Source organism: Phoenix dactylifera, chromosome 18 (assembly GCF_051530095.1).
Source record: "Phoenix dactylifera cultivar Ajwa chromosome 18, Ajwa_hap1_PhDact_Kaust_v1.1, whole genome shotgun sequence".
NCBI classification, from domain to species: domain Eukaryota; kingdom Viridiplantae; phylum Streptophyta; class Magnoliopsida; order Arecales; family Arecaceae; genus Phoenix; species Phoenix dactylifera.
Window position 1 is genome coordinate 5930215 of NC_143207.1, and position 72089 is coordinate 6002303.

Sequence of the window (72089 nt, forward strand, 5' to 3'; positions counted from 1 at the left end):
AAAGAGAAGAAGAAGAAAAAGAAGAAGAAGAAGAAGAAAGAGGGAGGGGATTCGGGGTGCAAGGAAGCTCCGGTTGCGCTTCTAGCTAAAGGAAAAAGTGTAGATCTCCTTCCCCTCTACGCAAGGACCTCGATTTCCAAAAAGAAAAAGGTAAATATCCGTCCCTATCTAGTCTTTTGGTGACATTAGGCTATACAAAGGGTGGATGTAGTCTAGAGGGGTCAGATAAGGGTTGTAGAGGTGGTTAAAAGAGAAAGAATCGGATTTCGACAAATTTTTTCCGGCACTACGGAAAAACTGTGTCGAAGTCCCAACTTCGGCGAATTATTTAGGAGGTCAAACGACCTACGATAGCAATGCATGTTACCTCTTCAGAATCCCCTATGAGTGTAGAATGTTAGGTAAAAATTTCATCAAATTTGGAGTTTGGAAAGTGGATCAAACCCGGGATGAAGTAACCGGCTGTCAGTCCGGGTTACTGTTCATCCGAGTGGGAAAATAAGAAATTTTATGCCAAAATAGGGTATTAAGCCTAGATTAGGCTAAGGGAGACCTTGTACTCGTGCAAGGGAGTCCCTAATACACATAAATGATGAGTTAATTAATAGAAAAAGAAAAAGAGAAAGAAAAGAAAAGATTTAGGGAACGGGGAAGTTGAATCAATTAAAGTTCCCTATGTTATAATTGGCACGTAGATTATAGCCCTTGATACAAGACTAAATGTATTGTAAATGCATGTCACAGTTGGGCAAGAAGCTAGGGAACAAGAGGAAGAAGTTCCCCACTGTCTGCTGTAGATTTTTGGAGGCGTATCAGGGCTGTGCCGGATTGACAGGTGAGTGGGAGTCATGTACTTTGCACCATGAGCTTCCTTAATTCATTTTCATGAATGTCGCCAAGTGTGAATTGATTCCACTTGAGCATATTGATTGATATTGTAGTAGATTCCTCTATAATCTTGATTCTCCATGCTTGATTATTCTGTACATGCATTTGAGGAAACATTGAGAAGAATTACGAGGGGTTTATGAGTAATTAAATTGGATCTGAATTGTGAAATGACTTCTTTTGTAAATTGATTTCATTTCCTCTATTTCAAAGACTTATGAGTGGTAGCCTTGATTATACTCTTTATGAGTAATTAAATTGGATCTGAATTGTGAAATGACTTCTTTTGTAAATTGATTTCATTTCCTCTATTTCAAAGACTTGTAAGTGGTAACCTTGATTATACTCTTTATGAGTAATTAAATTGGATCTGAATTGTGAAATGACTTCTTTTGTAAATTGATTTCATTTCCTCTATTTCAAAGACTTGTAAGTGGTATATTGAGTTGCATTGCACACCCTTGACCCCTCACTCCCAAACCTGATGTTAGTTTATGATTGGGTCGGAGTCGAGTGAGTGGTAGTCTTAATTATGCTCCTTTTAGTAGAGTATTGGGAGGGTGCATTATGGCATTCATGCATGGCTTGACAGTATCTGCAGGACACCTATAGTCGATGGGGTTGAACATCGGCCTTTGTGCACATAGTAGCCTTCTGGGTGGGCGGAGCCCAGTCCCTTCCTAGGGGGGACACGGCCCTAGGCGTAGGATTGGCCAGTCCTACGACTTATATTCTGCTTGCCGCCGGGCATAGTAAGACCCCGCGAGGTGCAGTATGGCTTTCCGCGGATGTAGAATTCCCGCGAGGTGCCGTTTAGTATATAGATGTGAGATGGATTTCTGTTCTGGATACTGGCCTGCATTTATATTATCAGTATGGTGTCTTATTCTGCATATGCATGTGATAGTGGGGAGTTGTTGCTGGTTCGCCTGGGGCGTAAAACCCACCTCCCGATAGCTATCTAGCATTTATATTATTGGTATAGTGTCTTATCCTGCATATGCATGTGACAGTAGGGAGTTGTTGCTGGTTCGCCTGGGGCGTAAAACCCACCTCCCAATAGCTGTCTTGTTGATGATTCAGCATATTGACACCTGATTTGTATGTTCCAGCATTATGATCTGTTGAGCATATTCATGAGTAGTATATATGTTTACTCGATTATTCCATATATGCTTCAGATGAGTTGATTGTGATTGTGGTGATATTGATGATTTACTCCATATTCTTTATGTTGAGTTCATGTTCATCTTGTTATTGATCTTGAGATTTCACCTCGAGCCATGATTATATCTTGTCTCATATGCATAGTACTCTCTACTCCACTCACTGAGTATTTATATACTCACTCCCCAGTTTGGTGTTTTTGATTGCAGGGCAGGTATTGTATAGAGAAGAGCAGGGTTAGAGATTGCCTGCTAGCTGTGCCGCTCCATAGTATAGTATAGTATAATGTAGATAGAGGTTTATACCTTTTGGTGTATTATAAACCTTCTATTGTATATAGTGCATAGTTACAGTCATAGATCCTGTTGTGGATATGGGTTTGACCATGGATGGATTGGGAAGCAGGTATATATATATATGTGTGCAGATCAGTTGTGTGCCTGTGATAATGTATTGCTATATATTGTCCAGGTTTATTATGTAACAGATTATGTGATTGCTGCTCTGACAGGTAGTGTGTTGTATGTATTGAGATAATCCTGACAGGTCACTATAGGAAAAGTGATCATTTTGTGCATGCATCATGCCAAATTTTTTCAAGATTTATTGATAATTGATAGGTAGTAGGGTTCTACGCGGTGGCTGGTGGCCTTATGCCTACCCGCACCCTAGGACCGTCGCGGCGGCCCGCCGGGAACGGGGCGGGGGTCGTGACAACGTTATTCTCCCCCTTTGTCATTAAGTTAAAGGCTCTTAAGATCAACTTGCAATTTGGTTCATGATTTATGCATAAGATATACTAACCAAATAATACGCCTCAAGGTGTATCATAAAGGTTTTCAGATTTAAATTTCAGATGATACATATTGGAGAGTATTAGGATCACTTTTCATTTAGTATTCTTTCTCTCTCCTTTATAAATTTATGCAATTAAGTTCCATCAGACCTCTCCTTCTGAAATTTTCTTTCTCCCCCTCAATTGATCATTCCATCTAAGAGTTTTAAAATTTGAAGATAATGTTCAATAAAATCGTCAATCTCAAAAATATATTTTCTATAAGTTTCAGCTTATTTTCACAAGACTCAAGGTTTGAGATAAGACAACCTTTATAGAACTCATCTCAAGGTTATTAAAGCATGTCTTGCAATATAAGGAGGTTCATCAAAATCAATCCATAAAGTGTAAGGTATGCATCAAATTGAAGTGACTTTAGGATAAGATACTGAATATCTAAAGCTCCCCCTTAAAAGATGCATTCTTCTTTAATCTTTCTTTTCTTTTGTCGAATTTCAGATTTTAATGATAAACGTGAATAGAGCTGAAACTTTATGATATCAAGAATGTAGAGTGATCTAGAAATATTCACAATTTATAGTAATCACTCTTTTTAATCTTTTAAGAACAAGTTATGCTTTCTCCTAATCTTAGAGAAAATGTATGAAAATATTAATCAAAAGTAATTCATTTGAAGCTTAGTTTCTTTCAAAAGCATTTACATTTTCTTTCTTTTAGATCATTCACTCTATTGATGAAAGTCTTTAATGATATAGGAGAGAAAAAACATATAGATGATCATGGAAGTATATGTATTTATAGAACTCAATTTCTTAATCACAATTTTTCAGCAATGTATACATGAAACTCAATAAATTTTTAAATATTAAAATAAAGTCATATATTTTAAAAATATTTACTTGCAATCAAGATCATTGAAAGACACATCATTTAGACCAATATTGGTACATTTTAATGATAAGAAAAGATATGTTTCGGATGCGTATCGGAGCAATCAAAATAAATTCTGTTTTTCTTACATTAACATTTTATTTAGTAATCATATGGAGTTTAAGCTTTTATACAAAATCAAATTCTGAATTTCATAAAGATTTTCAATAGAGGCCTTTTAAGTCATAATTTGAGATATGTATCTTTCACATTGTGGCTCATCTTAAATTATTATGATTGAAAAATACATATTTCAATACCATTAAAGCACTTTCAGAATCTTTGTGTTTAATTTTGAGTTTCGATACAAAATAAAGGATATTTTAACAAGTATTAGGACATTATGTATCAAAGTTAGGCGAGTAGAAAGATAGATCAAAATCAATTTATTTTCCCTAAATAGAGATATTCTTCTCTTCTCCTTTCTACAATTTTATTTAGCTTTCAGATTTTAACAATGATTGTGAATGACAAATCTGAAATTTCTTTTCAATAAAACTAAACAAAAGATGTTATGTAGCAATTCATGCATTCAATCAAATTGTCCAAGTATGAAACATTACAAAATATTGAGAACCCATAAATCAAGACATCATACTATATGCAAAATATATTAAGTGTTAAGTCATGCATTAAAATAATAATAACAAGCATGTCAAGGATCAAAGTCAATTCTTTTCAAATACACTCCTCCTATTTAAATATCATCTTGCATTGACTTCATCCTTATGGTGTGTTTCCAAGTGACTAATAATTAGACTTGATTCTTCTTATATATTTTCATTTACTTTGTCTTTCATTTTCAACTTTCTTATGCTTTATATTCTATTTGCTCCCTATCCGGTGGAGTTGGGAAGGGGCACGAGGTACTACCACTAGCCTCCCTCTTGTGCCGTCCCTAATATGCCCTACACCGAATAGTTGGGTCAAATAGTGCCGGGTACTACCACTAGCCTCCCCATTGGCACCATCCCTATGATGAGCAATATAGAAGGATTAAAATGTTTGCTTCGAATTCTCCCTGTTTAAGTGTAATTAATTATGGATTTTATCCCTTCCAAATGTGCCAAATATATTATGCTTGTTTTACTTTTCCTTAAGATTGGAGTATTTGCCTTTGCTTAGATTCTACACCTCTTGAATAATATTCATTTTCTTTTCTTTATCTCTCTCTCTTTTTGTTATTCTCAAGTAATTTACATGAAAGAGCAGAATAAAGAATTAATCTTGTGTATCATATATATGTATATCATGCAAACAACATTTTTATTATGCTCATGGATTCATAACTTCTCACAAGTTATTTTACATCAAACTTTTAAGCATATACTTGTGTATTTCATGGTTATGATATAGGCAAAGAAATCATTTAGTTTAGGCAAACCATGAAACAATTTCTAAGAGCATAAGTCAATCAATATGTATAGAGCCATGATATCAAAAGTTAATAATTAAAGAACTTAATCATGCCATAATAAGACTTAAGTTGTTGACTTTGCTCAAGAAGTATCTAGAATTACCAATCCATTCTGCATTCTTCAGTCAAATACCTACTAGATTTCTTATGTATGAACCTTTGGCTGAAGAAGGTCCTCTCTCTTGTTTGCAAGTGAATGTTTATTGTATCTTACATGGAGATATCCTTCAAGTTGAGATCTCTCATTTTCTTGCTCAAGGATCCTGCATTATTAACAAACTCCTTTTCTTTCTTGAAAGAAAGTCATTGGTTTCTTCAAGATACAAAACATTCATCCAACATATTTTTTTTTAACTAGATGACTCAATATAAGATATGACAATAGTTGAATATTGAGTCACTTTACGCCAGAGATTGCCTAAATATAAGCAAGCACATATCACTTGAACTAAAGAGATAGTTTCATTAACCAAGATGGTTCAAGGACAAGTATGTGAGGCAATAGGAAGTTTTATCAAGGTCAAATCAATTTCTCAAAAACGATTTAGTTTAGATTTTATTTGCTTAAGATAATTATTAATAAGACATGCTAGCTAAGTTTTAATCAACTTATCTTAAACAGTTGTTTCTATCAAAATTCAGATTATGATTTATTTGTTATCAATAAAATATGATTCATTAAACTTAGATTGAAGGCTTGCACAAGTGCACATAATGAGCATACAATCTGGTCTACTAGCTGTATGATAAAATAATTATTCTATCATGCTTCACTACAGCTTTAAAATAATAGATCTACTTTGCTCATCCTTTTCAAATTCTACAAGATGGGGTTATAGACATACCTTCTTCATGCCAATCTTCTATAAGAGTTTTTTTGTGGACTAACTTTGGTCAATGAAGATCCCCTTTCTTGTTTGTCTTAATTTGGAGTTTGAGAGAAGATGTTAATTCATTCATCATACGTATTTCAAACTCACCTTACATGAGCTCAGTAAAATCTTCATATAACTCTTCATTAGTAGAACCAAAAATGATGTCATCAATACATATTTTGGGCAAATAAGATATCACAAATTCTTCTTTTTGATGTGTAGATTTATCACTATTACTTTCTATCAAAAAGGTTACTTAAGCTTTTATATTATGCTTTTGATGCTTGTTCCAAATTATATATTGCTTTATCATATTTATAATGAGTGTTTTCAAATATGGTGGTTATTTAACATATATCTTCTTTAATAAAGTAAGCATATAGGAGTCCATTCTACACACTCATTTGATAGAATATAAAGCTCATAAAGCAAGCAAATAATAATGGTGATCTTTACTTCTAATCATGCAAGAATCAAGATCTATTTCATCTTCTAAGCAAACAATTTTTTTTCATTAAATGTATTTCTGAAAAACTTAATTTGGTTATAATTATTAACAAGTTTTTAGATTGTTATATGTAAAAGATTAACCATATACATATATAATTTAATTTTAGTATTTTGATAATAAATCAGTAGTCTCATAAAGAATAAGATACCTTGATATTTTTGCACCTAAAAACTTTTCATTGAATACTCTATATGCATTGCTTGATGAATGATATCCAAGGGTAGACATATCTCTATCAGATTTGGCATTATTTTCATAAGAGCATATTAAGCATAACATGTACGACTGAAAAATGTGAAAGATATGCAATGGTTCATTTTCCATTTTTTCAGAAGATCAAAAGGAGTTTTCATCAAAAAATAGATCTAATAGAAATCATATGTATGACAAGCAGTGATGATAGCTTTTTTTAAAAATTATTTAAGTAGATGACTATCATACACAATTGTCTTTTTCATTTCTTCAAGAATTCTATTAACCCTATTTTACTTAAGGTGTCCTTGGTGCTGAAATAATTAATTTCTGTATAAACTTTATCAGGATTTTGGTTTTCAACATTGTGCCATGATACTCTTTATCTTCACAGTTTGGAAACCTTTATCATTTGAAACATTTTTACATGATTTAGCAAATACAGAAAATATTTTAATTTTATTTGCCAAGAACAAATCCAATGTAAGCTTTTGAAAACTTAGTGATGGAAACAACAATTTAGAAATTGATTTTTGTTTGTTTCCTTAGTTAGCATGCATAGCAAACTTTGACCTTTCAGAAGATAATCTAAGTAAGCTAATGGCAAGGTCTTTTGAGATTAAGTACATACTAGCATGAGTTGATTTTATATGCCAAAGATGGTTTCTTTAATCTTGGTATTCATAGTGCATATATTCAAAAGCACACCAAGTACACATTATCATATCTATGATCAATAAACAATAATGCCATGGATAAAAAACTCTCAATCAAGCATATAGAGAATTCATAGAGTTATTTTTAATAAATTGATTAATCATTTAGCAACTTATCCAATAGTGAGTAAAGTATACTATAAAATGAAGTGATTTGATTATATTTCCAAAAGTATTTTCTATATCATAAAATTGATCAATACTTGCAATTCATATTTTAATCAAATACTAAGGCAAAAATAATGATGAGATGCAAGGATTACTGATTTCATTATTATTATTATTATTATTATTTATTTAAAAATTACTTTTCATAAGTATGTTTTAAGTTTCATTTTTTTGACGTGTGTCTAGAACACCCATTTGTATGAAAGTTCTATTTGTTCCATGGGTATCTTGGCACACCTATGTCTACATCCTCATATTTTTATTTTGGGTACCCAAGCTTGCTTGGGTCCTTGAGAGTTAGGACATATGGTTCCTTTTGGAACCCAAATTTGTTTAATTGTAATAACTTTACTACTTGATTTAATTATGTTAGAACGATAGGTAAAGTTGTTATGTCCATTCTTTTCATGTTCGAAATATGTTATCTTATTTAATGGTTTGCTTGATAAATTCAAAACATTTTTCTTTAGGGATTCATTGCTAAGTGAAGGAATCAAGCCAAATTTTGATTTATCAAAATCAGCATGTTGGCTTTCAAACATCATTTTTAATCTTTCTGAACTTACAGTGAACTTGTTAATAAGAGATTTCAGTTGGTTAACTTCTTTACTCAAGTTTTGGTTTGTTTTGATTAAGCTATGATTTTTCTGAATCAATTCTTCTGAATTTAACCTTAAGCTTTTATTTTCAGAATTTAGTTTGTCTTGTATTTCAGCAATAGAATTTCTTTCTTTTGAAATTTGCAAATTTAGCTTTTTAAGATTTTTATTTTTCATAGCTAATTTTCTACATTCACCATACAAATCATGGAAAGCATTTAAAAGTTTATCATAAGAAAATTCTTCATGAAATTCACTAGATTCAGATTTTACTTTATTTTCTAGTGCCATAAAACATAAGTTAGTTACCTCTTGTAGTTCATTGTTGCTTCTAGCTTTCTTGCTTTTTATCTCTTTCTTCCTTTCTTCTTGCTTCCTCTTCTTCTTTGACTTTAGGAAGCTTTTGAATTTTCTTGCTGTTATTTCTTCCTCGAGTCGACTCGAGTTTACTTGGAGTCGACTCGAGATCTTCGGGAGACGTCTCGTTCTCAGAGGCCTAAAAGATGATTCTCTGTCTTTTGAATTGTTCTGCCTCGGAGTCGACTCGGGCCTTGTCGGAGTCGACTCGGCTAACTTGGGAGTCGACTCGGAACTACTTGGAGTCGACTCGTTCACAGGGTCTTCAAGACTGTGTCTCTGCCTTTCAGACTGTTCTTCTCTAGGAGTCGACTCGGACAAACTGGGAGTCGACTCGGCTACTGTGGAGGATTCTGCAATCTCATTGTTAGTATGCAATTGAAGCACATGTGAGCTAATCTGAGATTTATCATATATATTTTCTAAAGTATCCCAGATCTCCTTAGCAGATAAGCATGCAGAAATTTCATTAAACTTCGTTTCATGAATAGCACAATATAATATGTTCATAGCATTAGCATTCAATTGTGCTAAGTCCTTTTCATTAATAGTTTGAGAGAGTGTGTGAAGGTCATTTATTATGATTTTCCATAAATAATAGTTTTGTGATTGAATAAAAATGCGCATGCGTGCTTTCCAATATGTGTAGTCTATGCCATTAAACAGTGGAGGCCTATCAATTAACTGTCCCTCTCCTAGAAAACTATCTATTTGAGTTGTCATGATCTTTGGCTCTTGATCGTGAGATCAACAATTAATCTTGAGCACCTGCTCTGATACCACTTGTTGCCCAAGGTGACAACCCAAGAGGGGGGGTGAATTGGGTTTTCTAAAAATTATGTTCCCTAATTTTTACTTTGAATAGAATGCAGCGGAATAATAAGATGTTATTTACTTAAGCTCTAGGCAATTACAAGTAAAGCAGTGGAAGATTAAGCTAGAGCAATTATACTATGGCTTTAGGGTGCAATTGATCTAACATTAACTTATAGTTGTATGATCAATTTTAATCTATGTGTATGGTAAGAATGGAGTGGAAGCTAAGCAAATCACTTATAACTCTATAGAAACAAATCTAGAGATATTACACAATCAAGCATGAATGGAAGGCATGAAATACAAGAGATAAAGCATCACAAACACAAAGATGTATAGTGGTTCGGTGCACCCCAGCACCTACATCCACTCCCCAAGACCTCTTGGGAATTTCACTATAATCCCTTAGATTACAGTCGGTTGTTTTACAAGCTCACAACCCAACTTGTTGTTTTGCGAGATCACAACGAACTCGGTCGGTTTTCACAGGCTCACCGACTAGAACCAACCGATTGTTTTCACGGGCTCACAATCCAACCCAGTTGGTTTTCCCAAAGGCTCACCAACCACAACCTTACAATGATTGTTTTCCGGGTTCACAATCAACTCGGTTGGTTTTCCCCAAAGGCTCACCAACCACAACCTTACAACGTTGGTTTTTCCCTTTGGCTCACCAACAAACCTTAACCCCTTGATTCAATCCCTTGATTGAATCAAGTTACAAGATATTAGAACAAGAGTTTAAATCAAATACAAGCTTCTCAAATAAGCAAATATAGCAAATGTAAATAAGTAAAGAAAAGAGAAGAAGCCCTCAAACTAATTTGTAGATGGAGGAACTCGGCTTCTTCTTCACTTGCCCCCTCTTCTGATTTTGCACGAAGTAGAGGATCTCCGAGGCAGCACACGGATGGAGAGGAAGCTTTGGGATTCACTTGGATGCTCTTCTTCTCTCTATTTTACTTTGAATGGCCCTTTTGTGCTTATGGAAGATTTTCCTTGTAATCTCTTTCAAATCTCTTCCCTAAATGTTTTCTCCCACTTCCATACCTTCTCCCCTAGCTCTTCTCTTGATTTTATAGCTTTAGAGGGAGTCCCAACAAAAATCTAGCCGTTAGAGACAAAAATAGAGCCGTTGGAATCAAGAAAAAACTAGCCGTTATGCCTCCCAGCGTGCTCGAGTCGACTCGGCTGAAGTAGGAGTCGACTCGGCTGAAACAGGAGTTGATCTGTGAATAGTAGTCTGCCGGCACTGTAGCTGGGAGTCGACTCCTGAAGTTGGGAGTCGACTCCTGAAGTTGGGAGTCGACTCGAGATCACTGTAGCGCAGAAAATCAACTCTCTGTCTTTTTGTTTGTTCTCAGTCGGAGTCGACTCGTAGAGTCCCGGAGTCGACTCGAGCACTGTTCCTTGAAACTCTAGAGTGCCAGAGATGACTCGAAACTTCCAGGAGTCGACTCGAGGACTATTCTTTTGAATTTTTCTTTGAATTTGCTCCTTCAACTTGAATTCTTTGAACTTGAAGCTTGGGCCAATGAATTGTAGCTTTCTTCCAACTTTTCTTGAGAACTTTGGAGGCCTTCTTGTATTCTTCCAACTTGCTATGTTCCTTGCAAAATAAATATCTTTCTCCTTGCAACACAAACATTAGTATTTATACTTCAAGGTTTTGTGATCATCAAAATCAATCTTTGAATCAATCTTTGGGTCATCAAAGAATACAAAACATTATTGTGCCATGCATTCTACTTTACTTGAAATATTTTTTCTGTGGATCCCTTGTGCATGTCTAACTTTTAGATGCAGAGAATTATAGCTAGAGTCGACCCCAGGAGGAGTGGAGTCGACTCCGAAACATTCAAAGAATCTTGACACTCAAATGATACATTTTGAGGCATTGGCACAGGTTTTGGGTCGACCCCAAGAATATTGGAGTCGACCCCAATGGAGCCGATCCTAGAAAAGTCAGAGCCGACCCCAAGCTTGCAATGCAGAAAATGTATTCCCTAAAAATACTGTAGTGGGGTCGACCCGAGATACTGTAGCTGCAATGCAAAAAAGCATACTCTCTGGATTTTCTGTCAGGGCTGACCCCAGAAGTATAGGGGTCGACCCCAGTGAAGGTGGGGCGGACCCGAGCAGAATTGGGGTCGACCCGAGCACGACTGATAGCTCAACGGCTAGTTGTGCAGAATTATTTTTTAAGCTCCCAACGGCTATAAATGGCTAGTTTCTTCAATCAACGGCCATGAAGGTCTATTTGGAGGTTGGAGAAGTATTTAAGAAGGAGTGACGCGTTCGCAAAAATGTTTTTGCGAAACTAATCTCCCAAGTATAGGAGAATCGTACAAGTAGTAAAATCTCGGGAGTCCGAAGTCGAATCCTCAGAAAACGTTCTATGGATTATTAGCATAATTTTTAGATGTAATTTTTTAGTTGATTTTCAAAAATTAAAAGCAGAGAATAATAGATTAATAAACAAAGTTCAATCAAATAGAAATGGTTAGGGATCCGGAATCTCCTTTGATAATATTGCATTCAAGAATAAATCATGCGTTTCTTGATTAAGGATGTAAAAGTAGAATAGATCAAAACATGGAATATATTTTATAAACATATGAACTCTATTTCTAAGCATTCATCGTGCCTATTACATCAACGACAAATCAAATACTAAAGCAGTCCATGTGCTAATAAACATAAACCATTAAAAATCTATCTATGAAATAGTTATGCAAGAGCTCATAACACATCAAAAATATATATCAATAAGAGCAAAGGTTCAGAATTTACTTCAAAGAAAGCAATACATCAAAGGTTCCTCCATCACCCTTCACCTAAGGAATCAGCCACTCATTTTACACATTAGTCCCCCTTCCATTTTTTTCTTTTCTTTAGCCCGAAATAGAATATCCCTTCTCTGTTTTTTTTTTCTTTTCTAATGGCTGATACTCTGTTTCTTCCGAATGAGGGATATCCTCCCCCTCTTCCCAGCCGAGCGAGAGATATCAAGCTGGCCTTTGATCCCCTTCTCGCACGCGGTGGAGACGGACAGATAGGATTCTGATTCCCCCGGATGAAGACGCTTGGATGGCTGAAATGAAGCTGAGACGCGGACAGGAATGGATTGCGGATGCTGGGATCGCGGAAGAAGTTTGAGGTGCGGAAACAGACGATTGCAGGGAATTGGACGTGGGAGAATCGCCACGGACGGCTGGATCGCGAGCTCGGGATGCTGGGATTCGGTTGATGCGCTGGTTTGGCTGAAGAACGAGATGCTAGGACGATCGCGAGTCCGGAATCCGCTGCTGTTCCATCGCGGAAGAAGGAGATGCTAATCTCGGCTGGGAGGAAGGCTGATCGTGGGGTGATTGGACTGCTGGCGCCTGGAAGATGCGGAAGAGGCGGACGGCTGGATGAGGCTGTGGCTTGTAAGGCGAACGGGATGAGCGGACGAGGAGTGCGTTCGTGAGGAGCATCCTAGCCAGCTGCGAGATACCCGGACGCGGACGCTGAGGATTGTGAGACGCGCTGGATGGGGAAGGAAATCGTGAGAGCTGGACGTGGAAGCTTGGATGCGGACGGATGAGACTTGGGAGGAGCGGACGGACGCGTGGGATCGCATGAGATTGTCGACGAAGAAGCCTGCCGCGGGATCTTTGGCATGCATTGCGAGAGGGTCTTGGACGGCTGGGAAAGGGAATGCTCAATCTGGGAAGTCCTTGATTTGGAATCAGGAAGCTGACTGCAGATGGCTGGATTGGGGGCTTGGACAGCTGAAGATGAAGCGTGGGATAGCCAGCCAATACTTGGAATAATTCCCCAATTACACGTGATCTTTCTTTATTTTGATCCCCAATGTGCTCAAGAAGCTGTGGCATGTAGGCTTGTGTAGCTCTGGTGCAAGTGTGCTTGACCAGGTTCAATTACGCTCCTAACATCATCAGGCTTGGAGCCATGCCTTATCCCAAACTATACAAAATGCGTATTTAAACTCTAATTTACGATAACCTGTGCCAACAAAAATATAATATTAAATCAGCCATATTATCATTGTCTTGTTAGCAATAATACTAATTTAAGTGGTATGTAGATCGCACTTTTGTGCTCTCATCATACCCCCCAACTAGCTTATTGCTAGTCTCTAGCAATTCAGAGTAAACAATAACATGAGAGTACAAAAAGTGTTGGTTGATCCTTTGATGTTTTATTAGAACTAATTGTATAAAATTAAGATAAGTACTCACTTTCGTAGGAATCACGATTGCACTTAGCACGTGCAACAAGCCGTTAAACCCCTAGGTTACCCTAGTAGATGAGTGTTGTCTCATGAGGATTTTCAGGGATGTTACCCACAAACATCATGAATTATATGGCATGAGATGAGATCCTAATAAAAATGTGAAATAAATTTTAAGCTAATACACATGTAATTAATTGATATATATTTTCAAGCATGGCAACTGTCAAAGCAAGGAAATATAAAAGTGTAGTGCGCATCAAATCGCATGACTTTCTCAGAGTACTAATACCTCCACCACAATCGGGCACCGCTTGAGTTTTAGGTGCACTACTCAAGTTCACAAGTGTTTTCTACAATTTATTAGAATCTGATCCATCAAATTTTCAGAATATCACATGTTGTCTAAAATTGTCAAGAATGGTTCGCATGTAAAGAAAGAGCTATCAATCCCATCTAAACAACCCGAGTACACAGAGGTCCAACATAATGGAGTCAAACCAGTCATTACCACATGTCACTAGGTTCAGTCCGAGCAACCCTATTCATGCTTATTTTTATTTCTTTTTTTTTTTTAATACCCATGACGACTACAGCTATCCAACCCCATTAGGCTCTTGTAAGGTCCATGTAGCGAGCTTTCAGCCAATGACCCCTGATCCAGTTGGCTCAAGACATTAGGTGAAACACCCCTCGGACTTAATTACTCGAACCAAACTATGCCACGAGGCCAGACTTGTCATCATAAGGATTTTTTTTTTTTAATTATGCAAGAAAAGAGAAGATAGACTGAACCATATAGGTATTTTTTTTTATTATATATGTGACTGCATTGTGACTATAGGTCAACCAAGGTCGGATCATAAGGTACCTAAGTAATCTAACTGGGATATTCAACCTCTATCTTTATGTGAAAACCAAATCATGAACCTTATGGTACGAACAAGGATACTCGTACTTCTTTTACGGATAAAGCTAACAAAAATGCAGTTAACAAATGTGAACTCCTGAGGCTTTTCTATTATCATTAAGTACACGTGTGGGGATCTAATAATAGGTCTCTGATCAATCATAGTATGCATGTGTTCCTTGCCTTAATAGTTGCACAAACTCAATATGAAAATACATGTGCATTTGCTCAGAAAAGAAAGTAATAAATCAAATGCAAAAACAAGTTTTTTTTTTTTTTTGATCAAAATATTTCCCTCCCCCCAACTTAAACATTGCATTGTCCTCAATGTAAAAAATGCAAGAAAACTATATATGAGAGACAATAGAGAAAATAATAGAGAGAAGAAGAATACCTTGAGTTGTTGATTTCTAGAAAAGAAGACCTACAAAATAAGAAGAAAACTAGAAATAAAAGAAAAAATTGAATTCTAACTAATATACACATACTTTGGTCGTCATGCTCAGTTGTAAGAAGGCTCCCCCAAGGAAAAGGAGTCCTCTTCATCTGCAAAATTCTGAAGAAAAGGTTTTAATCTGTGTCCATTTACCTTAAGAATTGTGCCATCCTATGGATTCTCAATTTCAACTGCCCCGTGTGGAAAACAGTTTTTACAATGAAAGGACCTGTCCATCTTGATCGTAACTTTCCAGAAAACAGATGTAAGCGAGAGTCATAACAAAGAACTTTTTGTGCAGGTTTAAAAGATTTTCTTAGAATTGATTTATCATGCCTAATTTTCATTCGTTCTTTACAAAGTCTAGCATTGTCATACGCATCCCGTCGAATTTCATTCAACTCATTTAATTGTAATTTTTGAGCTAAACCAGCATCTGACAATTCAAAGTTTAATTTTCTAATGGCCCAATACGATTTATGCTCTATTTCAACAGGTAGATGACATGCTTTTCCATAGACTAGCCGATACGGGGACATACCAAGAATAGTTTTATAAGCAGTACGGTAAGCCCACAATGCGTCAGAAAGTTTTAAAGATCAGTCTTTGCGTGATGGATTCACCATTTTCTCTAAAATTCGTTTAATCTCCCGATTGGCTAACTCTACTTGGCCACTAGTCTGCGGGTGATAAGGGGTTGCAATTCTATGGATGATACCGTACTTTCGTAACAGAATCTCAAAAGGTTTATTACAGAAATGTTTTTCCCCATCACTAATTATAACCTTGGGCATCCCAAACCTAGAAAATATGTTTTCTTTCAGAAATTTCAAAACAGGTTTGTGATCATTAGTTCTACAGGCAACAGCTTCTACCCATTTTGACACATACTCAACACCAACTAAAATATACTCATGGCCAAAAGATGGTGGAAACGGACCCATGAAATCAATTCCCCACATGTCAAAAATTTCAATAGCAGTAATGGGCTGAAGAGGCATCATTTGCCTACGAGTTAGACTTCCAACACGTTGACATGGGTCACATGTCCTACAGAACTCGTAGGCATCTTTAAATAGTGTAGGCCAATAAAAACCACATTGTAACACCTTAGCTGCTGTTTTCTTAGATGCAAAGTGTCCTCCGCAAGCACTGGCATGACAAAAAGAGAGTACACTTTGTATCTCATGATCCGGAATGCATCTTCTAAAGATTTGATCATTGCAATACTTGAACAAATAGGGGGCATCATAATAATAATTCCTTACTTCACGCAAGAAATTATTCTTATCATTCGATCCCCAATGCTCCGGCATCCGATTCGTGACAAGAAAGTTTACAATATCAGCATACCATGGCATAGTAGAAAGTATAAACAATTGCACTTCGGGAAATGAGTCCTTGATGGAAAACTGTGGCACCGAATCATTAAAAACTAGCCGTGATAAATGGTCAGCAACCACATTCTCTACTCTCTTTTTATCTTTGATTGTGATGTCAAATTCTTGGAGTAGAAGTATCCATCGTATTAAGCGTGGTTTGGCCTCTTTCTTATCCAGTAAATATTTTAGCGCTGCATGGTCCATAAAGATAACAATAGGAGCACCAAGGATATAAGAGCAAAATTTGTCTAATGTAAATACTACTGCAAGCAATTCCTTCTCGGTGGTGGTGTAATTCATTTGAGCATCATTTAAGGTTTTGCTTGCATAGTAGATGACATATGGCTTATTATCCTTGCGTTGTCCCAGGACAGCTCCTATCGCATAGTCACTAGCATCGCACATGATCTCAAAAGATAATGACCAATCAGGTGGTCGCACGATGGGTGCAGTGTTAGATGTATGCCCTAGAAGCCAATTCGGCTGACACATTGTTGATTCTAGAGACATAATTTTGTACTTGACTGTTTATTATTGAATAAATAAAAGGCATCTTTTCATTCATATTATTTATGTGTCTATGAATCGTCCAAGGAATTAATAAGATGATGATACATATTTTCAAGAGTTGAGAATTTGAGCCATGTATCATTGGTGATTAATTTCTAAATGCTCATGATCAATGGATCATCACGAGGACGGTGATCGATCCGATCAGTGCACAGATCACTTTCCTTCTGGATGGACGAGACTTGAGTCCACAGTGTAGGGACACTGAAGTGATAGTGCAGGTGCTTGTTAGAGAACAAGGGTACTGAGCGTGACCAAGACAAGAAGTCACTTGGATGTCTATCCACTCGTCAGTAACTTGCTTGATGTTGCAGTAGTGTGACTGGTCCTTTGACCTGCGGTGCTTCGGCTACTCACAGTGAGGTTATTGTAGTTTGACTACACACATACATGGTCTCTAGCCATATGGGTCCATGCAGTGTAGATTGGCTGCAGTAAGTTCACTGTAGGAGTAGGGTATGCACCTATAAGGAATCTATCGACCTTGATAGAAGAGGAGTGATCCTATGTGATTTGTTAGACTGAGTTCTAAGACCTTGGCCAGGGCAGTAATATAAAGTGGAAAAAGAGTTTTCCACTATCAAACTCAAGTCGAATAAATCTTGACATATGACAGACGATGGGGTTTGACGAGTTGTCCATGACCTCCGTTCTGTAGGGATCCACGATAGTAGGACTGTATCACACGTTAACTGCACCTAGAGGTTCATCATTCCATTCTATTGGGTAGCTACTACATGCTGCTAGGTGTCACTGGTGGATGGTGGGACTCACAGGGATTATCTCGATGATCGATAAACCCTAATGAGTTGAGTTGGAATCGTTCCAACCCATTGAAAGGAGTTTTCAATGATATAGTGATAGAGATCACAATATATCTCACTACCAGTCAGAATAAAACCTATGGGGTCACACACACTAGAAGTATTGACCGATCCGATGGTTGAAAAGTGATTATGAATCACGAGTAATCAATTCGATTGATAAGAAGTTGAAGAAGGAAAGGGAATTAATTAATTGGACTTGAAACATGAGTCCTACTTCGAGTAGGATTCCTAGAGTCCTAATTGGATTAGGACTGGGAATCCTAGTTGGAGTAGGACTGGGATTCCTACTTGGAATAGGATTCCTGCAATCCTAATGAGATTAGGAGTTTTGAATCAAAATTGGATTCCTACTTGGAGTAGGATTCCTAGAGTCCTAATCGGATTAGGACTTCGGATTCAAATAGAGTCCTAATTGGATTAGGACTAAAATTAAATATGTCCTAATTTGGATTAGGGTTTCTTAAGTCACAATTAATTATTAATCTAATGAATCAATAAGACTCCTAATTGGATTAGGATTGAAGAGTTCAATTGAGTCAAAATTGATTTAAGTTCTAATTGGATTAGGACTTACCTAGATTGGATCCTAATTGGTTCACCCTTGGACTAAGGCTAATTGGATTAAGGCTTGACCACATTAGGGCATTTCAAACCCTACTTAATGTGGATTAGGGTTTACCATGAGGAGGGGGATATGCCCCTCCCTTTTCCATGTGGAGAAGGGAGAAGAGAGCCCCTCTTAGGAAATAACTCTAGGGCTCCTAGATTGTAGGAGCCCTAGATGGTTATAAAAAGGGGCAAAGGGGGCCGGCACCCAACAAGAGCTCTCCCTCTCCTCTTCCAATCCGTGGCCACCCCTCTCCCTTCCTTGGTTCAGCCGCCATCAGCAAGGGGAAAAGAAGAAGAGGCGTGCACCTCTCCTTGGCCTCCTTCCTTGGCTCCAACGCAGGGAAGAAAAGAAGGCTGCATGGGGATTCTTCTTCTTCCTCTTCTTCAACCTTCTTCTTCCTCCTCTCAAGCACAATCAAGGGTTGATTGAAAGAGAGGAAATCAGCCATCAAAAGAAGTCTTTGCAAGGGAGCTAGCACCCCGGAAAGACTAGAGAGCTTTGATCGGATCACTGCTTCGTGTGGATACCCGTAGAGGCCGGACACTTGAACGGCTTCAAGCGAACCTTCATCCTAGACCACGAACTTCAGTTTGCGGTGATCATCTACCCGCACAAGGTGAAGATCTGATCTTCTAATGTATTTAAAAGTTTTTAATTCTTGCCTAACTACGAACGGTTCATAAAACAACGTTCATGCGATGAACGTCGATCCCGCACATGCCTCTTCCGCTGCCATCTGATTTTTTTTGAAATATCAGCGGCATGGGCGGGTTCCCAACAGTGGTATCAGAGCCTAGGCTTCATAGATTAAGGTAAGAATTAAATATCTAAAGGCTTATTAGATCTGAAAATTGAATGATCATGCATGCTGAAAAATTCTGCTTGCAGATTTTTCAGGGATGCTGATTTTTGCATGCTGATTTTTATGTGATAAAAAGATGATTCTAATTACATTGTTAATGGGATTACAAAGTTTAGAATCATGATTAGCATGATCAGCGACCTATGTCATGATATAATCAGTTAGTTTTCAGATCTGAAAATTATAATTGTTGCATACGGTGATGATCATAGGATTCAAACCCTTTTGGTATCAAATGTAATGACCTGCGATGTGATCTGTGATGTCATGTAATTTTTCAGATGCTTGCATGCATCTTATTTGATGTTTTAAGAGGCCTGCGTGCCTCCTAAAAGGAGATGTAATTTATTTTTATTTTTATTTTACATCTGGTTGTATTTCTGTAATGTGATGTACGTCAACGATCAAGTCGAAGACGATGCATGAGATGAACAGGGGTCTAAGCAGTTGATGGCGATTGGATCAAGAGTTGGTCAAGGATCGAATCAAGGAGGCTTGGAACCAATTCAAGAGTTGAAGACCACTTGATCGATTGATGTGCATGTGCTTGTAATACGACCTAATTAGAATCCATGATCATCACCTATTTAAAGATTAACTTTATTTGATGCTGCGATTATAACTGCCTGTGATGTACCGTTTGCATGTGATGTGAATGCGAGTCGGGTAGATAGGTTTACATGTGATGTAGCAAACCCAATTGAGACCTAAATCAAAACCTCCTCAATCAAGTCGAGAGTGAACCGACATGAGCAAGTCATATTAGATTAATTGATCTAATTGGTGTCTAGGAAAGCATGAAAGGTAGTTACTTAATTAGGACCTTACTCTCTGAGTAAGGGGAGCCTCCCACCTGCTTACCTGGCCAATTGTTCGATTACCTCTTATGAAGGGCTCAAGTTGCAAACACTAAGACCTGATTAACCAATATTAAGTCAATAGGTCTTCCACTGTAGTAGAGCTGCTAAGGCCTTTCTGATGTTGATTTGTCTCGGCTGGACACAGTGGTCAAGTTGTATCGGAGGGCTGGACCTCTCTATAGACATGAGATGTTGTAGGGTAAAGGTGGGGTTGGGCACCAATAACTGTTAGGTGAGGACCCAATGACGACTTTATTCCTACGGTTATACGGTGGGTCTGACTTAACTAAGAAATGGGACCAATAACTGTTAGGTGAGGTTTTCATGGCTTAGAGACTAAGTTACACTGCAACATGCTTGAGAAGCATTGTACAAGAGTTGTACACTCATCCATCTATGTGTCACCAATAACTGTTAGGTGAGGTGGCATGTAAATCGGTGGGACCGCAGTACCCACTAGAAACCCTAGTCGTGTGGGATTTCCGTTTTCCTACCAGGAGAGTGTGAGGAATTCGAGAAAATAGTGGGAGTTACATTTGTTCTAAAAAACCTTAGAACAGATTAGGATCAAGTACAAAAGTCTAACTAGAATCTTTACTCTCTGCAGATACAATGTCAGCTTCAAACCCTTTGACCCGTATTCTTGAGACCAACCGACTGACCGGAACCAATTACAAAGACTGGCTTAGAAACCTCAAAATTGTTTTGGACTGTGAGAAAATAGGCTACATACTTGATTCAGATATCCCCACACTACCAACACGTCCTACTGATGTTCAGCGTGAGATGCATAAAAAGTGGTTGGATGATGACATTAGAGTAAAATGCTATATGATGGCATCCATGTCAAATGAACTCCAATGCCAGCATGAAAATATGAAGACTGCTAGGGACATACTAGCACACCTGCAAGAGTTGTATGGTGAGCAGAGTCGCACAGCTCGTTTTGAAGTGTCCAAGAGGCTCTTCAAGACAAAGATGCGCGAGGGGCAGTCTGTCCATGATCATGGTCTGACTATGATTAAGGACCTAGAGGAGCTTGAGAAGCTCGGAATGAACATGCACAAGGAATTGCAAGTGGATTTGATCCTACAGTCACTTCCTGATTCATTTGGTCAGTTTATAGTAAACTACCACATGAATAAGATTGAATGCACTAAGACTGAACTCATAAACATGTTGGTAACTGCTGAGGGAGCCTTGAAAGGTTCAAGGGGCAATGTCCTTGCTGCTGAGTTGACTTCTGGTTCCAAGAGAAAGTCTACTTGGAAGAAAAAGAAGCCTGCTAAGAAGCAGAAGAAAGACAAGAAGCCAAAGAAGAAAGTTCAAAAGAAAAAGGCTAACGACAAAGAAAAATATTTCCACTGCAATGTCGAAGGCCACTGGAAGAGAAACTGTCCTTCATACCTCGAGAACCTGAAAAACAAGAAAGGTGACACACCTTCAGAAGGTATAGACTTGCTCATAATTGAAACTAATCTAACGGTTTCTTCTACTTCTAGTTGGGTTATAGATTCTGGTTCTAGTGCTCATTTGTGCACTACCATGCAGGGTCTAAAGGAAAGTAGAAGGCTGGCGGAAGGTGCGGTAACCCTTCGGGTTGGCAACGGGGCAAAAGTTGCTGCTGTGGCTGTGGGCACCTACCATCTGCGACTACCGTCTGGATTTAGTTTATTACTTAGAGACTACTATTATGTACCTGCTGCTAGCAGAAATTTGATTTCTGTTTCATGTCTAGCACAGGAAGGTCATGTTTTTACATTTGACAAAGACTGCTGTTCTATTTATTTGAGAAATAAAATAGTCGCACGTGGTTTCATGATCGACAGTCTCTATCATTTACATATGGATGTATCTGTATTTGTTACCGAGCAAGAAGTGAGTGCCAAAGGTCCCAAAAAAATCCAGAGATGAGATAAACCAAAGATATTTGTGGCACCTCAGACTTGGCCATATTGGAGAAGACAGAATGAACAAAATAGATAAAGATGGGCTTTTAGGCTCATTGACTTCCGAGTCATATCCAGTTTGCGAGTCCTGTCTTCAAGAAAAAATGGCTAGACTGTCCTTTGTAGGACATGGGGAGAGGACCACTGAAATACTTACCCTAGTACATACAGATGTATGTGGCCCATTCGATGTGCTAGCCAGGGGACGTTATTCTTACTTCATTATCTTTACCGATGATTATTCACGGTATGGGTATGTGTATCTTATGAGACACAAGTCTGAATCTTTTGAAAAGTTCAAAGAGTTCAAGAATGAAATAGAAAAACAAACTGGAAAACCTCTTAAGGCTCTTCGATCAGATCGAGGAGGAGAATACCTTAGTGAGAAATTCTGGGACTATCTCAAAGAAAACGGCATAGTCTCACAATGGACACCTCCGGGTACACCTCAACTCAACGGGGTGTCAGAGAGGAGGAATCGGACCCTGTTGGACATGGTCAGGTCCATGATGAGCTTCACTGATTTACCTATGTTCCTTTGGGGAGATGCCTTACTCACAGCGATTTATTTATTGAATAGAGTTCCCTCTAAATCAGTTCCTACCACACCATATGAGATATGGCATGGTAAGAAACTAAGTCTTGGTCATCTCAAGATTTGGGGATGTCCGGCCCACGTCAAGAGACTACAGGCAGACAAGTTAGAGGCTAGGACCATAAGTGCTCGTTTTATAGGATATCCTAAAGAGTCATTAGGATACAATTTTTTTATCTCAGAGGATCACAATGTGTTTGTGAGCCGTCATGCCATCTTCTTGGAAAATCAGTTTATCCTTGATAGAGGCAGTGGGAGAAAAATTGAGCTTGAAGAGAAAGTCTCTGAAAAGCAACGAGTCATGGATCCTATAGAACTCATTCATAAAGAGCCAGTACACGATGTCCCTCGACCACCTCGTAGATCTAGTAGGGTCTCCCATCCTCCCGATAGATACTTAGGTATACTAGAAGAGGATACCGAGGAAATGTTCCTAGTGGGAGATAGGGATCACATACAGGATCCCAAAACCTACAACGAGGCGATATCTGATATCGATTCTGAGAAATGGCTGGAAGCCATGAAGTCAGAGTTAGACTCCATGCATTCCAACCAAGTCTGGACCTTAGTAGATCCACCAGAAGGTATTGTACCTATTGGATGTAAATGGATCTACAAAAGGAAAATAGGTCCGGATGGAAAGGTAGAGACCTTTAAGGCAAGGCTGGTGGCGAAAGGGTATAGTCAACGCGAAGGCATTGACTATCAGGAGACCTTTTCACCTGTAGCCATGCTGAAATCCATCCAAACACTGCTTGCCATTGCAGCATTTCATGATTATGAAATCTGGCAGATGGATGTGAAAACTGCTTTCCTGAATGGATATCTTGATGAAGATATCTATATGGAACAGCCTCTGGGTTTCACTTCCAGTGATGGAGATCGCAAGGTCTGCAAGCTGCAAAGGTCCATCTATGGACTAAAGCAAGCCTCTCGGAGTTGGAACACTCATTTCGATGACGCAATCAAAACGTTTGATTTCATCAAAAACGAAGAGGAACCGTGTGTTTACAAAAAGGTTAGTGGGAGCGCTGTCGTATTTCTCGTATTGTACGTAGACGACATCCTACTAATAGGGAATGATATTCCCATGCTAACCTCGGTCAAAGTCTGGTTGTCAAAAGAATTCTTCATGAAAGACCTTGGGGAAGCATCCTATATTTTGGGAATAAAGGTCTATAGAGATAGATCTAAAAGGATGCTTGGCCTTTCACAGAAGATGTACATAGAGGAGGTGCTGAAGAGGTTCAGCATGGAAAACTCCAAGAGGGGTCTCTTACCCCTTAGGCATGGAATTCATCTCTCCAAGAAGATGTGCCCCAACACATCTGAAGAGATTCAACACATGAGCAAGATTCCCTATGCATCGGCAATAGGAAGCCTCATGTATGCCATGCTGTGTACACGACCTGATATAGCTCTTGCTGTGAGTGTCACAAGCAGATATCAGTCGAATCCAGGTGAAGAACACTGGACAGCTGTGAAGAATATTCTTAAGTACTTGAGAAGAACTAAAGATTTATTCTTAGTTTTTGGAGGATCATCAGAGTTAAAGGTAGAAGGGTACACAGATTCAGACTTCATGACTGATGTCGATGACAGGAAGTCAACATCTGGATATGTGTTCTTGTGCAATGGTGGTACGGTGAATTGGAAGAGTTCTAAACAACCGATCATTGCTGATTCTACTATGGAAGCTGAATACATCGCCGCCTCTGAAGCTGCTAAGGAAGGCTTCTGGTTCAAGAAATTCATTGCAGAGTTGGACGTGATGACATCAGATGCCATAACACTCTACTGCGATAATAATGGCGCCATAGCCCTTGCTAAGGAGCCAAGGTCTCATCAGAAGTCTAAGCATATAGAGCGGCGCTTCCATCTCATACGCGACTATGTTGAGAAGAAATATGTAGAGGTGCAGAGAGTAGACTCCGCGGATAACGTGGCAGACCCGTTCACTAAGCAGCTGAGTCAGCAAAAGACTGAAGCCCACCTTGAGAAGATGGGCCTAAGATATATGACCAATTGGCTTTAGTGCAAGTGGGAGATTGTTAGATGTATGCCCTAGAAGCCAATTCGGCTGACACATTGTTGATTCTAGGGACATAATTTTGTACTTGACTGTTTATTATTGAATAAATAAAAGGCATCTTTTCATTCATATTATTTATGTGTCTATGAATCGTCCAAGAAATTAATAAGATGATGATACATATTTTCAAGAGTTGAGAATTTGAGCCATGTATCATTGGTGATTAATTTCTAAATGCTCATGATCAATGGATCATCACGAGGATGGTGATCGATCCGATCAGTGCACAGGTCACTTTCCTTCTGGATGGACGAGACTTGAGTCCACAGTGTAGGGACACTGAAGTGATAGTGCAGGTGCTTGTTAGAGAACAAGGGTACTGAGCGTGACCAAGACAAGAAGTCACTTGGATGTCTATCCACTCGTCAGTGACTTGCTTGATGTTGCAGTAGTGTGACTGGTCCTTTGACCTGCGGTGCTTCGGCTACTCACAGTGAGGTTATTGTAGTTTGACTGCACACATACATGGTCTCTAGCCATATGGGTCCATGCAGTGTAGATTGGCTGCAGTAAGTTCACTGTAGGAGTAAGGTATGCACCTATAAGGAATCTATCGACCTTGATAGAAGAGGAGTGATCCTATGTGATTTGTTAGACTGAGTTCTAAGACCTTGGCCAGGGCAGTAATATAAAGTGGAAAAAGAGTTTTTCACTATCAAATTCAAGTCGAATAAATCTTGACATATGACAGACGATGGGGTTTGACGAGTTGTCCATGACCTCCGTTCTGTAGGGATCCACGATAGTAGGACTGTATCACACGTTAACTGCACCTAGAGGTTCATCATTCCATTCTACTGGGTAGCCACTACATGCTGCTAGGTGTCACTGGTGGATGGTGGGACTCACAGGGATTATCTCGATGATCGATAAATCCTAATGAGTTGAGTTGGAATCGTTCCAACCCATTGAAAGGAGTTTTCAATGATATAGTGATAGAGATCACAATATATCTCACTACCAGTCAGAATAGAACCTATGGGGTCACACACACTAGAAGTATTGACCGTTCCGATGGTTGAAAAGTGATTATGAATCACGAGTAATCAATTCGATTGATAAGAAGTTGAAGAAGGAAAGGGAATTAATTAATTGGACTTGAAACATGAGTCCTACTTCGAGTAGGATTCCTAGAGTCCTAATTGGATTAGGACTGGGAATCCTAGTTGGAGTAGGACTGGGATTCCTACTTTGAATAGGATTCCTGCAATCCTAATGAGATTAGGAGTTTTGAATCAAAATTGGATTCCTACTTGGAGTAGGATTCCTAGAGTCCTAATCGGATTAGGACTTCGGATTCAAATAGAGTCCTAATTGGATTAGGACTAAAATTAAATATGTCCTAATTTGGATTAGGGTTTCTTAAGTCATAATTAATTATTAATCTAATGAATCAATAAAACTCCTAATTGGATTAGGATTGAAGAGTTCAATTGAGTCAAAATTGATTTAAGTTCTAATTGGATTAGGACTTACCTAGATTGGATCCTAATTGGTTCACCCTTGGACTAAGCCTAATTAGATTAAGGCTTGACCACATTAGGGCATTTCAAACCCTACTTAATGTGGATTAGGGTTTACCATGAGGACGGGGATATGCCCCTCCCTTTTCCATGTGGAGAAGGGAGAAGAGAGCCCCTCTTAGGAAATAACTCTAGGGCTCCTAGATTGTAGGAGCCCTAGATGGTTATAAAAAGGGGCAAAGGGGGTCGGCACCCAACAAGAGCTCTCCCTCTCCTCTTCCAATCCGTGGCCACCCCTCTCCCTTCCTTGGTTCAGCCGCCATCAGCAAGGGGAAAAGAAGAAGAGGCGTGCACCTCTCCTTGGCCTCCTTCCTTGGTTCCAACGCAGGGAAGAAAAGAAGGCTGCGTGGGGATTCTTCTTCTTCCTCTTCTTCATCCTTCTTCTTCCTCCTCTCAAGCACAATCAAGGGTTGATTGAAAGAGAGGAAATCAGCCATCAAAAGAAGTCTTTGCAAGGGAGCTAGCACCCCGGGAAGACTAGAGAGCTTTGATCGGATCACTGCTTCGTGTGGATATCCGTAGAGGCCGGACACTTGAACGGCTTCAAGCGAACCTTCATCCTAGACCACGAACTTCAGTTTGCGGTAATCATCTACCCGCACAAGGTGAAGATCTGATCTTCTAATGTATTTAAAAGTTTTTAATTCTTGCCTAACTACGAACGGTTCATAAAACAACGTTCATGCGATGAACGTCGATCCCGCACATGCCTCTTCCGCTGCCATCTGATTTTTTTTTGAAATATCAGCGGCATGGGCGGATTCCCAACATGCAGTGCTAAGCATAGACTTCAACTTTTTGAATGCCTCTTGACAGGTTTCAGACCAATTGAACGGTGTATCAAGGGAGAGGAGGTTAGATAATGGTCGAGCTATGACACTAAAGTCCTTGATGAACCTCCTATAAAATCCGGCATGACCCAAAAATGATCTAACATCTCTAACCATCTTGGGTGCAGGTAGCTTGGCGATTAAGTCAATCTTAGCTCTATCAACTTCCATGCCTTTCGATGAAACGATATGTCCTAGGACAATTTCCTTTGGCACCATGAAGTGGCATTTCTCCCAATTCAGTATCAGATTCTTTTCTATACACCGAGCTAAGACAGCTTGTAAATGTAATAAACAATCATCAAAAGAATCGCCAAAAATAGAGAAATCATCCATAAACACTTCTAAAAATTTTTCGTTCATGTCTTCAAAAATACTGAGCATGCATCTTTGGAATATTGCAGGTGCATTACACAACCCGAATGGCATCCGACGGAAAGCAAATGTGCCAAAAGGACAAGTGAAGGTAGTCTTCTCTTGATCTTCTGGTGAAATCTCGATTTGGTAGTATCCGAAATAGCCATCGAGAAAATAATAGAATTTGTGTCCTGCAACTCTTTCCAAAACTTGGTCTAGGAAGGGTAGGAAAAAGTGATCCTTCCTAGTGACTAAATTCAATTTTCGGTAGTCAACACACATGCGCCAACTCGTCGGAACGCGAGTCAGGACTAACTCACCCTGCTCATTTTCGACTACCGTCAGACCTGCTTTCTTAGGCACGACTTGAGTAGGACTCACCCACTTGCTGTCGGAAATTGGATAAATAATACCCACGTCAAGCAACTTGAGGACTTCTGTTTTAACCACGTCTCTCATTGTAGGATTTAGCCTACGCTGCATTTGCCTTGTGGTTTTTGCATTATCCTCCAAATATATCCGGTTTGTGCAAATTAAAGGGCTAATCCCCTTCAAGTCGGCAATAGACCATCCTAAAGCTCCTTTATGATTCTTTAGAACACCAAGTAATTTTTTTTCTTGGGCATGATCAAGATCAGATGAGATGATTATAGGAAAAGTGTCCTCGGATCCAAGAAAGGCATACTTGAGTTCCTTCGGTAAAGGTTTCAACTCGAGCTTAGGTGCTTGTTCATGGGATGGTACTATCTTTGCTTCTCGAGGTGGCAATTGTTCAAATTTCTCTATTCTCGGTTTCCACCCATTGACCATCATGACATCCGAATTATCTAAAACAGATGGGACCACATCATTAGCAGTACCATCAGAACACCAATCTATTAAACTATTGTCGGCCGATTCAGTAAATATTTCTTTTAACAGATATTCTTCCGCAATGGTTTCAACCCATTCAACCTCTTTACTTTCTTCATGATCACTGGGTTGTTTGCCTATACTAAAGACGTTCAGTTCCAAGGTCATATTGCCAAAAAAAAGCTTCATGACACCATTCCTACAATTGATCAATGCATTAGAAGTTGCAAGGAATGGACGTCCTAAGATGACCGGAATCTGAGATGGTGAATTGGAAGCCGGATGTGTGTCCAGTACAATAAAGTCAACAGAAAAATAGAACTTGTCTACTTGGACCAACATATCTTTGATAATCCCTCTAGGAACCTTTACTGATCTATCAGCTAATTGTAAGGTCACAGTTGTTGGCTTCAACTCACCCAAACCGAGTTGCTCATATACCGTATATGGCAACAAGTTCACACTCGCTCCTAAATCTAGCAATGCTCGCTCAATCCTAAAATTGCCGATGATGCACGAGATAGTTGGGCAACCTGGATCCTTATATTTAGGAAGAATGTTATGCTGTAAAATTGCACTCACATTTTCAGCCAGAAATGCCTTCTTCTTGACATTTAAACGACGCTTGACAGTGCACAAATCATTTAAAAATTTTGCATATGAAGGCACTTGTTTGATTGCATCAAGAAGAGGTACATTGATTTTTACTTGCTTAAAAAGCTCAAGAATTTCAGAGTTTGGTTCAAGCTTTTGCAAGCGCTTTAATCTTTGTGGAAATGGTGCAGGAAAAGGACATTTGATTTTTTCAGTAGATGTTGGTGCTTCAGTTTCTTCGTTATCCTTTTCTTTTGTCTTGGGAGGGTCGGAATCAGGTATGACTTGTGTTTGTTCTGGGACTGGTCGGTCAATAACCTTTCCACTTTGCAAAGTTATTATACTCTTCGCTTGTTCTTTATGCAAAGTTGAAGATGATGCATTGCTACCGCCATAGACTTGAGGATTAGGTTGTGGTTGAGCTGGTAGCTTACCTTTCTCTTGAGCACTTAAAGCAGTGGTCAGTGTTGTCAGTTGATTTCTTAATTCATCATTGATTTTAGCTTGACCTTGCATGAAAGATTGCAAAGTTTCTTCGAGACTGGATTTTTGAGGGGGTGCGTGTGCATAATGAGGTTGCGGAGGTGGAGGAGTTGGGTTATATACTTGTTGAGATTGGTCATTCCTCCACCTGAAATTTGGATGGTTCTTCCATCCAGGGTTGTAAGTACCCGAAAAAGAATTATTGAAAGATTTTTGATAGGTATTCATAACTTTGGCCTGATCGTGCAAGACTTCCTTGAATGCGAGTATTGTGGGGCAATCAGTGATGAGATGGCCAGGCATCTCGCAAATCCTACAACACTCGCTGTTATGTTCTACGGTCTTGACGGGTTCAATCCTTCTAAGTTCAATTTCCTCTACCTTTCTAGTGAGGGCTGCCATTTTAGCCTGAATATCATCCTGAGTACTAAGGTTGTAAAGGCCCCCATGTCCAATGCTAGTAGGCTTAGGTAAAGGTTTATTCACTCCATCCCCTGTATCCCATAATTGTGCAGTCTCTGCGATAGAATCTAAATAGTCCCATGCCTCATCGGGTTGTTTTTCCAAAAATAAACCATTGCACATAGTCTCTATAAATTGTTTTAACTGTGGAGACAACCCTTCATAAAAGAAACTAATGGTTCTCCATGTTTCAAACCCATGATGAGGACAAGAGAGAAGCAAATCTTTAAATCTCTTCCAGCATTCATAAAATGTTTCATGGTCTTTTTGTTGGAAATTACTAATGTGCCTTTTCAAAAAGTTAGTCCTTTGTGCGGGAAAGAATTTTTTCAGGAATTCTCTTTGCATATCATGCCATATTCCTAGCAATCTAGGTCTCAAGGAGTTCAGCCATGTTTTGGCTTTATCCTTTAAGGAAAAAGGGAACAAGGTCAATTTAAGGACATCTTCCGATACATTTGGCACTCTAAATGTGATGCTAATTTCCTCAAAATCCTTAAGGTGAAGATAAGGGTTCTCGGATTCCATTCCATGATACTTTGGCAGCAATTGAATTACTCCTGGTTTGATTTCAAAGTGTCCTACATTTTCAGGAATAATCATGCATGAAGGTTGACTAGTCCTAGTGGGGTGTAAGTATTGTCGAAGTGTCATAACTGGGGGTCTACCTTCATCACCATGGTGACTTCCTACATCATCAGAAAAATTTGCCATCTCACAAGGTGTGAGATACTGCGAAGGAATTTCAAGGATGTGTCCTAAGGGATGATCTAAAGTTGTACGACTTAATCGACCGGTGTCGTCCCTATTCCAACCTAGCATACAAAATTTAATTAAATTTTTTTATAAATATTTTTTTAATAAATATAAATATAAGTACCAACTAAAGACACCCTAAAACGACATCCTAAAAAAAAAATCTATTCACAATCACACATGCAACTAAACATTACACCTCAATTTCTAATATTTTTCTTAAATTTCTAGACAGCTCCTAACTGGTTTGAAGAGGGCACCTAAGCCTCCAATCCGGTCTAATGAACTGAGTTGACCAGGTAAGCTCCTAGGTAAGTGGAGGGGTCACGATGCGTTCGCAAAGGTCCCACTTAAAACCCACTTGCCTCGAACAGATGAACTGTCTCCCTTATAGGGACAAAGCTTGCCTAGATATCAACTAAGCCACAGAGCAAAATTGGTGCAACTTTCGGTGGTCTTCGTCCTATTGAGCTCGAATGTCCTTAGGGGCCAACGTCTAGTTGATTTTAATTAAGCTTAGGATATTTATGCAATGGGGTGATTTTTGGGCTAAGGACGAGTGATGAAATCCCGACCTTATCTTTTTAAATGGGTTCAGCCCTTAGAATATTTTATGCTGATGCCTTATACTATATGCAACAATAAAGAGATTTTTTTTTAATGTTTTATGATATGACATTAAATTTTATTGTATAGGTGATCAAGCAAATTATTTATTTATTTTTTTTTAAAATTTTATGAGTTGAAGTTTGAAATTTGAATTCTGAAATTTGAAAGTTGAAATTTTAGGTTTTTCCTTTTTTTTTAATTTTTGAATAATCACCCTTGATCTTTTCTTAAAGTTTTTTTTTCCTTAAATTTTCAATTAGCAACAAGGGTTAATGAGATATGATAACAATAAAATTCTGATTCTAAAATAATTAAATGTAGAAAATTCAAAACAGAAAGCAGCAAGGTTTCGTATTAATCTAATGGTCTTTTAAATCTCAGAATGTACATCAGACCGTTCAGATGAAAGAAACACAGGTCCTGCACCTGACGACCAAATTTGAGTTCAATCAGACGGTTAATTACTTTGATATCAGAGTTTGATGCAGACTGTGCAGGGAATAAAAAACAGCAGTAAAGAATTTTTTTTTTTTTTGTTTTCGAAAGAAAAAGACTAACTACTAAAGTACTAATTAAATTTAAAATTATACTAATAAATCAGCCGTTCTCCGGCAACTGCGCCAAAAACTTGACGTGTTCACAAAAATGTTTTTGCGAAACTAATCTCCCAAGTATAGGAGAATCGTACAAGTAGTAAAATCTCGGGAGTCCGAGGTCGAATCCTCAGGGAACGTTCTATGGATTATTAGCGTAATTTTTAGATGTAATTTTTTAGTTGATTTTCAGAAATTAAAAGCAGAGAATAATAGATTAATAAACAAAGTTCAATCAAATAGAAATGGTTAGGGATCCGGAATCCCCTTTGATAATATTGCATTCAAGAATAAATCCTGCGATTCTTGATTAAGGATGTAAAAGTAGAATAGATCAAAACATGAAATATATTTTATGAACATATGAACTCTATTTCTAAGCATTCATCGTGCCTATTACATCAACGACAAATCAAATACTAAAGCAGTCCATGTGCCAATAAACATAAACCATTAAAAATCTATCTATGAAATAGTTATGCAAGAGCTCATAACACATTAAAAATATAAATCAATAAGAGCAAAGGTTCAGAATTTACTTCAAAGAAAGCAATACATCAAAGGTTCCTTTGGTTTTAGGGTTATGATGAGATCATACCAGTGAGACCTAAAATCCTAAAATCCTAATTTAGAATATTTCCAGTCAAATTGGTATATTGAGTCGGGGATCAATATTACCGGAAAGACTGGCACATCTTATGTATGCTCAATGTAGAGGGTGATTGATCTCACAATCCCTTGTGTGAGACACTAATACAAAGATGTGGGTACTCATTAGAGGAATGAGTTCACTGAAATGACCAGCCATGAGAACATCTTATGGATTCTTACTTAATTATCAAAAGATGGTTCTCATAGTGGGAGTTGTGCAAGTGATCCTTAGACCTGAGATCACCATGATACCTTGTGCACTTGAAGCTATGTTTTGGTTTACCGTCATTCATGACATTGCGTTATGTACGGGGTATTCTGGATATGGTGGATTTTGTACGAAGGTTGTGAGTAGGTCAACAAGGAATCAGTCACTTCTAGTAAGAGAAGGTAACATCCTACTTACTCTAATCTTATGATGATTCAAGAAGCCTTTGATCAAAGCAAAATGAATATTAGAAGGAGTTTCTAATGTTTCATTGTTTGAATTATCATATAAAAGATTGAGAGAGACATGAATAAGTGATTGAGTTTGATATTGATCCATACTCATGCACTTATTCAGGATGTAGTATGACTGAGGGATTGAATTGTATAGTAACTTTCCACTGAAGGGTATGTTTGGATTTATCCAATACATTCCTCATCTTCTGGGTAGACATGATATGTTGCTAGACGTCAATCATGTCTTGTGGGTTGATCGGATCAAAGAGTTTGATTAGATCAAAGCATCAGAAAGGTTCTGATTGCTAAGTCAGGTTTAGCACTAAATTAAACCTAAATTGGATTAGAGGTATTCTAATCAGGTTAGATCAACTTGCACCTGCACCTACTACTGGCTAAGATAAGGAACCCAATGGGTCACACACAAGGGAATTGATCAAGGGTCTAATTGGATTAGATCATGTTTGCAAGTGAACAAGCTAGCACGTGTTGCAAATCCTAGCTCCTGATTCAAATTAAATTCGAATATGATTCTTAGATTAGGTTGATCTAATATGATTAGATCATGACCTAATATGGGTTAGCCAAGAGTTGAAACCCATTTGGCTTTAATTAGACCTGATTTGATTAGATTTAATGTTTTCTTTAAGTTGGTTAAACCCAATTGGATTGGGTTTGATAGGGCCTTCACTTCTGGACCATTGGATCGCTTCCTGGATGAAGGATCTGGTCCACTGGTTGGCGCCTTCATCTGGACCATTGGATGGCTTCCTGGATGAAGGATCTGGTCCACTAGTTAGCGCCTGAATCTAAACCACTGGATGGCTCTCTGGATGAAAGATCTGGACCGTTACTCAGCGCCTGAATCTGGACCATCAGTGATGGCATCTTGCTTCTGGACCATTGGATGGCACCCTGGATGATGATGCCCTGATCTGGACAATTAGATGGCGCCTAGATCTGGACCATTGGCTTTAGTTCACTGCATTTGGGCCCTTGGATCATCAGGATTTAAGAGGGAGATGTGAGAAAGAAGTTGATACACCCTTCTCCTTAGCACCCCATCATGATGGGATGCATCTCTTGGCACATGCCTCATCATGATGAGGTGTGTGGATGGGATGCATCCCTTTATGATGCATCCCTCCATCTCTTATAAATAAGGAGGTGCCTTGGGGTTCTAAAGATCATCCAAGAAAAAACCTCTCCTTCTCTCTCCCTTATCCCTTCTTTCTTACAAGCCTCTCTCTTTTGTCCTAACCCAAGACAAGAGGGTCTTCTTTAGGACAAAAAGGCTAGTGAATGTTTTAGAGGTAGAAAGGAAGAAGGAAGTGAAGGAAAATCAGCCAATTAAATCCTTTGGAAGGATTGAACAATTAGAATCGAGTTTTGGTGGAGCTAGAGTCTTGAACCCATTCCTGTGTGGATCAACATCGGAGGGTGAACATTTGAGCACCTTAGGACATCTTTAGATATATTGGATATAGCGTGATAGGTATTCTTCTATACCAAGATTATATTTTTTACATTATTTGGTTATACTGTTAAGGTGATCTTGGCTTATTAGGGTTTCATATAATGGGTTTTATAAGAAAATTTTATAATCCCGTATCTTCCGCTGCGCCCTAGGGCACTGGGAAATCCTAACACTTCCGACACTAATCGATGTGACCATCTAGCAATGGTACCCGACGTCCGGATAGGCCGAATATATGCGAAGCAAATATTCTGGAACCCTGAACTATGGTTACTGTATAATTCAATCCCTTTGACTTCTAATGCCAGGATGACTTAGAGCTCACTGTCAACCCTATAATTAGTACGTCCATTATGTGATTAACTTTAGATATTCTGTGACTCCTCATTGGGATTACCCTAGCCAAGGTTTTGCTAAATTAATCATAAGATATTATCTCCTATTTTCAGAAGGGGTCAATTCCATCTCGACTCACAACTAACTACGCAAGTACTTGACTGCACCCAGTGACCTTCCGTCACTCAATTAGAAATTCAGGTAGTCCGGTACCAAAGTACAATGAGTTGCTTGCTAGTCACAGATTGCGGTCTTAGGTCAGAGGGCCAAACTTATACCCATATCCACTCGGAACATCTCTTGACAGTAGAGCATTCCGAAATTGGTCACGTTCAGTGAAATGTACTCCTACACTTCACTTGTGTGGCATACCAGTGTCTCCACACTCCTTGGTTAAGAGGTGTTGCCCAAGGTGACAAGCCAAGAGGGGGGGTGAATTGGTTTCTCTTAATTTTTACTATCTTACTTTAGTCAATTGATGAGTGAGTGAAATTAGAACAATGCACACTACAAACACACAAGAAGTATAGTGATTCGGTGCTCTCCTAAGCACCTACATCCACTCCCCAAGCTACCCCTTGGAAATTTACTATAATCCCGCGGATTACAGTTGGATTGTTTTCCGGGCTCACAATCCAAAAACCTTTACACTTTGGTTTTCCGGGATCACCAAAAACCTATGTTGGTTTTACGGGCTCACCAACGAACCTTCACAATTGGTTTTACGGGTTCACCAATAAACCTACACCGTTGGTTTTGCGGGCTCACCAACAACCTTTACAAGGTGATTAATAAAAAGAAAGAAGAAAGTTGAAGCTCCTAGATGAGCAAATATAATATTTATAAGGCACAAAGAAGAGTTTAGAGAATAGTTATCGCTTGATGAGACTTCTCTCTTCTTTGTCAAGAATGCTTCACTCTTCAAGGGTGGATGGAGCTTATGATATCTCTTGGAGTCTGCTCAACCACTTTTTTTTGACTCTTGAATGAAGCACTTGGATGAAGAAGATTAAGGCACTTGTCTTTCTTATGTAAGCTTTTATATTTTGCAAAAGGATGTTTTCTCTGATGAATAGTGTCACTTTAAATAGTTTCCTTCATCCATTGGACAAGCCCCAATGGTTAGAATTCAAAAACTAGCCGTTACTCAATGTTTTTAGGTCAAAAAGTTCTTCTGCAGAACTAGCCGTTATGGTTCTGCCCGTGCTTGGGTCGACTTAACTTTTACTGGGGTTGACCCAACTTTCACTTGGGTCGACTCAACTTTTACTGGGGTCGACCCTCTCAGAACCACAGAACCTTGCATTTCAGCCTTCCTTCACTTGGGTCGACTCAACACCTTTTTGGGTCGACTCAAGGTTCAGTTGGGTCGACTCAACTTCCACTTGGGTCGACCCTCTCAGGGTTTCCAGAGAACCTATTTTTGAATGTCATTGCCTTTGGGTCGACTCATGTTAACTTGGGGTCGACTCAAGTTTGGGTCGACTCAAGTTTCATTTGAGTCGACCCTCTCAGGGTTTCCAGAGAACTGTTTTCTTGATGCTTGAGGATTGGGTCGACTCATCCTTTTCTTGGGTCGACCCAAGTACTGTTCATCCGTGCCATTTTTGCAGAAGTGTGCCATATGGTTTCTTGATGTGCCGGGGTCGACTCAATCAATCTTGAGGTCGACTCAATCCACACTTTGCTGCAACTTAAGGTTAGATTCATCCATATAATCAATGAAATAACCTTTAAACAATTTTGAATATATGTCATGGTAGTGCTACATACTCCAAACAATGAAAATTACTATTGTCCACTTAAGAGTATGTTTCACTTGAAACTTTGCCAAATTAGAATTTAGAATTCACTATCTCTTTCCTATCACAAATTTTATCTCATTAATAATCATTGAAATACATTTTAATCTCAGTATACTAATGTATCGAGAGTGACAGACTTATTAATGATGTATCGAATTAACTTGTAACATACTCTTAATTATTGTATTAATCATCAAAATACCACTATCATCCTCAATCTCTCCCTTTTTGATGATTACAAAATATTGAGTATGAGCCTATTGATACTTATCTTAAAATTAGTTTTAGAAGGGCTCAAGTTGCTGAATTCAGCTTTTCAAATTTGAGAGTGAAGTCTCCCCCTATTTCATCCAAATGTTCCCAATTTGACCTTTTGAATTACTCCCCCTTTCTTTTATATTTCATTAAAGATGAAACTTCAAAAATTTGAGATAAAGTATGAGTTTTAGATTATGTATCGAGGTGTGAAAGGTATGTGCCAAATTCTGAAATTCTATTTAAATCTTAGACTTTAACATTTTCATTGTTACAAATTGCTCCCCGTTAAATGTATATCCTTTCCTATTATAATTTTCAACTTGTTTGTCAACTTATTTCTCTTTCCTTGCTTCTCTCCCTTTTTGTTATCATCAAATAGGTGCATGGGAATAGATAAGTAGACACAATAATTAACAAACATTTCAGTTTCATTGATCAAAATGGAACATTGTAGTACAATAATGCCAAAACAAAACAAATACAATGTTCCTCAATCAAAGTACAAAGTACATGATCAATACAAAATACATATGAGAACTAGATACATATCCTAGGCTCTAATCATAATGCTAATATCAGCCTAAGGGGTATCTAATGGTTGTGATCTAGTCCTCATCCTCCTAGCATAAGTGGCGAGGGGAGGTCGAGCCTGATGGAACTGAGTCTGGCGTGGAGCTCGGTGAGCTGGATGACTCTGTGCCGAAATCTCTGACTCAGCTGTCTGGGGCACAGATGGTCCATGAACCTCTCTCTCTCTCCGTAGAGCTCCTATCTGCTCTCTAAGATCGCTAATCTCAGCAGTCATAATATCCAATCTGCTCGTCAGTCCATCAGTGATAGTCCTCGTCTGAGCTGACATAAGCTCAGTCATCCTACTCCAAAACTCATATGTGTATCCCGCAGGAACAGATGACGAAGGTCCAGCCTCTAAAGGTGCTGTAGGATGATCCGTAGGCTCCTCATCCTCAGGGATGGGGTCTCCAATCTCTGGTGCATCACCCTCTGGTGCATCACCCTGAATCCCAGCTCCTGCACGTACCCACTGCCCGTTTACCTTCTCATAACCCATGCGAATAAGGGATCGTGCAGTGTATGTATCAATGAATAGTAGATGCCTGGAAATCTCTCCCTCTACTGATATGTCATGCTGTCGGAAGATCAGGGTGAGTATCATACCATAAGGCAGGGAGACTCTGGAATTGCATATGACCTTTCTCATCTGCCTGAGTATCATAGCTGGGAGGTTCAGGGGAATGCCCTGAATAATGTGCTCCATGACGACCAGATCTCACTCAGAAATGAGATCAAACCTTCCGCTTTTTGGAAACAAAATCCGACCTATGAAGTTATGCAACAACCTCATTTCAGCTGAAAGAGAGCTTGCTATTACATTTTCTGAATAATCAAAGTCTTCATTCTCAAGAATCAACTGCAAGGCTCTCAACTTATTTTCGGGCTTTTCTGGAGTTGCTCCTTCGCAAGGGAGATGAAGCAACTCACTCAAACTCTCTTCTGAAACCCTAATCCTTACCCCTCGGACTTCAGATATGAGCCCTCCCATTCTAGTTTTCAGGAAGGCATAGAACTCACGAACCAATCTTGGATAGATCACCACATCTAGGGAGCAAAGATACTCCCATCCTTGCCTTCGGATCCATTCCCCCAAACAGAACCCTTCTTGATCCATAAACTCGGAGTGGATCCTTCTCCCCGTGGTAACTGGTCTTCCCGCAAATTTTGCAAGTTGGACTGAAGGGGAGGGAGGAGGAGGAGGCTCTACACGTGTCTCACCTTGTGGAGACACTGTAGAAGGCTCTGTAGCAACTCTATCCGCACGGGTGGTCCGTGAAACTCTTCTGGATCGCTTGGCTACGGCTCTCTTGGGTCCCATTTCTTCAAGATCTTGATCTAATCTACTGTTTGGAAATGTTTGGAAGAGATTTGAGAGTGGAAAATAGGGTTTTCAGAAGAGGACAAAGAGAATACAGTGCCCTAGATAGCTCACGGGTCCCCCTTTTAACAGTGGGGTCCCGTCATTGGGTCGACCCTAGATTTTTCTTGGGTCGACTGAACATTGGGTCCATATGCATACCCCTTGAGATGGATCACCAATGATTAAGTCTTTAGGGTGTCCATATGCATACCTCCATTCCTTTGGCAGGTCTTGAGATTGTGGTGGCACGCAATTATCTTCCTTATCTTGATTCGGCACGTCCTTAAGATTCAATTTTTTAAAGTTAATAATTCCTGCATCATCATCAAGAATATTTTCTTTCCTAGCAGACTCACTATCAGACTCATCAAATATGATATTAACTGACTCTTCGACTATAAGAGTTCTTTTATTGAATACTTTGTATGCCCTGCTAGATGTGGAGTATCCTAAGAAGATACCTTCATCTGACTTGGCATCAAATTTACTTAGATCCTTCTTGCCATTATTTAAAATGAAACATCTACATCCAAATACTCTAAGATATTTAGCGGTTGGTTTCTTATTCTTCCAAAGTTCATATGGAGTTTTCTTGGTTATAGGTTGTATCAAGATCCGATTTAGAATATGGCAAGCAGTACTTATAGCTTCAGCCCAAAAGTACTTTGGAAGATTTGACTCGCACAACATCGTGCGTGCCATTTCTGGCAAGGTCTTATTTTTCCTTTCAACAACCCCATTTTGTTGAGACGTTCTAGGTGCTGAAAATTGATGTGAGATACCATTTTCATTACAAAATTCTTCAAAGTGTTGATTTTCAAATTCAGTTCCATGATCACTTCGAATTGCTATTAAGGTGAGCTTCTTTTCATTTATGATATAATTATAATATTTCAAGAATGCTGAAAATGCTTCATTCTTATGTGCCAAAAATGAAACCTATGTATATCTTAAAAAATCATCTACTACAACTAGCCCATACTTCTTCCCTCCTTGGCTAGCAGTTCTAGTGGGTCCAAATAGATCCATATGTATGAGTTCAAAAGGCCTAGTTGTTGATACTATATTCTTTGATTTGAAGGATGATTTTGTTTGTTTTCCTAATGAGCATGGTCCACAAATTTTATCCTTTTCAAAGATCAATTTTGGCACATCTTTTATTAATTCCTTCTTTACTAGTTTTGATATTAATTCCATGCTAGCATGTCCTAGTCTACGATGCCAAAGCCAACTTGTTTCATTTTTCTTTTCTTCATTAGTAATTAAACATAATCCATTTTTCTTGCCTAATTCATGAAGATCTACCATGTAAATATTTCTTTGCCTTTGTCCTATAAGTACAATGCTATTATCTTTAGAATTTGTGATTATGCATACTGATGCTTCAAATGTGACTTTAAACCCTTTATCACAAAATTGACTTATGCTAAGTAGGTTATATTTCAAACCATTAACTAATAAGACATTTTCTATGAAGGTAGAAGGAGTAATGAAAATTTTACCCTTTCCAATGATATACCCTTTTCCATTGTCTCCATAGGTTACTACTCCACCCTTCTTAGACTCCAAGGTGACAAATTGGTCTACGTCATCGGTCATGTGTCTTGAACAGCCGCTATCTAGATACCATCGTTTATCCACCTTACTAGCTGCAAGACACCCCTGCAATCAAGATCAAGAATGAGCTTTAGGTACCCAAGCTATGTTGGGTCCTTTAGGGTTAGTACTTGATGTTCTTTTTGGAACCCAAACTTTCTTGGATTTAAGCTTATTATTATTACTCAATTTGTTGTAGCTAGACTTTCTATAGTTACATTCATATGCTTTATGTCCTAATTTATTGCAACAATGACAAGTAATATTTTCATTTTTAGCTTTTACAAATATGTTCTTTAAGTATTTTTGTTTCCTATTTGTTTTATATCCTAATCCAATCTTATCATATACAGCTTTTTGACTATCAAGAATCATATTTAATTTGGTTGAGCTAAGTGTACACTTGTCCACTAAGGATTTATATTTTTCAGCATCTTCTTTTAACTTGACATTTTCAGCAATTAGATTCTTGGTTTCATTTGTGAGTCTCCTACTTAATGTTTCATAGTTATGAGATAGTTTCAGCTTATCTTTGATAAGAGATTGATTTTCTTCTTTTAGAACTTTATTTTTATTGATGAGTTTTTTGTGTTCTTCCATGAGTTCTAAAAATGCATCATGTAATTCATCAACAGTAAAATCACATTCAAGTTCAGAATCTACCTCATCGTCATTGGCCATATGGCATATTTGGGCCGTCTCTTGATGATCTTCCTCTTCCGAACTTAACTCCTCACTTTCACTCCATTCAGCCATGAAGTTCTTCTTCTTAAGTTTTCTTGCCATCCACTTTAATTTCAGGCAATCTATCTTATAATGTCCGGGCTTGTTACACTCATAACAAATTGGTGTTTTCTTTTTCTTTTCTTTGTCCTTACCCTTTTCTTTGCTTGAGCTACCTTTGAAGAAGGATTTCTTTTTATGAAATCTCTTCTTACCTCTCATAAATTTTCTGAATTTTCTTCCAAGCATAGCCATTCCTTCTTCATCAAATTCATCATCATCATCAGATTCTTCCGATTCAGTTTCTTATTTTGGAGTGGAAGGCTTTAGGGCAATGGTCTTTCTTCTCTTGACCTCATCTTCTGAATTTTGCCTCATGGTCAACTCATGGGTCATGAGTGATCCTAAAAGTTTCTCCAATTGCAGTGTATTGAGGTCCTTTGCTTCCTGAATTGCTGTTACCTTGGCCTCCCAAACTCTTGGTAGAGACCTGAGAATTTTTCGCACCAATTCAGAGTTAGTATAAGACTTTCCTAAACTCTTTAGCCCATTTATGATTTCAGTGAAACGAGTAAACATTTCAGTTATGGACTCAGTGGATTCCATTTTAAACAATTCATACTTATGTACTAATATGTTTATTTTTGACTCCTTAACTAGATTTGTTCCTTCATGTGTGACCTCAAGTTTATCCCAAATTTCTTTTGCGGAGATGCATGTAGATATTCTATTGAATTCACTTACATCTAGTGAACAGTAAAGTACATTAATCGCTTTAGCATTTAGTTGTGCTAGTCTTCTATCACTTTCATTCCAATCCATTTCTGGTTTGGGTATGATAGTGCCCTCTATACTAATTGTGGGTGTGTGAGGTCCTCTAGTTATAATATACCACAATTCATAGTCTAGAGCTTGAATGAATATCCTCATCCTAGCTTTCCAGTATGTATAATTTGTGCCATTAAATAGAGGAAGTCTATTTGTGGATTGCCCCTCACTCATAGAACATTCCACTTGGGTTGTCATAATCTTTGTCTCTTGATTGTGAGATCAACAAATACTATATGAGCACCTTACTCTGATACCACTTGTTGCCCAAGGTGACAAGCCAAGAGGGGGGGTGAATTGGTTTCTCTTAATTTTTACTATCTTACTTTAGTCAATTGATGAATGAGTGAAATTAGAACAATGCACACTACAAACACACAAGAAATATAGTGGTTCGGTGCTCTCCTAAGCACCTACGTCCACTCTCCAAGCGACCCCTTGGGAATTTACTATAATCCCGCGGATTACAGTTGGATTGTTTTCCGAGCTCACAATCCAAAAACCTTTACACTTTGATTTTTCGGGATCACCAAAAACCTATGTTGGTTTTACGGGCTCACCAACGAACCTTCACAATTGGTTTTACGGGTTCACCAATAAACCTACACCGTTGGTTTTGCGGGCTCATCAACAAACCTTTACAAGGTGATTAATAAAAAGAAAGAAGAAAGTTGAAGCTCCTAGATGAGCAAATATAACATTTATAAGCCACAAAGAAGAGTTTAGAGAATAGTTATCGCTTGATGAGACTTCTCTCTTCCTTGTCAAGAATGCTTCACTCTTCAAGGGTGGATGGAGCTTTTAATATCTCTTGGAGTCTGCTCAACCACTTCCTTTTTGACTCTTGAATGAAGCACTTGGATGAAGAAGATTAGGGCACTTGTCTTTCTTGTGTAAGCTTTTATATTTTGCAAAAGGATGTTTCCTCTGATGAATAGTGTCACTTTAAATAGTTTCCTTCATCCATTGGACAAGCCCCAATGGTTAGAATTCAAAAACTAGCCATTACTCACTGTTGGAAGGTCAAAAAGTACTTCTGCAGAACTAGCCGTTATGGTTCTGCCAGTGCTTGGGTCGACTCAACTTTTACTGGGGTCGACCCAACTTTCACTTGGGTCGACTCAACTTTTACTGGGGTCGACCCTCTCAGAACCACAGAACCTTGTATTTCAGCCTTCCTTTACTTGGGTCGACTCAACACCTTTTTGGGTCGACTCAAGGTTCAGTTGGGTCGACTCAACTTCCACTTGGATCGACCCTCTCAGGGTTTCAAGAGAACCTATTTTTGAATGTCGTTGCCTTTGGGTCGACTCATGTTAACTTGGGGTCGACTCAAGTTTGGGTCGACTCAAGTTTCATTTGGGTCGACCCTCTCAGGGTTTCCAGAGAACTGTTTTCTTGAGGCTTGAGGATTGGATCGACTCATCCTTTTCTTGGGTCAACCCAAGTACTGTTCATCCGTGCCATTTTTGTAGAAGTGTGCCATATGGTTTTTTGATATGCCGGGGTCGACTCAATCAATCTTGGGGTTGACTCAATCCACACTTTGCTGCAACTTAAGGTTAGATTCATCCATACAATCCATGAAATAACCTTTAAACAATTTTGAATATATGTCATGGTAGTGCTACATACTCCAAACAATGAAAATTACTATTGTCCACTTAAGAGTATGTTTCACTTGAAACTTTGCCAAATTAGAATTTAGAATTCACTATCCCTTTCCTATCACAAATTTTATCTCATTAATAATCATTGAAATACATTTTAATCTCATTATACTAATGTATCGAGAGTGACAGACTTATTAATGATGTATCGAATTAACTTGTAACATACTCTTAATTATTGTATTAATCATTAAAATACCACTATCATCCTCAAGAGGACAACCAACGTATATGTCACACAACGACCTAATCTTGATAATGTTGTCGTCCTTGTAACAACATATCATTTGGTCGCGAACTAGTTTTAGGACTCGATGATAAATCCTCCTTTATCATTAATAAGTCCTAAGGACTTCATCATATAAGAGTTCATTTGAAGATGTAAAATGATGAATAATGCCAAAAAAAAGACTTTATTGATTTGTCAATTCATTTACAAAATTCAATCATCAACATGCTGACGATTGACATTTAGGATACAATTCCCAACAACTCCCACTTAGCCTAAAGCCAATCGGCACAGTATCTATTACCCATCTTCGACTTGTGTTTGTTGAACTCTTTGATGCCGAGGACTTTGGTAAATGGGTCAGCCAGATTTTCTTTTGTGTCGATCTTCTGAAGATTAATATCATCTCGTTCGACGATCTCTCGAACCAAGTGGTAGCGACATAGAATATGCTTGGTCCGCTGATGTGCTTTGGGTTCTCTTGCTTGAGCTATGGCTCCAGTATTGTCACAAAATATAGACACTGGACCATCAATGGAGGACGTCACTCCAAGCTCGGTGATAAACTTTCGCAACCATACAGCTCCTTGGCGGCATCAGATGCTGCGATATATACTGCTTCACATGTAGAATCTACCACTGTATGCTACTTGGAACTCTTCCAGCAGATGACCCCACCCTTAAGAGTAAAGATATATCCCGACACGCTCTTGCTATCATCTTGATCTGACTGAAAACTTGAGTCGGTATATCCCTCAAGTTTTAAGTCAGAATCACCGTAGACCAGCCACTGATCTTTAATATTTCTCAAATACTTAAGGATGGTTTTTACAACCTTCCAGTGATTGCTACCTGGATCAGATTGGTATCTGCTCACTACTCCTAGTGAGTATGCTACGTATGGTCTAGTACATGTCATGGCATACATTATAGATCCCACTGCCGAAGCATATGGAATTCTATCCATACTCTCTCTCTCTTGAGGGGTTATCGGACAATCCCTCTTAGAGAGGTTAATTCCATGGCCCATCGAAAGATAGCCTTTTTTGGAATTAATCATACTGAACCTCTTCAGTATAGTATCAATGTATGTGGATTGAGATAATCTAAAAAATCTTCTAGATCTATCTTTATAGACCTTTATCCCTAGGATGTAAAATGCTTCTTCCAAATCCTTCGTGGCAAATTGAGATGATAGCCAAATCTTTATTTCTTGTAATGCAGGAATGTCATTCCCGATTAAAAGAATGTCATCCACATACAAAACACGAAATATGATAACTGAACCATTTGCCCATTTATAAATGCAAGGTTCCTCTTCATTCTTAATGAAGCCATACGATTTGATCACCTTATCAAATTGTATGTTCCAACTCCGTGAAGCTTGCTTTAATCCATAAATGAATTTTTGAAGCTTGCACACCTTAGACTCGTCTGCAGATATAAAACCTTCAGGTTGCATCATATACACCTCCTCTTCTAAATCTCCATTTAGAAAAGCGGTCTTTATATCCATTTGCCAGATTTCATAATCTAAGTGTGCTGCTATCGCAAGCATAATCCGAATGGATTGGAGCATTCACAGAAGAAAATATCTCGTCATAGTCAATACCATAACGTTGACGATATTCCTTAACAACCAGACGGGCTTTATAGGTCTCTACCTTTCCGTCTGCGCTCAATTTTCTTTTGAATATCCACTTACACCCTATGGGTTTAATCCCTTCGGGTGGGTCAACTAACGTCCATACATCATTGACCTTCATGGATTTCATTTTGGATTGCATGGCTCCAAACCATTTATCAGAGTTATACCTCTGCATCGCATCCATGTAGGTGATCGGATCCTCATCGTTTTCATCAAGTTCGACAGGATCTCCGTCCCGGACCAAGAAACCATAGTATCTGTCCGGCTGACGTGGTACTCTACCTGATCGCCTTAATGGTGCATCTAAGATGGGTTCTGGATCTGATCTAATCAAATTCGACTCAATTGGTTTAGTGGATGGTGTCGGGTCTTCTACATGTTGAACTTTCCTAAGCTCAACATTAGAGCTTTTAGTTCCTTCACTAAGAAATTCTTTCTCTAAGAAAATAGCTCTATTGCTTACGAACAACTTTTGTTCTTTAGCAAAGTAGAAGTAATATCCTTTATTTTCTTTAGGATAACCAACAAAGAAACATCTGTCAGACTTGGGTTCAAGTTTGTCTATTTTCAAACGTTTGACATATGCCGGACACCCCCAAACCCTAAGGTGAGAGAACGTCTAGTCTACATCTCATGTGGTGTTTTATTTACAGACTTACTTGAAACCTTATTTAGAATGTAGCAGGCTGACTCAAGTGCATATCCCCAAAAGGATATGGGCAGACTCACAAACCCCATCATGGATCGAACCATGTCTAATAGAGTTTGATTTCTCCTTTCTGATACACCGTTATACTGTGGTGTACCAGGAGGAGTCCATTGGGAGATAATCCCATTTTCTCCTAGATATGTCAAAAACTCACTGGTGAGGTATTCACCTCCTCGATCTGATCGAAGAGTTTTAATACCCTTTTCAGTTTGTTTTTCTACTTCATTACGATATAATTTGAACATTACAAATGATTCAGATTTATGTCTCATTAAAAAGACATAACCATACCTAGAAAGGTCATCTGTAAACGTAATCAAATATGAATACCCACCTCTAGCACTGTGTTCATTGGCCCACATACATCAGAATGTACAAGGGTCAATAAATCACTGGCTTGTTTACCTTTTTCGATAAAAGGTGATTTGGTCATTTTACCACGAAGACATGATTCACAGGTTGTCAATGATTCACAATCATTAACATTGAGGATTCACTCTTTACTTAACTTGTTCATCCTGTTCTTGTTAATATGACCTAGCCTAGGATGCCAAAGGTAGACGTCCGTGACATTATCTAATCTAGGATGCTTACTTGACGTGTACATTATATTAACAGGTTGTGATAACAAGTAGATGCCATTGCTCAATCGTCCATTCATTACAGTAACACCATTCATAATGATATCACAAGAACATTTCTTTATTGAAATTTCATAACCGTTCATGGCCAAAAGGCCTACGGAAATTGCATTCAATAAGAACGTAGGATAATAGTGACAATCAGTCAAGATAACTACATGAGAATTGAAAACAAGTTTGAGATTTTCTAAAGCTAGAACTGGAACAGATCTTCCATCTCCAACATTCAGGAATCTCTCGCTGTTTTCAAATCTCTCATTGACCTGAAGTCCTTGCAATGAATTGCATATATTAAACGGACTTCCAGTATCTAATACCCAGGTCGAATTATCACATATAGAGAAATTACAAGGTGTTATCATATAAATACCTTGATCAGCAACTGATTGCCCTTTTCTCTTGCTTGGCCTGTTCGGGTCAAGTGAGGTAAGGTACTGAGGACAATTCTTCTTCCAATGCCCCTGCTTCTCACAATAGAAGCATTCTGCCTGACTTTGGTCATCCTTAATCTTTTTGGTCTGACTATGCTGAGTTTTCAGCTTTCTATGCCAATTATTGAAGTTGGGACCAGTCAACTTGTCATTATCCAATAATGAGCGAAGTGACAAACTTGTGGCCATTTCTACATAAAAGAAAATTTTGCTATTAGTATATGAATTGACTAAACACAGTAGACTTGGACTTTAGTCTAAAGATACTTTCACTATTTTATACAAATTGGTAGCCTCTACCTCCAATTCGAAAAATTACTCCTAATTCTTTAGTGGGCACTAGAACCCAATAGATCGCATATAGGCCCGAGTGTGGCTCGGCTAACCCATATACACCTATTGGTAGGTTCTAAACTAGTTGCTTCACCAAGCAACTTCTAGTGATAATTTTGCCCTAGGTTCTTTGGCAGGCGTGTGGCGCCTCCACCGAATACCCTAGTCAGGTCCAACCATTAAATGATAGGATTAAGTCTAATCAACTAATAGACGACCAAGTCCGAGTGTGGCTCGGCTCACCTGACCGTCTATTGAAGGTACACTTAACTCATCATATATTGAATGACAATTCCAATGCTTGATAAGTACCAGGCGTGTCGCGCCTCCAATAATTATCAAAACATTGGACCCATTATCATCCAACTTAATGGAAGGCTATGACCTAGTTATCCCCATAACCATTTTATTTTAAGGACCTAATAATTTTAGAGAATTTCATAATTAGGATAGATGAGAAGATCCGGTTAGTCTAATTTCTTCCACTGACTTCACCAAATCAGATTAGACTCAAACCGGTTAAGGAGGCACCTTATAGGCATGGGCTAACTCGAATTATTAAGTGATCCAATCAAAATGTGATTGACCATGTCGGCCAGGTAAGTGAGATCGGTGGAAGGGATATGCCATTAACTCGACAAAGACGAATCAGTGCGAGTAGCTTCCAATTAAAAACCATCGGTCAAAACTGCCAAACTTACCTTAGACACCGACTGGTTAATCAATTTCGATTTGATTTCTCAAATGACTCAGACTACACCTCTGAGCCTAAATCAAGTTCCATCTTGGTCTAATCAAAGACATGGACTTGATCCATCTACAACTATTGTAAATTGACCTAGAATTTTCTTGATCTAATCTAGTTACTACAATTAGGTTTGATCAATTAATTCTATTTGTCCATGTATGATTCTGACCTTAGGTCTAACCCAATCCTAGGAACTTGATTCAAGCTAAGCCATATGCCCAAAGAATTATGCAATGTCAATTTGAGGATGATAGTGTTATTTTGATGATTAACAAGCAATAATCGAGAGTATGTTATAAGTTAATTCGATACTTCATTTATAAGTCTGTTACTCTCAGTATATTTGTATAACAAGTTAAAGATGCATTTCATTATTTACTTGGATGAATCTAACCTTGAGTTGCAGCAAAGTGTGGATTGAGTCGACCCCAAGGTTGGTTGGGTCGACCCCGGCACATCAAGAAAGCATTTGGCATACTTCTGCAAAAATGGCACAGATGAACAGTAAGTTGAGTCGACCCAAGGAAAGCATGAGTCGACCCAAACTTCAAGCTTCTCAACAACTCAGAAAATGGTTCTCTGGAAATACTGAGAGGGTCGACCCAAGATGAAGTTGAGTCGACCCAAGCTTGAGTCGACCCAAACCCTGAGAGGGTCGACCCAAAGGCAAGACAGAACAGATGACAGAAAATGTTCTCTGGAAACCCTGAGAGGGTCGACCCAAGAAGAAGTTGAGTCGACCCAACTGAACCTTGAGTCGACCCAAAGAAATGTTGGGTCGACCCAAGTGAAGGAAGGCTGAATTGCAAGTTTCTGTGGTTTTGAGAGGGTCGACCCAAGGAAAGGTTGAGTCGACCCAAGTGAAAGTTGGGTCGACCCAAGGACAGGTTGAGCCGACCCAAACACGGGCAGAAGCATAACGGCTAGTTCTGCAGAAATACTTTTTGTCCTTCCAACAGTGAGTAACGGCTAGTTTTTGAATCTAACCATTGGGGCTTGTCCAATGGATGAAGAAAACTATTTAAAGTGACACTATTCATCAGAGAGAACATCCTTTTGCAAGAATATCAAAGAGTACACAAGAAAGACAAAGTGCCCTAATCTTCTTCATCCAAGTGCTTCATTCAAGAGTCAAAAGAAAGTGGTTGAGCAGATTCAAAGAGTCATTAAGAGCTCCATCCACCCTTGAAGAGTGAAGCATCCTTGACAAAGAAGAGAGAAGTCACATCAAGCGATAACTATTCTCTAAACTCTTCTTTGTAGATTATATTGTTATATTTGCTCATCTAGGAGTTTAAATTTTCTTTCTTTGTTTATTAAACTCATTATAAAGGTTAGTTGGTTAGCCCGCAAAACCAACGGTATAGGTTGATTGGTGAATCCGTAAAACCAATTGTAAAGGTTCGTTGGTGAGCCCGGAAAACCAACATAGGTTCGTTGGTGAGCCCGTAAAACCAACATAGGTTTTTGGTGAACCCGGAAAACCAAAGTGTAAAGATTTTTGGATTGTGAGCCCGGAAAACAATCCAACTGTAATCCGCGGGATTATAGTGAATTCCCAAGAGGTCGCTTGGGGAGTGGACGTAGGTGCTAAGGAGAGCACCGAACCACTATACTTCTTGTTGTTTGTATTGTGATTTGTTTAATTCCACTAACTCATCATTTAACATAAGTAAGATAGTTAAAATTAAGAGAAACCAATTCACCCCCCTCCCTCTTGGCTTGTCACCTTGGGCAACAAGTGGTATCAGAGCAAGGTGCTCCAATAGTACTTATTGATCTCACAATCAAGAGTTAAAGATCATGACAACCCAAGTGGGATGTTCTATGAGTGAGGGGCAATCCACAAATAGACCTCCTCTATTTAATGGCACAAATTACACATACTGGAAAGCTAGGATGAGGATATTCATTCAAGCTTTAGACTATGAATTATGGTACATCATTACTAGAGGACCTCACACACCCACACTTAATATAGAAGGCACTATCATACCCAAACCAGAAATGGATTGGAATGAAAGTGATAGAAGATTGGCACAGTTAAATGCAAAAGCAATTAATGTACTTTATTGCTCATTAGATGTAAGTGAATTTAATAGAATATCTACTTGCATCTCTGCTAAAGAAATTTGGGACAAACTTGAGGTCACTCATGAAGGGACTAATCATGTTAAGGAGTCAAAAATAAACATATTAGTACATAAGTATGAGTTATTTAAAATGGAATCCACTGAGTCCATAACTGATATGTTTACTCGTTTTTCTGAAATTATAAATGGGCTTAAGAGTTTAGGAAAGTCTTATACTAACTCTGAATTGGTGCGAAAAATTCTCAGGTCTCTACCAAGAGTTTGGAAGGCCAAGGTAACTGCAATTCAGGAAGCTAAGGACCTCAACACACTACAATTAGAGGAACTTCTAGGATCACTCATGACCCATGAGTTGACCATGAGGCAAATTCAGAAGATGAGGTCAAGAGAAGAAAGCCCATTGCCCTAAAGTCTACCACCCCTAAATAACAAACTGAGTCGGAAGATTCAGATGATGATGATGAATTGGATGAAGAAGGAATGGCTATGCTTGGAAGAAAATTCAGAAAGTTTATGAGAGGTAAGAATAGATTTCATAAAAAGAAACCCTTCTTCAAAGATAGCTCAAGCAAAGAAAAGGGTAAGGACAAAGAAAAGGAAAAAAAAACTCCTATTTGTTATGAGTGTAACAAACCCGGGCATTATAAGATAGATTGCCCAGAATTGAAATGGATGGCAAGAAAATTGAAAAAGAAGAACTTCAGGGCTGAATGGAGTGAAAGTGAGGAGTCAAGTTCAGAAGAGGAAAATCATCAAGAGACGGCCCAAATGTGTCATATGGCCAATGACGATGAGGTAGATTCTGAACTTGAATGTGATTTTACTGTTGATGAATTACATGATGCATTTTTAGAACTAATGGAAGAACATAAAAAACTAATCAATAAAAATAAAGTTCTAAAAGAAGAAAATCAATCTCTTATCAAAGATAAGTTAAAACTTTCTCATAACTATGAAACATTAAGTAGGAAACTCACAAATGAAACCAAGAATCTAATTGCTGAAAATGTCAAGTTAAAAGAAGATGCTGAAAAATATAAATCCTTAGTAGATAAGTTTACACTTAGTTCAACCAAATTAAATATGATTCTTGATAGTCAAAAAGCTGTATATGATAAGGTTGGATTAGGTTATAAAACAAATAGGAATCAAAAATACTTAAAGAACATTTTTGTTAAAGCTAAAAATGAAAATATTACTTGTCATTGCTGCAATAAATCAGGACATAAAGCATATGAATGTAACTATAGAGAGTCCAGTCAAAACAAATTGAGTAATAATCATAAGATCAAATTCAAGAAAGTTTGGGTTCCAAAAGGAACATCAAGTACTAACCCTAAAGGACCCAACATAGTTTGGGTACCTAAAGCTCTTTCTTGATATTTATTGCAGGGGTGTCTTGCAGCTAATAAAGAGAAAAAACGATGGTATCTAGATAGCAGCTGTTCAAGACACATGACCGGTGACGTAGACCAATTTGTCACCTTGGAATCTAAGAAGGGTGGAGTAGTAACCTATGGAGACAATGGTAAAGGGTATATCATTGGAAAGGATAAAATTTTCATTACTCCATCTATTTTCATAGAAAATGTCTTATTAGTTAAGGGTTTGAAACATAACCTACTTAGCATAAGTCAATTTTGTGATAAAGGATTTAAAGTCATATTTGAAGCATCAGTATGCATAATCACAAATCCTAAAGATAATAGCATTGTACTTGTAGGACAAAGGTAAAGAAATATTTACATGGTAGATCTTCATGATTTAGGCAAGAAAAATGGATTATGCTTAATTACTAATGAAGAAAAGAAAATTGAAACAAGTTGGCTTTGGCATCGTAGACTAGGACATGCTAGTATGGAATTAATATCAAAACTAGTCAATAAGGAATTAATAAAAGATGTGCCAAAATTGATTTTTGAAAAGGACAAAATCTGTGGACCATGCTCATTGGAAAAACAAACTAAATCATCCTTCAAATCAAAGAATATAGTATCAACAACTAGGCCTTTTGAACTCATACATATGGATCTATTTGGACCCACTAGAACTGCGAGTCTAGGAGGGAAGAAGTATGGACTAGTTATTGTAGATGGTCTTTCAAGATATACATGGGTTTCATTTTTGGCACATAAGAATGAAGCATTTTCAGAATTCTTGAAACTTTATAATAATATCACAAATGAAAAGAAGCTCACATTAGTAGCAATTCGAAGTGATCATGGTACTGAATTTGAAAATCAACACTTTGAAGAATTTTGTAATAAAAATGGTATTTCACATCAATTTTCAGCACCTAGAACGCCTCAACAAAATGGGGTTGTTGAAAGGAAAAACAGGACATTGGCAGAAATGGCACGCACGATGTTGTGTGAGTCAAATCTTCCAAAGTACTTTTGGGCTGAAGCTATAAGCACTGCTTGCCATATTCTAAATCGAGTTTTAATACGACCAATAACCAAGAAAACTCCTTATGAACTTTGGAAGAATAAGAAACCAACTGCTAAATATCTTAGAGTATTTGGATGTAGATGTTTCATCTTAAACAATGGCAAGGAGAATCTAAGTAAATTTGATGCCAAGTCAGATGAAGATATCTTCCTAGGATACTCCACATCTAGCAGGGCATACAGAGTATTCAATAAAAGAATCCTTGTAGTCGAAGAGTCAGTTAATATCATATTTGATGAGTCTGATAGTGAGTCTGCTATGAAAGAAAATATTCTTGATGATGATACAGGAATTATTAACTTTGAAAAGTTGAATATTGATGACATGCCAATTCAAGATAAGGAAGATGATTGCGTGCCACCACAATCTCAAAACTTGCCAAAGGAATGGAGGTATGCATCTGGACACCCTAAAGACTTAATCATTGGTGATCCATCTCAAGGGGTAAGAACTCGATCCTCTCTCAGAAATTTAAATGATTGTCTTGCTTTTGTTTCACAATTAGAACCTAAGACTTATGAAGAAGCTGAAAAAGATACTAATTGGATAAATGCCATGCAAGAAGAATTAAATCAATTCAAAAGAAGTAATGTATGGACATTAACTGAAAGACCAAAGCATAACTCTGTAATTTGAACAAAATGGATCTTTAGAAATAAATTAAATGAAAATAGGTTAGTTATAAGAAATAAAGCTAGACTTGTAGCTAAGGGATACAATCAAGAAGAAGGGATAGATTTTGATGAAACATTTGCTCCTGTAGCTAGATTAGAGGCTATTAGATTACTTTTAGCATTTGCATGTTTCATGGATTTCAAATTGTATCAAATGGATGTAAAAAGTGCATTCTTAAATGGTTTTATAGAGGAAGAAGTATATGTAGAGCAACCTCCTGGTTTTGAGAATCATGAATTGCCAAATCATGTGTTTAGATTACATAAGGCATTATATGGATTGAAGCAAGCACCTAGGGCTTGGTATGATCGATTAAGCAAATTTCTGCTTAATAATGACTTTAGTAGAGGCAATGTAGATAAAACACTGTTTCTCAAAAGAAAGGACGAAAATCTATTAGTGGTACAAATATATGTAGATGACATAATCTTTGGTGCCACAAATGATACTCTTTGCAAAGAATTTGCTGATCTAATGCATGGAGAATTCGAAATGAGTTTGATGGGAGAACTAAGTTTCTTTCTAGGATTACAAATCAAACAAACTAAAGAAGGTATTTTCATTCATCAAACTAAGTATACAAAGGAAATACTAAAGAAGTTTGGGAATGAAAATCATAAGGGAGTAGGCACTCCAATGAATCCTACTAGTAAGCTAGACAAAGATGGAAAAGGAAAGAGTATTGATATTAAGCTTTATAGAGGACTAATTAGATCCTTGCTCTACCTTACTGCTAGTAGACCAGACATCGTATTTAGTGTAGGAATATGTGCTAGATACCAATCAGATCCTAAGGAGTCACATTTAAGTGCTGTTAAAAGAATCCTTAGATATTTAAGAGGAACTACAAACATAGGATTATGGTACTCAAGAGACTCCTGTCTAGATTTGCTTGCATACTCAGATGCTGATTTTGCTGGATGCAAATTAGATAGGAAGAGCACTAGTGGAACATGTCAATTCTTAGGAAACAACTTAGTATCATGGTTTAGCAAAAAGCAGAATTCAGTGGCACTGTCAACAGCTGAAGCTGAATATATAGCTGCTGGCAGTTGTTGTGCTCAAGTACTATGGCTTAAGCAACAACTAGAGGACTATGGAGTTAAGCTAGATAATATTCCTATTAAGTGTGATAATACTAGTGCCATCAACCTTACTAAAAATCCGGTTCAGCATTCTAAAGCCAAACACATAGAAATAAGATATCATTTTATTAGGGATCATGTGCAAAATGAAAACATATGTATTGAGCATATATGCACTGAAAAACAATTAGCCGACATATTCACAAAATCCTTAAGTGAAGATAGATTCTGCACGCAAAGGAGGGAATTAGGCATATGTGATCCTTTCTATTGAAGAGATATAAAAGGGAGCAAGCAGTCTCATGATACATTCCTCCCATTTCTAGAAACCCATGAAACATGAGTCAAAATTGTCATATATAGATTCCTTACTCATGTATCATTGTCCCAGAAAGAATTTGTAAGGATTGGAAGCAAGAAAAATTTTTAGAAGCAAAAAGAAAGAGAAAGGAAAAAATTCTGAACTTGGGTCGACCCAACCCAGAATAGGGTCTACCCAACATTGAGTCGACCCAAGAAAATTCTTGAGTCGACCCAACGTCGGGACTCCACTGTTAAAAGGGGGACCCGTGAGCTTTTTTAGGGCACTGTTTGCCCTTGTCCTCTTCTGAAAACTCTATTCCCCACTCTCCAAACTCCTCCAATCAACTCCAAATGCTAGATTACTTCAAGATCTTGGAGAAATGGAACCCAAAAGAGCCGTAGCCAAGAGATCCGAGAGAGTCTCACGGATCCAACGTGAGGAAAGAGAAGCTACGGAGCCATCTACAGTGTCTCCACAACGTGAGGCACGTGCAGAGCCACCTCCTCCTCCTTCTCCCTCAGTACAACTTGCAAAGTTTGTAGGGAGACCGGTTACAACGGGGAGAAGGATCCATCCGAGTTCTTTGATCAAGAAGGGTTCCATTTGGGGGAATGGATCCGAAGGCAAGGTTGGGAGTATCTTTGCTCCCTAGATGTGATGATCTACCCCGGACTAGTTCGGAAGTTCTATGCCTTCCTCAAAACTGGAATGGGAGGGCTCATTTCGGAAGTTCGATGAGTTAGGGTTCGAGTTTCCGAGGAGAGTTTGAGTGAGTTGCTTCATCTCCCCTGCGAAGGAGCAACTCCAAAAAAGCCAAAAAACAAGATGAGAGCCCTGCAGTTGATAATGGAGAATGAAGACTGATGAGAGCACAAAAGTGCAATCATCGTACCACCATAATTAGTATTATAGTTAATTTTTAATAATAAAATTAATTAATTAACATTGTATTTGTGTTTGAGTGCAAGGAGTCCAAAAGACCCAATAACATTGGGTTTGAGTGACTGAGTCCAATGCGCAGCAGCCCAAGCTCAATTCAAGTCCAACTCTTCCCGGATCCACGGCAGATCAGCTCCTCCAAGCCACCCCGTCGATCATGCTTCCAGCGGTCCCACAACATCCAGATCTTCCGTGATGAAGCAATGCCCGTTTCTCCTCCCAGCCGTCCACGGATCACCATCAGCTCCTTCCGCATTCAGTTCCCACCTTCCGATTCCAGGCCGTCCGCATTCTCCGCGATCCATCCCGTGATGCACTCCCGCAGCTCTTCCACGATCAAGACTGCAGCCCCTCCTCCTCAGCGCGCGTCTCCTCCTTCCGCTTTCACCGTGCCAGCAACGCCCGGAATCCCCTCTCCCGGATTCAAGATCCCCGCGACCCAATCCCAGCTGTGCGCCCATCCCGTGATCCCCGCCTTCCTTCCGCGATCCGGAAACCCAGCAGCCTCCCAGCAAGGCAGATCCCAGCCGTGATCTCACAGTCGCTGCCAGCCGTCAAGCCCGGATCCGCGTCGCCACCTTCCATGCCAGCCACCGTGCCAGCAACGCCCGCGTTCTTCATGCGCTGCAAGCATCCCGTCCGCCCACTGCATCTCCTCCCTTCCGATTTCAAGCGCCCGTCCGCGGCTATAAAAGGAGAAGGAGGAAGAGAAGAGAGGGGTGCTCGGTGGAATCCAAGAAGGGATAGAGAAGAGTGCTCGGTTTTGGGGTTGAGGCCAAGAACCAGGGAAGGAGAGGTGTGCTCGGCTGCTTCGGTTGATCCAAGGAAGAAGAAGGAGCTCGGCTGCTTCGGCGGAGAAGAAAAAAAAACAGAAGAAACAGAGCATTGCTCTGTTCGTTTGGAGAAGAAAGAAAGAAAAAAAAAAGTATTTTATGTTGTTCCACCGTGGGAGAGAAAGGGAGATGTTTTCTTTCTTTTATTTTTGTTATTTCCTTCCTTTATTTTAATTGCAGAAGAAAGGTAGCATCAAGCTACCAATATTCATTTCTAGCATTGTAATCAATTTAGTTTTCTAAATCTATCATTTTTCTTTCATGCAATCCCTGTTCTAGATTCAAATTAATTTCTATTTTTTTATGCAATCTTTTAATTTTTCTTTGATGCAATATATTTAATTTTCTTTTATGAAATTTATGTTTCACGCTTCAATCTTCTTAGTGCCGTCTATTTTAATTTATGCCAAAACTTTTTTTCTGATTAATTAAATAAATGCTTTTCGAATCTAAGTACCTGTCTTTTAGTTAATTTCAATTAGAAAACATTCAACATCCTCAAAATAATGTTTTTTTTTTATCATTCAAAAATCGATTTCAAATCCGAGTGGACGTTCTAATTTTTATGCAACTCCAATCGCCTCCCTGTGGATCGACCTCTTACAACCGCTATTTTTCGAGTAGGAAAGGTAAGAGTAGAATTAAATTTAAACTTTGTTCGTCGGTTCTAACAACGATCTGTCTAGCATATTTTTAGGTAGACAGGAATCGGACGAACAAAGACTTCGACTTTTCCGAGAAGGTAATAGCAAGCTCTCTTTCTGCAGAAATGAGGTTATTGCTCAGCATCATAAATAGGATTTTATTTCCGAAGAGCGGGAGATTCGATCTCATCACAGAGCGAGATCTAGTAGTGATGGAGCATATTATTCAGGGTATTCTCCTGAATCTCTCGGCCATGATCCTGAGGCAGATGAGGAAAGTGATCTGCAACTCCAGAGTATCCCTGCCTTATGGTATGATACTCACCTTGATCTTCCGATAGCACGACATATCTGTCGAGGGGGAGGTATCCAGGCATCTACTTTTTGCTGATACATACACTGCACGATCACTTATCCGCATGGGCTATGAGAAAGTGAACGGGCAGTGGATTCACACTAGAGCAGGGATTCAGGGTGATGCACCAGAGGGTGATGCACCAGATATTGGAGACCCTATCCCTGAGGATGAGGAGCATATGGATCATCCTACTGCACCTTCTGAGGCTGGACCATCGTCATCTGTTCCTGCGGGACATACAGATGAGTTCTGGAGTAGGATGACTGAGCTTATGTCAGCTCAGGCGAGGACTATCATTGATGGGCTGACGAGCCGACTAGATATCATGTCTGCTGAGATCAGTGATCTGAGGGAGCAGATAGGAGCTCTACGGAGAGAGAGAGAGACTCATGGACCATCTGTGCCACAGGCTGCTGAGTCAGAGATTTCGGCACAGAGTCATCCAGCTCACCGTGCTCCACGCCAGACTCAGTCTTATCAGGCTCGACCTCTCCTCGCCACGTACACTAGGAGGATGAGGACTAGATCCCAGCCATTAGATACTCCCTAGGCTGATATTAGTATTTCTGTTTAGAGCCTAGGATAGGTATCTAGTTCTCATATGTATTTTGTGTTTATCATGTATTTTGAACTTTGATTGAGGAACATTATATTTGCTTTTGTTTTTGGCATGATTGTACTAAAATGTTCCTATTTTGATCAATGAAGTTTGAATGTTTGTTATTTATTGTGTCTATTCCCATGCACCTATTTGATGATAACAAAAAGGAAGAAAAGTAAAGAAAGAGAAATAAGTTGTGTAAGAAAAGAGAAATAACTTGTAAAACAAATTGAAAATTATAATGAAAAAGCATATACATTTAAGGGGGAGCAATTTGTAACAATGAAAATGATCAAATCAAAAATTTCTATCAAATTTTAGAATTTGGCACATAGAATTTCAGAATTTGGCACGCACCTTTCATACCTCGATACATAACCTGAAACTCATGTTTTATCTCAAATTTTTGGAGTTTCATCTTTAATGAAATATAAATAAAAGGGAGAGCAATTCAAAAAGTCAAATTGGAAATATTTGAATGATATAGGGGGAGACTTCACTCTCATATTTGAAAAGCTGAAATTCAGCAATTTGAGCCCTTGTAAAACTGATTTTAAGATAAGTATCAATAGGCTCATACTCTATATTTTGTAATCATCAAAAAGTGGGAGATTGAGGATGATAGTGTTATTTTGATGACTAACAAGCAATAATCGAGAGTATGTTATAAGTTAATTCGATACTTCATTTATAAGTCTGTTACTCTCAGTATATTTGTATAACAAGTTAAAGATGCATTTTATTATTTACTTGGATGAATCTAACCTTGAGTTGCAGCAAAGTGTGGATTGAGTCGACCCAAGGTTGATTGGGTCGACCCCGGCACATCAAGAAAGCATTTGGCACACTTCTGCAAAAATGGCACAGATGAACAGTAAGTTGGGTCGACCCAAGGAAAGCATGAGTCGACCCAAACTTCAAGCTTCTCAACAACTCGGAAAATGGTTCTCTAGAAATACTGAGAGGGTCGACCCAAGATGAAGTTGAGTCGACCCAAGCTTGAGTCGACCCAAACCCTGAGAGGGTCGACCCAAAGGCAAGACAGAACAGATGACAGAAAAGGTTCTCTGGAAATCCTGAGAGGGTCGACCCAAGAAGAAGTTGAGTCGACCCAACTGAACCTTGAGTCGACCCAAAGAAATGTTGTGTCGACCCAAGTGAAGGAAGGCTGAATTGCAAGTTTCTGTGGTTCTGAGAGGGTCGACCCAAGGAAAGGTTGAGTCGACCCAAGTGAAAGTTGGGTTGACCCAAGGACAGGTTGAGACGACCCAAACACGGGCAGAAGCATAACGGCTAGTTCTGCAGAAGTACTTTTTGTCCTTCCAACAGTGAGTAACGGCTAGTTTTTGAATTCTAACCATTGGGGCTTGTCCAATGGATGAAGAAAACTATTTAAAGTGGCACTATTAATCAGAGAGAACATCCTTTTGCAAGAATATCAAAGAGTACACAAGAAAGACAAAGTGCCCTAATCTTCTTCATCCAAGTGCTTCATTCAAGAGTCAAAAGAAAATGGTTGAGCAGATTCAAAGAGTCATTAAGAGCTCCATCCATCCTTGAAGAGTGAAGCATCCTTGACAAAGAAGAGAGAAGTCACATCAAGCGATAACTATTCTCTAAACTCTTCTTTGTAGATTATATTGTTATATTTGCTCATCTAGGAGTTTAAATCTTCTTTCTTTGTTTATTAAACTCATTGTAAAGGTTAGTTGGTTAGCCCGCAAAACCAACGGTATAGGTTGATTGGTGAATCCGTAAAACCAATTGTAAAGGTTCGTTGGTGAGCCCGGAAAACCAACATAGGTTCGTTGGTGAGCCCGTAAAACCAACATAGATTTTTGGTGAACCTGGAAAACCAAAGTGTAAAGATTTTTGGATTGTGAGCCCGGAAAACAATCCAACTGTAATCCGCGGGATTATAGTGAATTTCCAAGGGGTCGCTTGGGGAGTGGACGTAGGTGCTAAGGAGAGCACCGAACCACTATACTTCTTGTTGTTTGTATTGTGATTTGTTTAATTCCACTAACTTATCATTTAGCATAAGTAAGATAGTTAAAATTAAGAGAAACCAATTCATCCCCCCCCCCTCTTGGCTTGTCACCTTGGGCAACACAATTAATTGAGTTACAATTCTATTTCATAACACTTAATTCTCAATTAAGTTTAGACTTATGAAAGTTTTGATCATTACATATTTCTTTTTAATTACATATTAATTACAATCTTTCAGTTCTTAAAATATATTTTCAGATCTGAGCTTTTGTAATTAATCATATGTAATTAGATTTAATTCATGTTTAAGTCATTATATTTTATGTTCATGCATCACATATACATAACAACATGAATTAACACAAACAACATACATCTTATGTATCTGTTTTTTCACTTTTATTTTCAGATCTGATTTGTTTATTAAAATTAGAGATCATATGAATCATAAATTTTATTTAGATCTAATCTAAACAATATTATGATTTCAGATTTATTTATGTTACAAATCTTAACACAAACATGCATCATATGCATTCAAAATTTCAGATCTAGTTAATCATGCATAATCAGCAATTAAATCAATCATAAAAAATACTTTAGATCTAATCTAAGCTTGCTCATGATTTCAGATTTAATTACAAAAAATAAAACATAAAAGTTTAAACATGAACTTGGCTCTGATACCACTGAAAGTGAATCCTAGGTTCTTCGGTGTTAAGCATGCTGGTTTTTTTTTTCAAAAAAAATCATGGCTGAACCTGATCGGGTTGCCTACGTACCCCTTCATAAGAGGGATCAAGCCAAACGTAGTTCTTTTTAAGTTTCAAAAATGCAGCGAAAAAATCGAATCAAACAATTTAATTCATGAATGCTTACAAGATCAAATCTAGAAATCAGCACCTTAAGAACACATAGGATTATGCCGGAATCGTTTAAACAATTATACTAAAACTTTCATTCATGATTAACTATCAGATCTGAAACTTAAGAACTCTATTCCAATTAATCTCCGAATATCCATCGAATGGATTCTGGAGATATCTCCGTGAGGAGCCCCAAAAGAGGATAAAACCTCAGAGAATCGGACCTAGATCTTGACACCATAATAAATGATTAATGCTAGATTAATACCTTTTATGATGGATGAAAGTTGTGGATCTGATCCTTGACTTTGCAGCCACGCACACGAATGGCCTCTACGAGAAGTACACGCGAAGTTCCTGAAGAGATCCAATCCTGCGGAAGTGCTAGCTTGCGCAGAATTTCTTGAGGCTGAAATTTGATCTTCCCAACGCTATCAACTTTTGATCCGCCTTTTTGGAAGAACTTGGAGGAAAGGTTTATAGGGATTGAAGAGGACTTAGATCTGATCTAAAGACTCTTATCAGGGACTCCTAACACTAATGGCGCGATAGACTTAGAGGAGGAAGAAGTCAGCTAGATTGAATGCAGAATTTTTTCATGCATGAATTAGGGTTTCTCTCTTTTCTTTTTCCCTTTTTTTCTGCTTTTTCTCTCTTTTTTTCTTGAATTCGACCACCAGCTGATGGAGGTCCTTTTAATATTGCTATACCAACCATCCCATATTTGTGGAGGATTTTGTGGGGTTTTAAATTTTGAATTCAAAATTCAAGTTCATGTGCCATTACATGATGAAAATTGATCTAATCTAAACCATTCATCATGTTGCCACTTCCCTCTTTCAATTTTGAAATTTCCATACCCCCAATCAGATTAGAGGGTCACGTGATGATTTTGTGGTGATTAAATTCGAAATTCAACCTTAATTAGAGGTGAGATAAAGATAAGGATGACATATGCCATGAAGAGAGAGAATTTAAACTTATCTAATTCTTTTCATAAATTTATCTCTCCATTTCGACCAATCTAATGATGAAAGAGGTCTCTGATATTGCCAAGTGTCCCATGGCATCATTAAATAAATTAAATTAATTTTTAATCATATTAAAAATCAATTTATGGTGCCATGCATGGATATGTGACTAGTGGATTTCAAGATTCGAACAGTTTTAGATCAAACCCATTTAATTTAATTAAATCCTAACAATTAGAATGATCCAATTACCATGGGTTGAACCTAATCCAATTAGGTCAATCCCTAATTAAGCACAAATTTAATCTAATTTAATTTGGTCAACCTAAGTCCTCTTGATTCAGATCTAATCCAATCAGGTCAAAAACTCTGATTGAGCCCAGAATTGAATGTAATTCAATTTGGCTCATCCTTAGTCTAATTACTCAATCCAAATGAGTTCATTAGAAATCTAATTACTAATTAATCCTCCGATAATTACTTTAATTATTTTATAAGATACTTTGCCAATCAAATTTACCAAATTACCCTGAATGATTCTTAATCATTCATTAGCCTTCTTGATCAATTAAGAATCTTCTATGCGTGTGACCTCATAGGTTCGAATCTAAGCCGGTAGTATAGGAACGACTTCCTACACTAATCGATGTGACCATCTAGCAATGGTACCCGATGTCCAGATAGATCGAATATATGCGAAGCAAATATTCTGGAACCCTAAACTATGGTTACTGTATAATTCAATCCCTTTGACTCCTAATGCCAGGATGACTTAGAGCTCACTGTCAACCCTATAATTAGTACGTCCATTATGTGATTAACTTTACATATCCTGTGACTCCTCACTGAGATTATCCTAGCTAAGGTTTTGCTAAATTAATCACAAGACATTATCTCCTATTTTCAGGAGGGGTCAATTCTATCTCGACTCACAACTGACTACGCAAGTACTTGACTGCACCCAGTGACCTTCCGTCACTGAATTAGAAATTCAGATAGTCCGGTACCAAAGTACAATGAGTTGCTTGCTAGTCACAGTTTGCGGTCTCAGGTCAGAGGTCCAAACTTATACCCATATCCACTCGGAACATCTCTTGATAGTAGAGTGTTTCGAAATTGGTCACGTTCAATGAAATATACTCCTACACTTCACCTGTGTGGCATACCAGTGTCTCCACACTCCTTGGTTAAGAGGACAACCAACGTATATATCACACAACGACCTAATCTTGATAATGCTGTCGTCCTTGTAACAACATATCATTTGGTCGCGAACTAGTTTAAGGACTCGAAGATAAATCCTCCTTTATCATTAATAAGTCCAAGGACTTCATCATATAAGAGTTCATTTGAAGATGTAAAATGATGAATAATGCGAAAAAAAAAGACTTTATTGATTTGTCAATTCATTTACAAAATTCAATCATCAATATGCTGACGATTGACATTTAGGATACAATTCCCGACACTAGCTCCTTGCAAAGACCTCTCATGACTATCAAATAGATTGGAAGAAATCTGCAACATACCTCTTTGAAGAAGAACCCTTTCTTCTTTGATCTTACACGCAATGGAGGAAGAGGAAGGAGGAACCTTGCACGTGGATCTTCCTTGCCTTGCTACCATGGAAGAAGAGGAGGATGAAGACCCCTTGCTACCGTGGAGAAGGAGGAAGAAAAAGAGGAGGCGTGGAGAGGAAGAGGAGAGAATTAATTCATAATGTCTCCCTTACTACCCTTTTATAGATTGGGTTTAGGGCCTCTCCTAATCTTATTAGGAGTATGGGACTATAACCAATCCTTGGATTAATGCCAAGTGTCCAATTCTTGTGCTCATAGATGCATGACATGTGTCCACTTAATCAATTGATTAATTTTCTAATCATATTAGGATTCCTAATCTCATTAGGAGAATTAATTAATTTGGGAGCATGCATCCTACGATGCCATGTGGACTTTAAAGTCCGCATAGTGTGAACATGACTTAAGTCATATTCATCCTATGACGACATGTGGTCTTTAAAATCCGCACAAACCTTGGTTTAATCAAATTGACCCAATCATGAACCCAAATCAATTTGGGTCGAACCCAATTTGATTTGGCTCATTAAATCAGCCCAATTGCAATCCAATTGCAATCATCTCCACTTAATTCTTCTTTCATTAACTTACTAACACTTAGTGGGTTAATTCAATCACCAATCATATCGATGATTGATTTCTATTGTGATTCCAAATCACAATTATGATAGTCTGACTAATTAAATTCTCTATGTGTGTAACTCCGTAGGTTCTATTCTGACTGATAGTGAGACATATTGAGATCTCCATCTCAATATCACTGAAATTTCTTTCAGTGGACTGAAACGATTTCAGTTCTACTCTCAGGGTTCACTGATCACCAAGTGAATGCCTTTGACTCTCACAATCCACTAGTAACACCTAGCAGTATATGGTGGCAACCCAGCAGAATGGAATGTCTGAACCTCTAGGTGCAGTTAGCGTATGATACAGTCCCTCTATCATGGATTCCGACGTGATGAAGGTTATGGATATCTCGTCAAACCCCATCGTCTGTCATATGTCAAAGTTATACGACTTCCAGTTCGAGATATGGAAAACTCTTTTTCCAAAATACCTGGCCAGAAATTTATCGAACTTAGTCTCATAAATCACATAGGATCACTCCTAATCTATCAAGGTCGATAGATCCCATCTAGATGCAACTCTATTCCAAAATGAACCTACTGTAGCCAATCTGCACTACAAGAACTCGAATGGCTAGGGCCCAAGTTCACATGCTCATCAAACTACAGCAACCCACAGTGAATAGCTGAGGCATCGCAGGTCAAAGGACTCATACAACTGCAGCATAAGTAGTCACTGACGAGTGGATAGACATCCATGTGACTATTATTTTTGGTCACGCTCAGTACTTTATTCTTTAACAAGTACTTGCATAATCACTCCAGTATCTCTACACCGTGGACTCGAGACTCGTCCATCTGATTAAGTGATCTGTGCACTAATCTCAGCGGATCGATCGCCATCCTTCGTGATGGATCCATCGATCAGGAGCATTTAGAAATTAATCCCTAATGACACATGCCTCAAATTCTCAACTTCTTGAGAATATGTGTCATCATCTATTAATTTCTTGGACGATTCACCGACACATACAAACATTAAATGAAAAACAAATTGCCCAGTCTTATTATTAATAAGAGTCAAATTATAAATTTGTGCCTCATATTACAAATATGCATCAGCTACGTTGGCTTCTAGGGCATACTTTTAACAGCAGACCTTGTGATCTCCATCACTGGAAGTAAAACCTAAAGGATGCTCCATATATATATCTTCATCAAGATATCCATTCAGGAAAGTAGTTTTCACATCCATCTGCCAAATTTCATAATCATTAAATGCTGCAATGGCAAGCAATTTTCGAATAGATTTCAGCATGGCTACAGGTGAAAAGGTCTTCTGATAGTTAATGGCTTCGCGCTGACTATACCCTTTCGCCACTAGCCTTGCCTTATAGGTCTCTATCTTTCCATCCGAACCTATCTTTCTTTTGTAGATCCATTTACATCCAATAGGTACTATACCTTCTGGTGGATCTACTAAGGTCCAGGCTTGGTTGGAATACATGGAGTCTATCTCTGACTTCATGGCTTCCAGTCATTTCTCGGAATCGATATCAGATATTGCCTCGTTGTAGGTATTGGGATCTTGTATGTATTCCCTATCTTCCATGAGGAACATTTTCTCGGTATCCTCTATAAGCATACCTAAGTATCTATCATGAGGATGGGAGACCCTACTAGATCTACAAGGTGGAGGAGGTACTACGTGTACTGGCTCTATATGAATAGGTTATATAGGATCCATAACTCGTTGCTTTTCAGAGACTTTCTCTTCAAGCTCAATTTTTCTCCCACTGCCTCTATCAAGGATAAACTGTTTTTCCAAAAAGATGGCATGTCAGCTCACAAATACATTGTGATCCTCTAAGACGTAAAAATTGTATCCTAATGACTCTTTAGGATATCCTATAAAACGAGCATTAACGGTCCTAGCCTCTAACTTGTCTGCTTGTAGTCGCTTGACATGGGCCGGACATCCCCAAATCTTGAGATGACCAAGACTCGGCTTCTTACTGTGCCATATCTCATACTGTATGGTACGAACGGATTTAGAAAGAACTTTATTCAATAAGTAAATTGCGGTAAGTAAGGCATCTCCCCAAAGAAATATAGGTAAATCAGTGAAGTTCATCATGGATCGGACCATATTCAATAGAGTCCAATTCCTTCTCTCTGACATCCCGTTGAGTTGAGGTGTACCTGAAGGCGTCCATTGTGAGACTATGCCATTTTCTTTGAGATAGTTCCAAAATTTTTCACTAAGGTATTCTCCTCCTCGATCTGATCGAAGAGCCTTAAGGATTTTTCCAGTTTGTTTTTCTACTTCATTTCTGAACTCTTTGAACTTTTCAAAAGATTCAGATTTGTATCTCATAAGATACACATACCCATATCGTGAATAATCATCGGTAAAGGTAATGAAGTATGAATAACAGTTCCTGGCTAGCACATCAAATAGGCCACACACATCAGTGTGAACTAGGGTAAGTATTTTAGTGGTCCTCTCCCCATGTCCTACAAAGGGTAGTCTAGCCATTTTTTCTTAAAGACAAGACTCACAAACTGGATATGACTCAAAAGTCAATGAGCCGAGAAGCTCATCTTTCTCCATTTTGTTCATTTTGTCCTCTCCAATATATGTTAGGATCTGTCACATACCGCAGAGAATTTCAAAAAAAATTTAGATCTGCAGCGGAAGGCATGCAAGATCCCGTTCATCATATGAACGTATTTTAAAACCATCGTTTGTAGATGGATTAGGATTAAATTCTTATAAACTATTTTTAAATCATTAAGAAGATCAGATCTTCACCTTTTGCGGGTAGATAGTCTTTGCAAATCTGATTTACGTGGATTTGTTGAAGGTTCGATGGAAGCCGCACATGCGTCCGACCTCTACGGATATCCACATGAGGTAAAGCACCGATCGAAGCTTTTGGATCTCCTCGGGTGCTAGTTCCCTTGCAGAGATGGCTATTGATGGCTGATATCCCTCTCCTTTGAATCAACTCTTGATTGCTTTGAGAGGAGGAAGAAGAAGGAGGGATGTAGGAAGAAGAATGTAAAGCCCGCAGCCTTTCCTTTTTCCTTTCGCGTTGGAACCAAAGAATGGAAGGAAGAAGGGCCATGCCACAAGCCTTTTTTTTCTTGCTTTCTTGCGGCTAAAAGGAGGGATGGAAAGAGGTTCCCTTTGAACCCTGTTGGGAACCCGCCCATGCCGCTGATATTTCAAAAATTTTTCAGATGGAGCGGAATCGGCATGCATGGGTTCGACGTTCATCGCATGAACGTTGTTTCGAGACCTTTCGTAATTAGGTAAGAATTAAGACTTTTAAAACTATTAGGAAGATCAGATCTTCACCTTGTGCGGGTAGATGATCACCGCAAATCTGAATTCGTGGTTTTGGAAGAGGGTTCGCTTGAAGCCGTTCAAACGTCCGGCCTCTACGGGTATCCACACGAAGCAGGATCCGATCCAAGCTCTCTATCTCACCGGGGTGCTAGCTCCCTTGCAGAGATAGCTTTGATGGCTGATGTCCTCCCTCTCAATCAACTCTTGATTGTGCTTGGAAGGAGGAAGAAGAAGGATGAAGAAGAGGATGAAGATGAGCCCCTACGCAGCCTTCTGCTGTTCCTTGCGTTGGATGAAGGAAGGGAAGGGAAAGGAAGCCGCCAACTCTTGGCTTTTCTTCTCCCTTTGCTTGCGGCTGAACCAAGAGGAGGAGAGGGGGCTTCCACGGCTTGAAGAGGAAGAAAAAGATTCATCTAGGGCGCCGGCCCTAGTCCTCCTTTAATAAGGATGAAGGGCTCCTACAAGTTAGGAGCCCTTGACAACTTTCCAAGAGGGGGCGCCGGCCCCCTCTCTCTTCATGTCGCACCTAATCAAGTGGAGAGGGGCTGATGCCCCTCTTACTTGGTTAGCCTAATCCTCTTCCAAAGAGGATTAGGTCCCTCTTTTATGGTTTAATCCTATTCTAATTAGGATTAGCCAATTTGGGTTCAATCTATGCTAGTCCAAATCCAATTAGGACTTGAATGAACCATGACTCAATTGAAATCTTCAATCCTAATCCAATTAGGAGTCATGTTGATTCATTAGATTAATAATTAATTTAGACTTAAGGAATCCTAATCCAATTAGGATGTATTTAATTTTAGTCCTAATCCAATTAGGACTCTATTTGAATCCGAAGTCCTAATCCAATTAGGATTTCTAGGAATCCTACTCCAAGTAGGAATCCAATTTTAATTCAAAATTCCTAATCTCATTAGGATTGTAGGAATCCTATTCCAAGTAGGAATCCCAGTCTTACTCCAACTAGGATTCCCAGTCCTAATCCAATTAGGACTCTAGGAATCCTACCCGAAGTAGGACTCTTGTTTCAAGTCCAATTAATTAATTTCCTTTGTTCCTTTCTTCAACTTCTTATCAATCAAATTGATTACTTGTGATTCCTAATCACGATTTCAACCATCGGATCGGTCAATACTTCTAGTGTGTGTGACCCCATAGGTTCTATTCTGACTGGTAGTGAGATATATTGTGATCTCTATCTCAATATCATTGAAAACTCCTTTCAATGGGTTGGAACGATTCCAACTCAACTCATTAGGGTTTATCGATCATCGAGATAATCCCTGTGAGTCCCACCATCCACCAGTGACACCTAGCAGCATGTAGTGGCTACCCAGCAGAATGGAATGATGAACCTCTAGGTGCAGTTAACATGTGATACAGTCCTACTATCGTGGATCCCTACAGGACGGAGGTCATGGACAACTCGTCAAACCCCATCGTCTGTCATATGTCAAGATTTATTCGACTTGAGTTCGATAGTGGAAAACTCTTTTTCCACTTTATATTACTGCCCTGGCCAAGGTCTTAGAACTCAGTCTAATAAATCACATAGGATCACTCCTCTTCTATCAAGGTCGATAGATTCCTTATAGGTGCATACCCTACTCCTACAGTGAACCTACTGCAGCCAATCTACACTGCATGGACCCATATGGCTAGAGACCATGTATGTGTGCAGTCAAACTACAATAACCTCACTGTGAGTAGCCGAAGCACCGCAGGTCAAAGGACCAGTCACACTACTGCAACATCAAGCAAGTCACTGACGAGTGGATAGACATCCAAGTGACTTCTTGTCTTGGTCACGCTCAGTACCCTTGTTCTCTAACAAGCACCTGCACTATCACTTCAGTGTCCCTACACTGTGGACTCAAGTCTCGTCCATCCAGAAGGAAAGTGATCTGTGCACTGATCGGATCGATCACCGTCCTCGTGATGATCCATTGATCAGGAGCATTTAGAAATTAATCACCAATGATACATGGCTCAAATTCTCAACTCTTGAGAATATGTATCATCATCTTATTAATTCCTTGGACGATTCATAGATACATAAATAATATGAATGAAAAGATGCCTTTTATTTATTCAATAATAAACAGTCAAGTACAAAATTATGTCCCTAGAATCAACAATGTGTCAGCCAAATTGGCTTCTAGGGCATACATCTAACAATCTCCCACTTGCACTAAAGCCAATTGATCATATATCTTAGGCCCATCTTCTCAAGGTGGGCTTCAGTCTTTTGCTGACTCAGCTGCTTAGTGAACGGGTCTGCCACGTTATCCGCGGAGTCTACTCTCTGCACCTCTACATCATAGTCGCGTATGAAATGGAAGCGCCGCTCTATGTGCTTGGACTTCTGATGAGACCATGGCTCCACAGCTAGTGCTATGGTGCCAATGTTATCGCAGTAAAGTGTTATGGCATCTGATGACATTACACCTAACTCTGCAATTAACTTTTAATCAGAAGGTTTCTACTGCACCCTTAGATACGGCTTAACATTCAGCTTCTAAGGTAGAATCTATAATGATCGGTTGTTTGGAACTCTTCCAATTTACTGAATCACAATTGCACATATTCTGATGTAGACTTTCTATCATCAATATGTGTGCATCCTTCTACCTTCAACTCTGATCTTCTCCCAAAGACCAAGAACATGTCCTTAGTTCTTCTCAAGTACTTAAGACTGTTCTTCACAGCTATCCAGTGCTTCTTGCCTGGATCCGACTGATATCTGCTTGTGACACTCACAGCAAGAGCTATATCAGGTCGTGTACACAGCATGGCATACATGAGGCTTCCTATTGCCGATGCATAGGAAATCTTGCTCATGCGTTGAATCTCTTCAGATGTGTTGGGGCACATCTTCTTGGAGAGATGAATTCCATGCCTTAGGGGTAAGAGACCCCTCTTGGAGTTTTCCATGCTGAACCTTTTCAGCACCTCCTCTATACACATCTTCTGTGAAAGGCCAAGCATCCTTTTAGATCTATCTCTATAGACCTTTATTCCCAAAATATCGGATGCTTCCCCAAGGTCTTTCATGGAGAATTCTTTTGACATCCAGACCTTGACCGAGGTTAGCATGGAAATATCATTCCCAATCAGGAGAATGTCATCTACGTACAGTACGAGAAAAACGATAGCACTCCCACTAACCTTTTTGTAAACACACGGTTCCTCTTCGTTTTTGATGAAATCAAACGTTTTGATTGCATCATCGAAACGAGTGTTCCAACTCCGAGATGCTTGCTTTAGTCCATAGATGGACCTTTGCAGCTTGCAGACCTTGTGATCTCCATTACTGGAAGTGAAACCCAAAGGCTGTTCCATATAGATATCTTCATCAAGATATCCATTCAGGAAAGCAGTTTTCACATCCATCTGCCAGATTTCATAATCATGAAATGCTGCAATGGCAAGCAATGTTCGGATGGATTTTAGCATGGCTACAGGTGAAAAGGTCTCCTGATAGTCAATGCCTTCGCGTTGACTATACCCTTTCGCCACAAGCCTTGCCTTATAGGTCTCTACCTCTCCATCCGAACCTATCTTCCTTTTGTAGATCCATTTGCATTCAATAGGTACAATACCTTCTGGTGGATCTACTAAGGTCCAGACTTGGTTGGAATGCATGGAGTCTAACTCTGACTTCATAGCTTCCAGCCATTTCTCGGAATCGATATCAGATATCGCCTCGTTGTAGGTTTTGGGATCCTGTATGTGATCCCTATCTCCCACTAGGAACATTTCCTCGGTATCCTCTTCAAGTATACCTAAGTATCTATCGGGAGGATGGGAGACCCTACTAGATCTACGAGGTGGTCGAGGGACATCATGTACTGGCTCTGTATGAATGGGTTCAATAGGATCCATGATTCGTTGCTTTTCAGAGACTTTCTCTTCAAGCTCAATTTTCCTCCCACTGCCTCTATCAAGGATAAACTGATTTTCCAAGAAGATGGCATGATGGCTCACAAACACATTGTGATCCTCTAAGACGTAAAAATTGTATCCTAATGACTCTTTAGGATATCCTATAAAACGAGCACTTATGGTCCTAGCCTCTAACTTGTCCGCCTGTAGTCTCTTGACGTGGGCCGGACATCCCCAAATCTTGAGATGACCCAGACTTGGTTTCTTACCATGCCATATCTCATACGGTGTGGTAGGAACGGATTTAGAGGGAACTCTATTCAACAAATAAATCGCTGTGAGTAAGGCATCTCCCCAAAGGAACATAGGTAAATCAGTGAAGCTCATCATGGACCTGACCATATCTAATAGGGTCCGATTCCTCCTCTCTGACACCCCGTTGAGTTGAGGTGTACCCGGAGGTGTCCATTGTGAGACTATGCCGTTTTCTTTGAGATAGTCCCGGAATTCTCTACTAAGGTATTCTCCTCCTCGATCTGATCGAAGAGCCTTAAGAGGTTTTCCAGTTTGTTTTTCTACTTCATTCTTGAACTCTTTGAACTTT

At 38.8% G+C, this 72089-nt stretch overlaps 1 pseudogene; it reads left to right on the forward strand.

Moving 5' to 3' along the window:
* Positions 1-30059: 30059 nt before the first annotated feature.
* On the forward strand, positions 30060-30157 carry LOC120107105 (small nucleolar RNA R71; annotated as a pseudogene).
* The last annotated feature ends 41932 nt before the right edge of the window (positions 30158-72089 follow it).